Below are 72,089 nucleotides of genomic sequence, written 5' to 3'. Positions count from 1 at the left end.
TATTAGGATGAAGTAGTAGACCTCTAATTTGTAACTAAATTTACTAATAGAGAATCCTTGATGTACTGATCACCTTTCTGTGATAGATTTGTCACTATTGCTCCTTATGCTGATATGGCCTTTACAATGCTCTATCTGTTATGTATACATATGCTCACATTTGCATTGTTGCTTTCACATTACATAAATTTCATTACATTACATTGGATATGATACAATACATCATATATATACCAATCCAATTTACAAAATTACAAAGTCATCCATGACACAAGTTAACACAAAAATTGCAAAGTTGACCCACATGAAGATACTCAGTTTCTAAAAACTAACTTCGTGAAGTTCTGATACTCGGCATCCACTACCGCTACTTGGCATCATCATGTTCTTGGTAGACATAGAAGTTTGGTCCATATTGATCACTTTCAAGTAGTCTTGAACTCGGTTTGCATTGGTGACTCATTAGATATTGTGTAACTTGGCAAACACTGAATCACTTGGTTATCGTAAAGTGGCTCAGTTAACACTATCTTCACATCGCATGAACTAAGAACTTGGTAGACACAACAAAGTTCAATAATCATTGGCTTCACATCACATGAACTATGAACTTAGTAATGATTGATTACTTGGTATACACTGAAATACTTAGCTTGAACTATTGAACTTCACACTAACTGAATCTTCTTGGTAACCACTGGAGTTGGTCCAAAGGACTTGGTAGAAATTGTAGAAGCTTAGTGGCTATTGAATTACATGGAAAACATTGTAAATTGTTCAATTATCTTGGTAGCTATATAGAATTCAAATAAGTGTGTGTCACTAATAACAAAGTTGATTGATATGTTAACAATCTCCCACTTTGGCATTAGTGACAAAAACACTTATTAGCCCAAAATTGAATACCTTGTATTCATCACCATGTGATACTAGCTTGGTCTATATTTTATTTGAGATTATTTTTTCAAAATTGATCTTTGTAAGATATATGTACAAAGTATATCTACACCATAGCATATGTATCCCCCATACTATGTGATGTATTATGTACATGTAACCTTTCTTTTATATATACATATCTCTTCTTTCATATCTCATCTCTCATATCTCATCTCCCCCTTTTAGATAGTAATGCCAAAGATTTATTCAACATATTTACATGGAGACACCAAAATGAGATAAGAATTTAGAGTGTTTCATGAGGGTAATTGTCAGGGTTTTATCCCAGTTTTCTTGTATTACCTTACACGTATGAATGATAATTTGTACTTCAGCTGATAGTTCAATCATGTGGTCAATAACAAAGAAGTTTTTGTCCTAGATTAGGGTCTTTAAATATACAATGTAATTTTGTATAGAATCCATGATAGGAAGGATCATCTTTTGTATATCAACCAGTGTGGAATGGATCCTTGCTTCTTCTCTTAACAACTCTGCTTGCACATTTGAAAAAAATCTAATCTTCTTAAAATGTGTAGAGCTTGTGTTAGGATAAACCACAGACAGAAATAAAAACTACATGAAAATATAACCAATAACAAAAAATAATAGATCACACAGAAATGAACACAAGGCACCAAGATTTAACGTGGTTCACCCAATCCCTAGGTTATGTCAACCAAACAACAAGTCTGATCTTATTACAATCCAATGATTACAACCTGATTACAATCCGTAATCCCTTAGAGCTCAATACCGCCTCAAGAACCAATTTCGCATCAAAATATCATGAAAATTACCCAACCCTAAACCCTTTTATACAAGTATTAAACTACTTTAGGATTATAACATGTTGGCCATAATTAGCCATAACTTTACTGGTGAATCTATGAATGGCAAATAGTACCAAAAAATTTTCTATGAATGGAAAATAGTACCAAAAAATAAATTTCAGGGCGATGCCCCGAACCCCACTAACTATGAAGTATGTACAGTACTTTCTTGATCAGTCACCACAATCTAACAATCTCCCACTTGGGAACTAATCAGGCTCCACACTAAACAACAATCTCCCACTTGGAGACTAATCTTGTAGCAATACCACTACCACATGGGGCTCCCACTGGATCAAACCACCTTGGACTTTGCTATTCTTTTATTCATGTTCAGTCTAAAAGACCAACTCAAGCTAAAGAGGAGTTTAGCTTCTCTCATGTTACAACCTTTGTCAACATATCTGCTAGATTGTCATTGGTATGTATCTTCTCCAGCTTTAACTTTCCATCCTCCAAAATTGACCAAATGAAATGGTACTGCAACTATATGTGTTTGGTCTTAGAATGCAAAGCTGAATTCTTTGCAAGATGAATGGCACTCTGACTATCTATGAACAAATAATTATCCTTCTAAGGATGTCCCAATTATTCCAAGAAGAACTTAAGCCATATCATCTCCTTGGTTGACTCTGTAGCAGCAACATACTCTACCTCTGTAGTGGATAGAGCATTAATCTTCTGTAACCTAGAAACCTAGCTCACTACTACCCTACCAACAGTAAAGACATAATCTATAGTACTCCACCTAGTATCAATATCCCTTGCCAAATTTGTGTCAACATAACCCTATAAATTAGTAGTAGAGCCCCCAAAGTGTAAACACTTATTGGATGTTCCTCTCAAATATCTGAGAACCCACTTGACAACATTCCAATGCTCAAATCCTGAATGACTCATATACCTGCTAATGACTCCTACTACATGTGAAATATCTGGCCTAGTGCATACCATAGCATACATCAAGCTTCCTACAGCTGAAGCATAGGGTACCTTGGACATCTTGTCCTCCTTGTCTTGTGTCTTAGGACACATCTCCTTAGTCAACTTCAAATGACTAGGTAAAGGTGTGCTGATAGCTTTAGCATTCTCCATAGAGAAACGTTGCAACACCTTCTCAACATAATCAACCTGAGATAGTGTCAATGTTCTGTTCTTCCTATCTTTTCAAATCTTCATATCAAGGATTTGTTTTGCTACCCCCAAATCCTTCAGAGCAAATGCATGTGCTAACTGGTGTTTGAGCCCCTTAATATGATCCATGTTAGACCCAGCTAAGGGCATATCATCAACATATAAACATAAAATAATGTAGCTATCATCATTCAACCTCTTAAAATAAACACAATAATCTGACTGACACCTGTTATAGCCATGCTCATGCATAAACCTGTCAAATTTCAGATACCATTGGTGAGGTGCTTGCTTCAAGCCATATAAACTTTTCTTCAATTTGCACACTAAGTTCTCCTTACCTTTGACCTCAAATCCCTATGGCTGAGCCATATAGATTTCTTCATCCAAATCACCATGAAGGAAGGTTTTTTTAACATCCAGCTATTCTAAATGCAAATCTACAGTAGCCACAAGACTTAAAATAGTACGGATAGAAGTCATTTTAACAACAGAAGAAAATATCTCATCAAAGTCAATTCCCTTTTTCTATGCAAATCCTTTTACATCTAACCTGGCCTTAAATCTTTTCTTACCTCCTTCCTCTTCTTTCAACCTATAAACCCACTTATTCTGTAAAACCTTTTTACCCACAAGCAACTTGCACAAATCCAATGTCTTATTCTTCAGCAAAGAGTCCATTTAATATTTCATTGCAGACTCTCACTGAATCTTAGTATCCACTTGCACAGCTTCATCATAACTTTTAGGTTCACCAACATCAGTAAGTAAAATAGAATACAAAGAGGGAGAAAATCTTTGTGGAGGTCTAATTTGCCTTGTTGTCTGTCTAACATTCACTAGTGTGTGTGGTATTTTTTGTTGTAGATGTTGTACATCATGAGGAATGTCTGGAACAACAACTTTTGAGGTATCATCCAACACTACATAATCATCTCCTTTCTTTTCATGGTGCTGCAACAAATTTTTGTACAACACTTTTTCATTGATTATGACATCCCAACTTCTAACAATTTTATGATTTTCAAAATCCCAAAGCCTATAACCAAATTCATTAATGCCATATCCAACAAAGACACATTTCTTTGATTTAGCTTCTAGCTTGGTTCTATTTTAAGAGTCTATATGAGCAAAATCTTCATAACTAAAGGTCTTGAGAAAAGAATAACTCACCTACTTACCAGTCCATGCCTCCTCTGGAATACCATAGCCCAAAGGAGTAGAGGGACCTCTATTAATCAAATATACTAATAGCCTCCACCCACTTGTAAGGGCAACCCAACATGCAACCTCATGATCCTTGTGCACCCCAATATAGTCCTGTTCATGCGTTCAGCCACTCCATTTTTCTATGGAGTCTTTGGAATAGTTTTATGTATATGAATACCATTAGAGGAGCAATAATCTTCAAATTCATGACTGCAATACTCACCACCATTATTAGATCTGAGACATTTTAATTTCTTACCAGTCTCATTTTCAACCAAGCATTTTCATTTCTTAAAAGTTTGAAATACATCAAATGTCTATCTAAGGAAATAAACCCATACTTTTCTAGTGGCATCATCAATAAATGTAACATAATAATGAGAACCACCAAGGGAAGATACCTGAGCTGGTCCCCATACATCTGTATGCACAAGCTCTAATTTCTCCTTTTTGTTTTCCTTCCCAATTTTTACAAAACTCACTCTCTTTTGTTTTCCATACACACAACTTTCATAGAAATCCATATTAACACATTTCAGACCTAGTAAAACTTTCTTTGAATGAAGTACTTTCATACCTTTCTCACTCATGTGCCCAAGTTTGTTGTGCCACAATGTTGTATCATAATCTACAGCAGCTATTTGTTCTCCCTACTCAACTACAACAATTGTTCCTGAACATTCATTTTTCTCTAAAACAATCAAAGTAGAAGGAACAATATGACCTATACAAAGATATAGGGTGCCTACTTTCACACCTTTTGCTACTACAAGGGAACCTTTTGAAACCTTCCAATTTTTATCATTAAAAGTAACTACACAACCCTCATCACCGAGTTGCCTTGCTAAAATTAAATTCTTACTCAGCCTTGGAACATGTCTTACCTCATGTAGTAGCCAATGATTCCCATTCTGCAACTTAATCTTAATTTTTCCTTTTCCAACAATTTGACAAGGTTCATTATCCCCCAAATAAACAAGCCCAAAATCCCTTTGGACATAATCAATGAAATAACCTCTATGAGGTGTAGCATGAAATGAAGCACTAGAATCTAAAACCCATGAATCATCTACACTTTCTAAAGATAGAAGCAAAGCATCCTCTTTAGATTTGTTACTTACCACATTTGCCTCCTTGTCTCCATCTAATTTATCTTCTTCATTTTTCTTTCGATTCCAGCAATCTTTCTTTTTGTGCCTTAGTTTCCCACAGTACTAGCAATTGTTTGGTCCTCTCGATTGAGACCTCCTCCCCTTTGACTTTCCTCTTGTTTTCCCATGATTTTTAGAGTTACTTCCTCTCTCAGTCATTGTGCCCTTGCTTTGTGCATTCAAATTACTTCTTGATGTAGATCCACCTAAGGATTTCCTACGAGTTTCCTCACTCAAAACAACACTAATCACATCATCATATTTTAGGGTACTAGATCCAGGAATAGAATTACTCATCGCCATTACCAATCCATTCCAACTTTCAGGCAAAGAACACAAAATCAAGAGAGCCCTAATTTCTTCATCAAAATTGATACCGACAGAAGATAACTGACTAGTAATAGTATTAAACTCATTTAAATGAGCTGCAATAGATCCACCTTCTGCCATTTTCATATTAAATAAATGCTTCATGAGAAATACCTTGTTTCAAGCAAAGGGCTTTTCATATAGTGTCGCTAGGGTTTTCATCAAATCTTCTATCATCTTTTCTTTTGTAATATTAAATGCCACTGATGGTGCCAAGCATAACCAAATGCTTTCGAGTGCCTTTCTATCCAAAAGATCCCATTTAGTCTCTGACATAGTTCCCTGATTCTTGGATTTTTCTTCTAATGGCTTCCATAAATCCTTCTGATATAGATAGTCTTCCATTTGCATCTTCCATAACTAGAAGTTTTGCCCATTAAATCTATCAACCCTCAGCTTACCCTTATCTGTAATCGCTCTCACTCAACTGTGAGACTCTCACTTAACTGTGAGACTTTCCTGCAGAGGATAACTAAAAGACAACCTCACTCTGATACCACTTGTTACGATAAATCATAGACAAAAATAAAAACTACATGCAAATATAACCAATAACAAAAAATAATAGATCACACAAAAATGAACACAAGGCACCAAGATTTAATGTGGTTCACCCAATCCTTGGGCTATGTCCACCAAACAGCAAGTCCAATCTTATTATAATCTATTGATTACAACCTAATTACAATCCATAAACCCTTACAACTCAATACCGCTACAAGAACCAATTTTGCATCACAACATCATGAAAAATACCCAACCCTAAACCCTTTTATACAAGTATTAAACCACTTTAGGGTTATAACATGTCAGCCATAATTAGCCATAGCTTTAGTGGCAAATCTACGAATGGCAAATAGTACCAAAAAAAATTCTATGAATGGCGAATAGTACCCAAAAAAATTTTTTGAGGCAATGCCCTCAACCCCACTAATTATTAATTTTGTACAATACTTTCCTGATTAGTCACCACAATCTAACAGCTTGAACTGGGGTCAAGTTGCAATTGCTAAGCACTTGCCTTAAGATTAGTATCAATTTTGGATAATTTGTTCTTAACTTCCTTGGTATACTTGGTGACATCACATGGCTTTGCAAAAAGTGATGACACATTAGAACAACATGCCTCAAGATTCACCAAAATTTTTGATAACTCAACTTGATAAAGAGTAATTTTCTGAGCAATGTGCTCCAACACTTTATTATTGAATTTTTTTTCTGCCTTTTCAACCAATTTCTCTTGTCCTTCAATGTACTCTTTAAACTACCTCACCAAGCTGAAACAAAATAGGTTGAGAAGAATCAACCTCAACTCCAATAGCCTTAGATAAAATATTCTTGGCATCATATAATATCTTGTATTCTCTATCTCTTTCTTCTCTCAATCTTTGTCGCTTGGCCTTTTTCTAAAGGAGTTCATCAACTATGTGAATTTGGTCTATAGAAAGATTATAGAAATCCCATTTGGGAATTTCTATCTCCTCATCTAAATCAATATCTTATTCTATCTCTTTTCCTTTCAAAAATTTTGTACTCAATTGAGCCTTAAGCTCAACTATCCTTGCACTTATTGCCTTAGTACCTAGAATGGAAACAATGGTAGACATATTTGGGCTTGCAGTGAAAGTTATAATGTACTGATTGATGGAATACAGAAAAAAATTCTTGGAGAATCCAAAATTGATAAAGTCAAAACTATAAAATCCAAAGCTAAAGTAGACAAAATTGGAGTGCTTACCATGGATGAGCTCAAAACTGAAGAAGTCAAAATTGAAGAGGAGATGAATGAAGAACTTAACTCAGAAAATGAAGAAGGAATCTATAGCTCAGTTGATGAAGTGGAAGTCACTTCTATCAATGATATACAAAGAGTGATTAGACATTTGATGTATCTAATATAGTTAGAAGCAAACTTGCTAAAGCTATCTCCATACTTGATGTAACCAAATCTTTGCTCAAGGAGTGAGGAAGTGAGGCAATGACTATAGTTGCTATCTTTATTGGGTTAGTCTCCTCATCATCTTGCTTGCCTTTCTTGGTAGCTTCTTCACCTTGATCTTCTTCATCTTCCTCATCTTTCTCCTTATTCTCTTCTTCATCAGCATCCTTTACTTCAATTGGATATTCAGCTGGTTTATAAAGATGATAAACATTTTATCAAGTGTTTGTAGCATTCTTAACTACATGCTCTATATTTTAATCAAAATTAAACAAGTATTAAATCTTAGAGTCATTTTCTCTTCATTTTTATTTAAAGACTCTTTTACCTCAACATTTGTTATGCTTCGTAGTAACTACCTCAAGGTTTGTGCATATATATATTTTACTATTTGCATTGCAAAATCCCATCTTGACTTTATTTTCTCTAACAAATCATTAGAGATTTGAGAGGCTATCTAGTCTGGTGAATACTTCCATTTTCCCATTTTGGTTAGCACCAGTTCTTCAAATTGTTTATGCTTTGCCTTTTTCCTTGTCTGATACTTCAAAGATTTGAAATTTTTTATTTTAGCACCTTCTTCCATTTTCTTTAACTTTTCTTGAAAGGTGGGAGGAGGTCTGTTGAGTACAATATCACTTCCTTTCTACTTGGACCTCCTTGTGAAGACTGTAGTGGATGCCTTTGTAGGCTTGGTGATGATCACCTTTCCCTTTTTCTTCAGAGGTTCTTCTTCTTCTTCTAGTTCTTCTTCATCCTTTGCCTACTCTTAATCTTCACCTTTACCCTTGGTTAACATGAGAGGTGCACTTGATTTTATTTTGGTTATCCTCCTCTTCCCTTGGTTACCTTCTCTTCCCTTTGTTAACCACCTAAGGGAGCTTTATTTCTAGCTCTATTCTTTCCTTTGCCTCTTATAAGTACCAATATAAGGGGCCCTGGGGTCAATAGGTTCATTGGAAAGGGCTTTAATGATATCCTTGGTCTCATCAATGTTTACCTCATAACCAAGAGGCTTGACCCACACAATTCTAGGCTTGATTGCTTGGATGCATACCTTGTCACAATCAACCATGAAGCACACATCATCCTTGTAGTCCTCAACTAATTTATTAGGTATTCTGAACCTATTATTCATTTTGCCTTTAAAACCATCAAATTAATTGTCCATGATGCTGCCATAATTCCCTCCCATTTTTGCAATATATTCACTTATTTGGTACAATACAGACACATCTTTTCTCCAGACTACTATGCCTTTGGAAGGGAAGAACTTTTTCACATAGAAGAATAGACATGTTAATAGAGAATCTAATTTGTAAGGATTATTCTTGGAGGTTCTAATACTTTCCATATTCATATTGAGTTGCCTTAATAATAACTTAGCAAGGTCATAAGACAGTTTATTCTTCACCACTTTGTATGCCAAATCTACAACTTCACATGATACACTATTAAGATGGCTTGAACTATATATCTTATGAGCTATAACATGAATACCAAACTTCAGTTCTACATCTGTAACACTTCTTATCTTCATGCCTCTGCCATCCCACTCGACTAGGGTTTTCTTTTTTAATTCAGCTCGACCTAAAGTTTTGGTGGTTTTGGCTTTGGCAATCATGGGAAGGCCAGTGATTTGATGAATCTTTTTCTTCGTTATCAATATTGGTTGCTCAAACCACAATTGTCCATTGTGCACCTAGCTAAGAATATACCTAATCCATTTGATTTGGAACTCTTGGGGCATGTGGGGAATGTGAGTTAATCCTTTTTTTTCAGATGTTGATGCTCAGGTTTTAGGGTTCCATCAACACACAATTGAGCTAGGGCATCATCCATCTTAAGGGTAAAAATTTCTTGAATTGCACATTTAAAATGAGTTCAAATATCATTAACAAGAAGTACCTTGGGAGGGATTTGTGATTGAGCTCTACTAGGGTCTAAAGTTTTTGCAACTATAGGCACAAGCTTGAAATCTAGTGCCTTCCATTCGACATCATGAACCAACATATTAGAACCTTTCTTCACCTTGTTGCTACTGCTGGATGCCATTTTTCTTGATAGTTTGAGAGAATTTTGAAAAATTTTATAGAAAATTCACTTAAGTCACTTGATCACATAGAAAATAGCACTTCACAATAGCTCTCAAAAATTCATGGTGAAAAATGAATTTTCTTCCATTCCTTTGGTCAAAATTTTATCCATTAATGCTCGGTACAGAGGTAGATAAGCTATGATTATGCTTGATAGGATTCCATCCAATGCTCTATATTGATCACTCGGTGAAGTTTCTATGACTCGGTAACCATAACTGCCTTTGTTACTCTCAACCTTGCTCAGTAGAGTCTATGACTTAACCTCACTTGGTAGAGAAGGTAACTTGGTAATGACTGATACAAATCTTCTTTGTATCTTAGATATGGATTTGGATCTTTTTCACCTTTCAACTAGAATAGATTCTAATGTCTTTTTTGATAGCCTAGTTCTAGTTCTTCCTTAAGAACTTAATTAGAAGTGGTAGATTCACCCAATTCTTGAGTGACTTGACCATCATTACTTGGACCAGTACCTCGGTAGACTTAGGAATCCATTACTGTCTCATCTTCTTTCGAATGTTATCATCTTTTGCCTTCTTCTCATCTTCAATCTTACCAGTATTCATACAATTCTTGGAAAGATGACCAATTTTTGTACAAATGAAACATCTTAGAGTGGTATCTCTTTTCCTCATATGATGTTTAAGACAATTCATACTAATGTATCAAAATTCTCCACAATAATGACATCTACACCAGGTATTGTAATTCCAGCAAAATATTGCTTTCACAATTTTTTCTGTAGGATTCAAAGTCTTTATTTTGCATTCTAATGCCTTGTGTTCATGTTTCTTTCATTTATGACAGTTGCCTTCAAATTTTGGCTTCTCTTTGCATTCATTTGTCTTTTGACCATGCTAATTCCAATTGTAGCATTTTCCATTGAATTTTCCTTTTCCATTACTCCAGAATTTGTTAGATGTATGAGGTATCACCACAGTGATTGCAAGTAGGTCTTTGATTCCTTTGAGCACCTTGTTTGGAGGATTCACCTTCTTCTTTATATCCAATTCATGCCTTTCCTTTTTTCTTATAGAGGTTTTTCTCATTCAGTTGAACCATGTCTACTTGAGATTTCATCATTCTTTCATGGATTTGCTTCTCAGTATTTAAGTCATTTCTCTATCCTTCATTGATTTTGTTTTCAATGTTTAGGTCATTTTTCAATCTTTCACTGATATGCTTTTCAGATCTCAGCTCATTTCTTATTCTTTCATTGATTTGTCTCTCAAAATTTAGATCATTTCTTAATCTTCCATTGATTTGTCTTTGGCTCATGATTTCCTCATTTTCATTGGAGATTTGATCCATAAAGTTTGCATGCTAAAGTAATTGGTTCCAGATCTCATTGTTCCTTCCATCCATCTCTTCTTTTATCTTGTTTCTCTGTTCCAAGACTTCACATAACCTTACTGACTAAATTTTGAGTTCTCTTTTCAGCTTTCTTAATTTTTCTTGCAGGGAACCATTTTTCTCTAGGATTTCTTTGATTGCATCATTTGCTTCATTTGCAATTTTTGAAAAATCTTCAATTATTTCTTCAATGTAGAGATGATCATTTATTTTATTTTCAAGTTCCTTTCTTCTTTTCAGGGATTGGGAAAGTTGCTACTTAGCTTTCTTGAGTTGAGTAATGGTCATTTCCAAATCCAAATTTTCATTGTCAATAGCTTTGTCAAGTTTGAATATCTCCATATCCTTGATCATTGCTCAAGTTGTTAAAATTTCTCCTAAGAACCACAAAGCTCTGATACCAATTGTTGGAAATATTCAAGACTATGCTAAGTTACTAAGAGGGGAGGGGTGAAAGAAACTTCTAAAACTTCTACCAATTCAATTCTTAATCCAATAAACCAATTAGTATTTAATTCATCACATTTGATCTAATTGCATGCATGAGAAATTGAAAACATAAAAGCATCCACAACACCAGAACATAATGATTTTGTGACCTAGAAACCTTGCAAATAGAAAGTAAAACTGGGGTGGGGATGATACCCACAAACTTTAGTACTACAACATAAAGTTGGCCTGTTAATGCTTACATTGATCACTTCTGATGATCTACCCTGTTAGGAGCAATTAGGACTACTAGGTTCACCTTGTGAGAGGATTTATAAACATACAATGAAGTATGCACTCAGTAAAGAGATTTAGAAAATACTATTAGGTCTACATTGTTAAAGGATTTTGACTAGTTCACCTATTAGGATGAAGTAGTAGATGTTTGATTTGCAACTAAATTTGTTGATAGAGAATCTCTGATGTACTAATCACCTTTCTATGATAGATTTGTCATTGCTGCTCCTTATGTTGATATGGCCTTTACAATTCTTTACCTTCTACTTATACATATTCTCACATTCACATTCTTGCTTTCACATTACATTGGATATGATACAATACATCATATATATATACCAATCTAATTTACAATATTACAAAGTCGGCCCACATGAAGATACTTGGGTTTTGAGGACCGACTTGGTGAAGTTCTAATACTCAGCATCCACTATCACTACTTGGCATTATCATGCTCTTGGTAGACATAGAAGCTTGGTCCATATTGATAACTTTCAAGTAGTCTTGAACTCAGTCTTCACTAGTGACTCGGTAGAAATTGTATAACTTAGCAAACATTGAATCACTTGGTGACCATGAAGTGGCTCAGTTAACACTATCTTTACATTGCATGAATTGAGAACTCAGTAGACACTACAATGTTTGATAACCACTAGCTTTACATCACTTGAACTGAAAACTTGATAACCATTGATCACTTGGTATACACTAAAATGCTTGGTTTAAACTGCTAAACTTCACACTACCTAAATCTAGTTGATAACCACTAGAGTTGGTCCAAAAGACTCAGTAGCAATTGTAGAAGCTTAGTGGCTACTGAATTACATGGAAAAGACTGTAAACTATTCAATGAGCTCAGTAACTATACAAAATCTAAATAATTGTGTGTCATTAATAACAAACTTGACTGATATGACAACAATTATGTCATCAACAAATATTAGTATTATCAGCAATCCATTTTCTAATTCTTTAAAATATAAGTTACTATCTATTGTACGTTTACAAAATCCAAGCTTTGCAAAATAATTGTCCAACCTTATAGACTAGGTTCTAGGTGCTTTCTTCATACCATATAGAGATTTCTTCAATATGCATACCATGTCCTTTTCTTCTATCAGAGGGAAACCTTCAAGCTACTCAATGTATACCTCTTCTTCAAGTTCTCCATTTAGGAAGGCTGATTTTACATCCATCTAATACATTTTGAATTTTTTATTCACTGCATAAGCATGGAAAATTCTCATTGCTTCCATTCTAGCTATAGGGGTATATGTATCCTCATAGTGCATTCCTTCTTATTGTGAATATCCTTTACACACAAGTCTGGCCTTGTTTCTTACCACTTTGCCTTGTTCATTCATCTTATTTCAGAATACCCATTTGTTTCCAATAACATTCTTGTCTTTAGGTCTTGGGACTGATTTCCATGTTTCATTCTTCACAATCTGATCTAATTCTTCCTTCATTGCTTGAATCCAATGATCATCTTTACATGCTTCATCTATATTTTTAGGTTCAAGTTGAGAGATCAAACATATCTCTTCATTAACTCTATTTCTTTTCATCACTCCTTTGTCGTTAATTCCAATTATCTTCTCTGGAGGGTGATTATTTGTCAAATTCATGTTAGAGGTAGGACTTGCTAACTCAACTCTTACTTCTTCTCTTGGTTTAGATCTTTCTCCTCTTTTCTCAACAATTTGCACATCATTTTGTAGATCATTATTAGTCTCAAAGAAAACTTCTACTTTCTATCTAACAATTCTAGTATTATCTTCTTCATTAGAATTGCAATCCATCATCTTTTTCTTAATTTCAAACTTTTCATTAACTTTTTCATTTGCAAATATAACTATTTTCTTGATTTTATGATCAAAACATTTGTAAGCTTTACTTTTCAATGAATAACTAAGAAACATACCTTCATCACTTCTTGGATCAAACTTACAATATCATCATCTTTCTTTATATAACATTTTCTCCCAAAGATTTTGAAATAATTTACTAAGGGTGAATAACCAAACCATAATTGATAAGTGGTCTTATCCACACCTTTTCTGATCTATACTCTATTCATAGTGTACACTATTGTATTGAATTCTTCTCTCCAAAATGTCTTGGATAAATCATTCTCAAACATCATTTCTCTTGTTTCCTCTATTACTAATCTCTTTCTTCTTTCAACAATCCCATTCTACTCAGGTGTCTTCGGTGAAGACAACTATCTCTTGATTCCATTTTCTTCACAAATCATGTTAAACTCTCTAGAGGCAAACTCTCCTCCTCTATCTGATCTCAAACATTTTATCTTAACAACAGATTCATTCTCAAATCTATTCTTAAATATCTTAAACTTCTCAAATTCTTTAGAATTTTCTTTAAGGAATGCTACCCACATAATTCTAGTGAAATCATCAACAAAAATCATGAAATACCTTTCTCCAAAGAATCCTCTTGTAGTAAAATTCAACTTATCCAAGATCCAATTTCTCTATAGTAGTAAAATTCTTGCTGGGAAATGATATCTTCTTCTTCTTATCCAAGATACATTCTTTGTAAACAATATTTGTAGGCTTTATTATCTTAGGAAGATCACTAACTGCAATGTTATCAAAGTTTATATGACAAAACCTCCTATGCCATAACCAAATGTTATCTACTTTTGTAACTAAACATGTTATCTTAGTGGGATTCAACTAAAATACATTACCTCTAGACCTTGTTCCTATTCCAATCAGCTTACCATCTTTATCTTTGGTAATACAATTATTTTCCATGAATTGTAACTGATAACCTTTATCCACCAACTATCCAACACTCAACAAGTTTTGCTTTAATCCATCAACAAAGTAAACATCATTAGTGTTAGTTTCCCCATTAAGAGTAATATATCACATCCCTATAATATGACAGGCTACATTGTTACCAACTCTAACAATACCTTCATCATGATTCCTAAATTTAACAAACTTATTCATATCACCAGTCATGTGATGTAAACATCCATTGTCTATTATGAAATTAAATTTATTTTCAACTTGAGAAACTAGAGGTTTTTCTTCTCTAATTTATATGTCAAGATCATCTTCTTTAATGACTACAAATCCTAGCTCATAATCACTTTCACTCTAAAATTTTCCAACAAATTCCTCATCTTCATTTGCATTTAGATAATTTCTAGGTCTTCTAGGCTTAAACTTTCCCTTATACTTTTTCTCTCTTTTGGGACATTTAGATGCATAATGACCAAACTCATTACAAGTCTAGCATTTAAAGATATTCTTACCATCTAGTTCTCTTGTTACAAGAAGGTCTATACCTTCTTCAATCTTCTTATCTTAATCAGATTGGGTTCTACTAGTGTTAGCAAAATCACATGTGTGTTTGCACTTATAGACAAATTTGACCGAAAACTTAAGGCATTGAAAGCTATTTCAACTCTTGTCAATTTTTTAGACTATCTCATACCTTCTTCTGTTTCTTCCAATATTAAAAGAAAAGTTTTCCTAGTGAACTTCTTAGTATAGGGTATCAATAGTTCAATCATCTATACTACTTCCTTGAAGGGTGGTGTCAAATTTTTCAATATCTTCCACAAAACCTCATTTTCTTCCTTGGTTCCACCATATGACTTCATTCCTACAACAATCTTAGATATCCTACCAACATAGCTTCTTATAGATTCATCTTCCATCATTTGAGCATCTTGAAATGTGTATTTTCAATTCTGTAATCTTATCCTTTTTGTATGTGTATTTCCTTCAAAAATAGATTCTAATGCTTTCCAAATTAGATGGGATGTTTGAATTGAATTTACCTGACTATATTGATTCTCAAGAAGATTTGTTAGTAGATCTTCTCTAGCTCTCATATTGCACATGAACAAATCTCTTTCTATGTCACTACATTCTTCAAGTTTTTCTTCCTCCACTACTATTTTGTTATCTTTCATAAAAATGTAGTATCTTGGACCATTACACACAAGATGATTCTTCATCTTTTCTTTCAAACAATAATAGTTAACTCCATCAAACTCAAGTCGATCCTTTCTAAAATGACTAGCCATTGATCTCCTAAAGATATTAAGCTTTCTCTTCAAGGACTGGATGCTCTGATACCAATTGTTAGAAACTATAGTCCACCAATATAACTAAGACGGGGGGGGTGTGAATCATTTATCCAACTATTGTCACAATAATTAGTCTTAATTAAACTTAACCATGTCAAAAATATAATAAAAAACAATAACAAGATACTCATACACAATAACACCAGATATGTTAACTATGGAAACCCTTGATTAGAGGGAAAGCCCTAGTGCGGGTGGTACGCATAAGATGTTTTACTAAAATATGTATTCCTTTTTAAAGGATGGACCATGTTAGGAGTCTATAACAACATTTAGTATATATCAGTCACTATTAGGAGACTTTGAATCCGTCTTAGGAGATTCCAACCCTAGAAGGAGTTGTGCCAACCCTATTAGGTGTTGTGGATAGTAGATGGACCCACTATCCAAATAGCTTTAGGGCAAGACCAATGAACCCATTGTACAAATGATCTTTGTATTATTCCTTCTAGAATAATAGAATTGTAGTATGCAACTCCTTCCTCTTTCTATATCCTATCAAATAGACCTCTGATCCTTCTAATCTTAATACCAAATCATAAACTTTGCATCCAATAATCCCTTGGATTGCTTACTCACATTCACCAAACACTCTGCTCCTTTTTGCACTTCCTTGATTACTTCATGTTCAATATTTGATTGCACACTTACAAACAAAAAAAACAATTTTCCTTTATACCATATCTTCAAAATAATTCCTTGAATGGGCCTTGATGCATTCCCAATTAATTATAATAAGATAATTAATTAATTTTGAATTATAATAGCAATTTTGGCTTGTAGTCTATACAACTTCTCACACGTGTGACAGTAGGACTTGCGCACTCATTGACATCACCATTAGACTATCTTTTGTCACTGACTAACTACACATCTATATATTATATCTCTATTAGAAGATATAATGAAATCAGTAGAAACTACTTCTCAAGTACTTTGTCTTTGTGCTACTCATTGTAAATCAGGCATATCTTCTATACATTTTTGACTTACTTTACGTGCACTAAACCTTATCATCAAAATACAATGTGGAGCATGTCCTTACCTGCACATCACCTAACAATCAAAACTTTGGACGTATGACCTTGATCTCTATCTTCTACTCTACCAATCTTCATAGACTTACTAATATGTTGACATCAATGACAAACATAGTCACTAATGCAACATGTCATTACTATCACAATCTTACCAATTCTTAGGATACTCCCCCAAAGGAATACCATCAGCATTCATACTAATAGTTAATGTTAACACTTACTGCATAGTCAAAAAGAAAGTTGTGATCTTACACCTGATGGTTAAGCATAAATAGGGCATCAAGTGAACCACCATTTGATTTACTTGGATCAATGATTCCAAATGAATTTTTGGAAACTAACATCTTTTATTCACATGCTCTCTAGAAAGAGTAGGTTTCATACTTGACATAACATATATTATGGCATCAACATCCTTAGCAAGTGTTACACACCATTCGATCAACAAAGATTGAATGTCCCTAGTAATGTTTTGGGCCAAAAAATTAAAATGATCAAAGTTGACTTGAAAATTGATCTAAAGTTAGGACTAAGGCTCCATACATCAAAATCATGCACAACCACAAGCAAAAGCTGTCAAAGATGAGAAGCAGTGAGATGAGGCTATGTGGAAATGACCACATAAGGCAACCAATCATAGAAGACCACATGTCAAGAAGAGTCAACCAAAGCTTGACTAAGCTTGGAAAGGGCCTGATTTTGATTCAAATATATAAGTATTGTATATCAACAAAAGAAGGAAATATGAGAGATAATTTTTAGCAAAAAAAAGATGAGATTTTGAGTGGGCATTTTTCATGTACATATTAGATCCAAGATTCCTCATTCCTCTACATATTTCTCTTCTTTCTCATTGTAAGGGGGATGATTCCAATCTATCGAGAAGAGTTGATAATATCCTCATTCTAGGTGTCATGCAACTGAAGAATGTAACTAATGCAAAGAAGGCCTGTATAGCTAAATCATTATCTCCAAAGAAGAACTGATGCTTTGTCAACAATGATACATTCTCCCTATAAGATATGACAAGTGTTGCCCCTTCTTTCTCTCTCATTTTCTAATACTTTGGCTATATTTGGTATTCTCCTCATAGGCTAAAGACTTGTAATGGATGACTGATTAGTCAATCCTATTTTTAAAACACATATATATGCTCTGAGTGGTAATCATGAAATGTAACTAGTCCATTCTAAAAGACCTATACATGTAACATTTTGAGAAGTGAATAAGATTAGAAATTTTTTGATTTGGGAAAATCCCTATAACTAGGACTACCATGTGAGATAGTGCATCCATATTTTATTTTTTTTGTTTATGTTAGTTTAGTTTTAGTTTTTGTGTGATTCTTGAAATGAAATGTTCAATTAATGAAAATTTTAGGATTTCAAATAAATTGGGTTTTTTCTCTTTCTTTTTAGTGCTTGTAAGATTTATTTCCTTCATTTACAGTAATAACTCATTACCTTTGTTCTATACAAGTTAACACATGTGCATTTTCATTTATGTGTGAGAAATTATGAAATTGGTTGATGTTAGCTACTGAGCAGGAAGAAAATGGTTGTTGTGAAATCTTAGTGACTTGGGAAAACTGGTACTACTTAGTTAGTCAAACATCCTCTCCTTATAAAATATTCATTGTTAGGTAGTCATGCATTAGTGCATTTTGCATTCACTAGATTAAATAGGTTGCATTTAGGTGTTGAAAAAGCTTAAAAGTGACTCATATGCATTGATAGATGTGGAGGTTGTGAGTCATCATCTGAAATCCACCTAGATTTCTTGAAATGTTGGGCAATCTAGTCATACCTCTTCTACTCTTTGGTTAAGATCATACCCTTAGATATTTTTGATCTACTACAATAAATATTCATTGCAAATCTTTGCACACAAGGAGTTGTACCTTTCAATTCAAGGGTCCTTGATAGAACATCTGCATTGAACCATGATGTTGCTAACTAATTTTTCTTTCACTACATTGGGAACATTAAGAGTCAAGGTATAAACCAAAATCCAAGGAAGAAAAACTATTAAACAATAGTTTTTTTTGACTCTACTGGGGAACTCCCAGAATCTTTGAATTTCATCTTTCCTAGTATTGAAAGTTACATGAAAGATAAATTCTTATGTCAATTATTCATTGCATAAGTATTCTCAATAAGTATATTTGTGGCTTCACTAAAATAACTCTAAACTTGGAAGTCATACCATTTGCTAAGCCATTTCTTTGATCTATGAGGAAAATTGGTACTACCTCATGAAGCCCAAATCGCAATAATTCAGCCCAACCTTCGCTTCCAAGAAGAATAAGAACACATAATTAACCAATTAAATAAAATTGCTTGGAGGAGAAAACAATCCATAAATGAGTATAGAAGAGTCAAATTTGTAATAGAACAAGAAGAAGCCAACATTGAGTACTAGGAAGGTGTGCTTCAGTAGAGAAGGTTGAGGCAAGCCTAAAAGCACCTATCTATGAACATGCTAGTTCATCCTAGATCCCAAATATACCAGGAGTGTTCATGATCATGGTCAAATTGATCCAATGTTTGAAGAGCTTAGGAAATCTGATTTTCCCATATTAGAAGACCCCCTTAGAAGAGGAAGATCTTGCTCAAGGGACCCAGTGTTTTAGGGTATCGATGAGGCTCTATTTCCACCACCCCATCCTACTTCTTGGAGATGTATTCAGTCCTCTTCCCCTCCTATTTTGTGAAAACAAACTTCATCATATTGTAATGCTTTCACCTTACACAGAGTTGTAGCCTCAACTACTATTACCTTCCAAACAATAGGAGTTATTCTTCTTGCATCAATAGTTGTACCGTAGGGTAATGTTATTGGTCCTCTACACCTTGTTGCTAACAATGATTTACCTAGAGCCTCCCAGAAGAAGTTTCCCAAGTTTAATGGTAATGGGAAGGTTTTTGTAGATGAACATATTTCTTCTTTCATTGCAGTCTGTAGTGTTGTCTCCCCTTAGGATGAAGATATAGCCATGTGGATGTTTGTTGAAACGCTAGTCAAAAACATGGTTGATTAGTTCTGATGTCTTCCTATTGGATGCATAAAAACTTGGGATGATATGTGAAACCAATTTGAAGCCCACTATAAAAGAATAGAAGATGACCATACATCGATATCTCAGCTCACTCAAATCAAGAAGGAGTCAAGTAGTCCCATGAGATATTTTATTGCAAGGTTCAAAAAATTGGTTAACTAAATTTTAATTGCAAGTAGGCCAACTATAGATAACCAAAAAATGTTCTTAATTAGTTCATTTCCTCTAGATATTATTTTTCAAATCAGAAGAGGACATGTGGAAAATCTCCAATCTACTCAGACTCTGGCCATAGAATTAGAAGATGATTTGATTGCAACCAAGAAATAGAAGAGAGACATCTAGAGTGGGGCTTCCACAAGTACTACTAATGGCACTACCAAAAATAGTGAAGTAATGCTTCAAAAAATTTCAAATGAGATGATTACCATGAAAGGGAAAATAGGTAAGCCAACTCCCTCATTTCAGTGACCTTGTCAAGATATGTCTAGAAGACTGTACACAAATGAAAGGCCTTACAACTACCATGTTCTCAATAAAATCTTTCCATTGAGGTAGCTCCTAAGAGGTAGAGAATATACATATTCCACTTGAGAGTAGATCATGATGGTGACTCTTTCCCTAAAATAAATAGACACATGCAAATGAATGCAACTAACAAGTTAAGAGTGGAATATCCTAAAAGTGAAGATGATTCTACTCCCCCTAGTGACTATGGAACATTTTATTTGGAGTATGAATCATATTCAAAAAGAGGAGGTGACTATTTTTCGACCCTATATGGAGTAAAAATGATTGTAACAATAAGAAGCTAGAAGAACAAATGTCCAACAAGCTTAGTCCTTGTTCAAAACAATGCTCCTTCAAATTCACTAGTCATGGCTATTATCTCTACCCCATCCACTTCAAGGAGAGAAATATCAAAAGAAAATCCAAGTGGTAAGCCCAATTCCTCATTTGACATTATTCAATATTGTAAAGATGTTTGTATTGAATTTTCTCCTCTAGAGTACTTAAATTCTAATCCTATTGAATTGTGAAACCTAGTCAACTATTGCAAAGGAGAAACTAGTAATAGGGGTCATTCAAACATCAATTCTTCCATTAGTGATAATAAGACTAGTACTGATACATTTTTCCCTCCAGATGAAGAACCAATCCTATTTGTGTTGTTTAATGCGAAAGAATCTTCATTCCTAGCTACCTCCCCTGGCCAAAATCTTGATCCTTTTTATGTATCCTTGTATGTCAATGGTCAAAAAATGAGTAATTACATAATTGAATCAGGTGCATCACATAATTTCATGCCTTTTACTATTGCTCATTCCTTAGGCTTTCCCTTAACTAAGACCTTTGGGTTTTGTTATTATATGGATGAAAAATAGGTTCCCCTAATAGGTCAAGTAAAGAATGCCAAACTATCCCTAGTTGTACTCCAAACAAAAAGAAAAAAATTGACTATCCTTGTGGTTGATATCCCTACTAGTTATGGCATGATACTAAGTAGGAGATTTTGTAGGGGCATGGGAGGTGAAATTAAACTAGATTGATCTCACACTATTATTCCTATTGGAAACAAAAAGATCAAGCTTGAACCTGAAGAAAAAGGCTAAATTTACTGTAAGATTCCTCATAAGCCTAAGGCCATGAGACCCTCTTAGTACCAATACTCTTATGAGGATAACTAAGAGCCACTTAAAAAATATTTTTCTCAATATGATCAAGAAGTTTAGATGAATCACAAGACTGTTTCTTGAAAATCCTATAACTGCTTTCCAACCAAATATTCGAAAGAACAATAGAAGGACTAATATCCCATAAAAATGCACATGTAGATGACTAAGACAACAAAGGAAAATTTTGGAAATGTAATAGTAAATAATAAAAAAGTGGTCAAACTCATTGACCCATATTTCATGAGTACTGATTCAAAAAAGTTGATCTCTCATGAGAATACATGGAACACTTAGCACTCATTGATCTAGGTGATGCTCATAGAGGTAAAGAAGTGGGACTTCTTGAAGGTCACTCATCCCAATTTTAATCCAACTTGAGAATGCTTTCAAATGTCATTGCAAGAAGAGTGGGTTTAACCATAGTGGAAACTTTTTAGTTAAGTGTGCTCAAGTTGGAGTAGTACTCGGATTGGTGACCGCCCAGGAAGTCCTAGTGCTTCACCTCTGTGAACATCACCTAAATCCAATGAGTACTAAGTGTTCCATTTATTCTCATGAGAGATAGATTTGTGTGAATCACTACTCATGAAATATGAGTCAATGAGTTTGACTCAAAAACTACATAGTTAAATCCTGATAGAAATATAACAATTTGATTTTTTGTTGAAAAATATCTCTTGCTTATCAAACAACCTAGTTTTTGAAACAACCAATACCAATATTATTAGAGAAGAGGAAAACCAACAAAAATAAATGATCAGATGATTCTAGAAAGTGTTGTTCTACACAAGGGGATGTGGAAAATCATGGTGCGCCAAAAACTAGCAACCTAAAAATTTATGTAGTTTTGAAATGCCTCAACGCATTTCAAAATCTATTCCAACTTTTTTCCCACCCATCCTAATACAAACCCAAAGACTAATACCTTTATTAGGCCTATTATATCTTTGGAGAGAAACCCTAAACGATAAACTTTATAAATGTCCTGAAAACATGTTTTTGGCCTGTTCTTGTGTGTTTTTTACTTCAAACATGTTGCTGGCAACTTTTTTTCACCCAAATTTGATAAAATGAAAAGGGTTTATTAAGAATGTTCTTAGACTTCCATAAATGTAATGTCTATCAAATTATGAGTTTAGTAAGTAAATATTACTTATTTTTAAATGGAGTTACGTATAGAGTGTTGATTGACACACTGATTTAAAAATAACTATAACCTTCAAATAGTACAACATTTTTAAAATCTAAAAGACACACCACATTCTATGTTTCTTCTACTGTAAGGAAAAGAAAAAGAAAATTTAACTATTTTAGAGTTTTGAATTAGTTAAGGTGGTTAGACTTAAAAGTATTTTTATTTAAAAAATACTACATTAGAAAATTAATAATTATTTATTTATTTAGAATGAAAATACCCAAAAATATGCATCACATCTATGAATGAGTCTAGTTCTTATATCTAGAATCTTATTAAAAAAATATTATCATTGAATTTTCCTTATGGTGGTCAAACATATGTCTATTTCTTATTTTTGTCCTGAAATTTTTGTACTATTGCATTAAAATTAAAAATTTTGACAAATCAATTTTTTTTTTTTTTTCTAGATAAGGCCTAATAGTTTAGAAACTAAATTCAATTTCCTATAGATTATTTTATATCAACTTTTTGATAGAAAGTTCATAAAATTTTGAAAATTGCACGTCAAGTTGACATAATCCTGATTAGTTGACTTTTCATTGCCACTTAAGGGTATATTTTGGTTGACAATGATCCTACATATATCCATTTAAGGATTCCTACAAATAGGTAGCCCAATGGAAAACCTTAGTTGGTTGCCTTGCCCTAAAGACAAGTAGTCATAGAAGGCCCCTTTTGGTAGTGGGGAATTGATTTTATTGGCCCAAATTAACCCCCCATCCTCTACTATACATTCACATATTATTATTGCTACATACTACTTTACTAAGTGGGTGGAAGAAAAGCCTACTAAGAGAACCACCTCCAAGTTCTTTGTGAATTCATAAAAGAAAATATCCTTGTAAGCTTTGATGTCCCATTGAAGTGGATCATGGACAACACTACACATTTTTCTTCACCAAAAATTTTTGAGTTCTTCTATGATAATATTATCCACCTTAGTCACTCTTTAGACTATTTCCCTCAAGGAAATGGTCAAGCAAAACCAAGCAACAAGAATTTAGTCAATATCATGAGAAAGATTGTCTTTGAAAATAAGAGGAATTGGCACAAGAAGCTACATGAAGCTCTTTGGGCATATAGGGTAACACCTAAGAGGGCCATTTGTATTTTCCCATTTGAACTAGTATATGGAGTTGAGGCCAGTCTTTCCCTTCCATTGGATCTATCAGTCTACAAGTTGTAGTAGACAATTGAAGACCTTGTATTTCAAAGTGGTCTAGAACAGAGAATAATGTACCTAACCAAGTTGGAAGAGTAGTGTGAAAATTTCATTGACCACATCACAAAGCATCCAAAGTGCATGAAGAGATTGTTTGACAAAAGAGAAATGCCAAGAAAATTCATGAAAGATGATCTAGTCTTATTGAGGGATAAAATATGTGAACCCAAAGGTGTGTGCCATAAATTTGATTCTCTTTGGAAAGGTCCTTTAAAAATTGTGCAAGTGAATCAATTTTTTTTCATACTTTCCTATCCCACTGGTGAGTTTTTTCCATTTTCCTACAATTACTAGGATGCAAAATCATATTAGTTACATAGTTGAAGGAAAATAAACCCTGCAGTTAGAGTTTTTCTATGTAGCTTTCCTTCCTGCTAAGTGCTTTAGTTTAGGTTCAAATCTTCCTAGTTTAATTTCCTTTTTGTTATGTGTTTAGTTTAGTTGTTGTCCTCTGAAGTTTGTTATTTTGGCTATGCAAGACCAGAGATATCTATGTCCCTACTTAGACATTCTCATGCCTAAGTCCTCAAGTCATAACCAGTTGTTAACAAGTTGTTGGTGTACTTTAGGTTTTCCTAGTTTTGAGCTCCTAAGTGAATGGTGATCCAATGAAAAATATGTCAAGTCAAGTCTAGATTGCTATTATGATGGCTTTTCTTCTCATCTACCTCTGTGAGCCTACCCATGTAGGAAAGGGATCAAGTCAAGCACTATCAGTTAGCTAGGTGATTCTAGGATGGGTGGGCAAGTGTCAAGATTTTCCTAAGATGAGAAGAAATCTAAATGAACTCTATATATACATCTATCCATGGTCAGAGCCTTCTTGAATTGAAGAACTAGTTCTATGTACATCAGAGGAAAAGATTCCATGAAGATCTAGAACCAAAGTGTTGAATAAGCAACCAGTTGAACAAAGAGATCATGGAAAGCATACACAAAATTTGGCAATGTGTTTTGTGTGTTACCCTCATAATGGTTTTTGACACTTGAGTGCCAACACACTTAATCACATTCTACCATGTAAGCCGAGTACACCATGTAAGCCAAGTCACAACATGAGCCGAGTCAGGAAGGTATTCAGGTGCCGAGAAAAGTTTAGATGCCAAGTAAATTTTAGATGCCGAGTAAAGTTTAGATACCAAGTAAAGTTTAGATGCCGAGTGAAGATCAGGTGCTAAGTAAAGTTTAGATGCTGAGTGTTAATAGGTGTCGAGTAGCATAAAGTGCCGAGTGATATAGTTTTGTGTAAGTGCTAAGTAATCCAGGAAACAGCATGTGTCGAGCATCAGGAGTGCTTCAGGAGCCGAGTAACTCAGGATATCAGCATAAGAATTTGTACTTACACAAATTATGATGTAAATCATTTTTACAACTGACATAAGGTAAATCTCAAAGGATTTAATGATAAGATCAAATATTTTATCCTTCCTATGCAATCTACATGCAGCCAATAAGAAAAATGATAAAGACATGCAACCAATAGAAGAAGTGCAAACAATGAGCAGAAAATGAAGATTGAATATGGATCGTAGATCCATACCTAACCTTAAATCCTCAAATGTCTTTATAAGGAAGATAAAATTTTATTTGTATATATGATATGAGTGGATGAACAAGGGTATGAAAGAAAATCTATTTTCAAAAGCGAAGGTTATTAGATCACAAAGGATCAAGATCAGACAAAGCGGAATAGGAGCCTGCATTCAACGATCAAGGATTGTAAACTATCAAGTTTATTGTACCTAATACTTTCTAGCCATTGTATTAGAATGAAAATCCTATGGTGATAGGTTAGCTTAATAGCTATTTCATAGATCCTTCAAATAGGTGATTAAATCCTTTAACAGGGTGACACTTCATGTTAAGTGTTCGTAAATCCTCTAACTAGGTCACTATTGATACAGTGCAAAGCCTTTAACAGGGCAGACCATCAGAAGTGGTTAAACAATATTGTTGCAGTAATTTTTGTGGGTATCATCCCCACCCCAGTTTTACCTTCTTATTTTTGGAGGGTTCCTGGGTTACCAAATTCTAGTGTTATGTGTTATTGATGCATGTGTTTAGTTTCATGTTTACTTAATGTATCTACATGCATGCAATTTACTTCCACCTAAAAGTTTTATTGGTTAAAGTTTGGTACTTCTGATTCACCCCCCCTCCTCTCATAAGTACTCTTTCCATATTTGAATATTCCAACAATTGGTATCAGAGCATCAGGTTCTCACAAGGGAAAGCCTAACAGCTTGAAGGGAAAAGATCTAAAGATGGAAGCTTTCAAACTTAGAAAGATCATTGAAAATCAGGTGATAGATGTGCAACTTGCTCTGCATAGCTTGGAGGAATTTAGAAATAAGTTGAGAAACTCATTAAAAAAGAGGAAGGATCTCACCATATCCGAAAATGAGATAAACTACAAGGAGATTGATACCACCAACATATTTTGAACAGTTGCTGAAATCCCAAAAATCTGCCCATGATACATCAGGACTAGGTTACAATAGCACTGAAGTTGGAGAATCGTCAAAGAGTTTTGAAAAGAGAAGTGACAAAGGTAAGAATTTGAAACCCACTTGTCATTATTGTAATAAGAAGGGACATACAGTTAATGTGTGCAGGAGCAGAAGATTCAATTAATCAAACACATCCAAAAGTAAGAGTTTTTGTCACAAGTGCAACATGCAAGGACATATGACACACGATTGCAGATCCAATGGTACAAGGACTCAGAGATTTGATGGACATTGTTATAATTGCAAAAAGTATGGACATAGGGCATTTGAATGTAGATCAAAACCTATGTGGACATCAAATCAACCAGCAAAAATAGAAGGGAATGAATGTCATCATCATTGGGATTACAATACTAGGTACAGTTGTCATTATTGTGAAGAATATGGACATATACCACAGAACTGCATGAGAACACATTTCAAAGGCAACTACAAAATATGGTTGAACCAAACCACATGTTTCAGTTATCTAAAAATTGGCCATATCAGTAGAAATTATCCTACAAGATCAATGGCACCCAAGACTGAAGAAAACAAGGGAAAAGAAAAGGTTGACGTCGAAAAGATAAGGGAGAAAATGAATAAGAGTTGGAAAAGGAAAGAGTGCAACACATCAAGTGAATGGATCATTTCACCCAATGGGTCAAGTGATCACAATCATCAAACTAAGTGTAAGAAGTATATGGGACTGATATACAAAGCTATATCACACATCAGTCCCAAGACAAAGAAGACATGCAAAGTATAAATTTGCATGAAACAAGATGTCAAGAAAAAAACTAAATGTTGTTGCCAGGCTATCTTTGGATGCCGAGTCAAAACTCTAATAGATGTCGAGCTCCTAACAGTGACCGAGTTGATAACTGATGTCGAGTTGGATAACTCTAATGGAAGCTGAGTAAAGAGGAAATGTAGTGGACGCCAAGTTAGGTTAAAATTTCTTCAAAAGTTGAGTTGGTAGTTGAGCATTTAATGCAATGGAAATAGGGTATATTATCGCGATTTCAATCAGTTTTACTGATCGCGATCAAAGAGCAAAGAAGAAGAAAGAGAGCTGAGTGACTTCATAGCAAGAATCCAGCGTTTCCAGTAGATTGTAACCTCATTCAATACATTTTTCATCGATCTTAAGGTATTTTCATTTGTGCTAAGCTACGCAGTTTCATATCCTTTTGTTTTGAAAACCCTAGTTTGGACAAATGGCATCAAGTTCGAAGAAAACCCAGGTCAAAGAGTCTTTTGAAGTGTAGCTAGTCTCTAATGAGGTCAAGCAACCTAATTTTCATCCTATACCCAAAGTTACCTACAAAAATGACCCAGCCAAAGCACTCTCCCAAATTCCCCCAAAAGTTGTAATGGTCCAAGATGTGAGGAAATGCTACAATTGTAAGATAGGAGCCCTACGAGACATGGAAATAAGACAAGCCTATGAGAAACTATGTATAGATGGAGTCTTGAAAGAAGAATAAAAAATCGTTGAAAGAAAGGGTTTGACTTGAGTTTTAAGTTTTCCCACTATGTTCAAAACAGAATGGATTAGACTTGTGCTGAGCAGAATTCATGGTGGAAATTTGTGGTTAGAAGATATTCCTATCAAATTGACCAAAGAAATCATACATAGAGTAATAGGGTACCCAACCCTAGATCGGTACAAAACCCTGAGAAGTGAATCAAAGGAGGTTATTGAAAAGAACACTGGTGCCCAGTGGAACAAAAGAGGAATGACAATTCACACCATATAGGATCCTCTAGTTGAATTTGCTGTCAGAGTCATCGCCCACAAGTTCTACCAATCCAGTAGACTCAACAATGTACCATGTATTGCAGTAGATGTAGGATACAAATTGGTGAAAAAGGATCATACCTATGATCTTGCACAACTACAACTACAACAGATCAATGAAAACCTAGGTGCCATAAGGAGAACAAAGAGCACTCAATGCAAATTTGGAGCAATTCTAGTTTGCATATTCTTTTATGTTCAGAATGAGTTTCCTTCTTTTGGCAAAGTGGCGTGGAGGAATGATAGATCAATCATTGCTCAAATTAATGAATATGTAGAGCAAATGGGAGAAAATTTTGAAACCTTGATGACAAGCTATTTTGAGGATTTTAAGAAATTCATGAAGCAAAGATCAAGGATACTAGTTTCATTAGTGGAAAAACATACTAATGATATATTTTTCTTAGTTGATATTGATTTTACTTATATTCAAGCAGTAATACCAAGAGTGAGATGGCTAAGGCCATTTGGATATGAAATTAATATTGATGAGGCTTCTACAACAATAACTGCATTATTGGCAAAAGAAATAGATAAAAGTGCTCCACATTTTGGCACTTATGATGTGGTAAGGTCAAAGATAAACATGGAATTAAAAACCGCCTCCACATTGAAGAAGAAAGACAAATTATTAAAGAAAATTAAGAAGAAATTTGGCAAAGAAATTGAGGCTGAAGTAGAAGAAGAAGAAGATGACAGTGATGATGAGGATGAGCAAGAACAAGGGCCAATGTAATTAACCCAAGGTCTTGGAGAAGACAAGAAGGAAGTAGAAGCCAAGGAAGAACCAACTGAAGCTGAGCTAAAGAAGAGAAAGGCAACAAAATAGCCTTCAGCTAAGCTCAAATCAAAGAAAGCTACCACACCATCACCTCGAAAGCCAACAACACGAGTAGCAACAAGGGCCTCCACTCAAAAAGCCAAAGAAAAAATTATAAAGAAGTAACAAATCAAGGAAACATAGGAAGAGCCAAGGAAAAGAAGAAGATACGTGGCTCAACCTAACACTGATGAAGAAGACCAATAATAGAAGGTAAACCATTCTTTAGTTGATACCTTATGTAAAAAGATTGGAAATGGCAACTTAAGTAATGTAAATAAAGTAGATTTCAATAAATTTATCAAGGAAGAATAGAATAGAATAGAAGAAACAATCTATGGAATGATGGCACAATTCAAGTACACTTCGCTTGAACTAGATGGACAATTGCCAAAAGAACTGTCAAAAATTGTAGAAGACAGATGGCATTTTTGCTTAAAAATGGAGAAGGAGATGAGGGAATCAACCCTAGCTAGTGTATTGCCAGATTTGACTAAGGAACAAGTAAAGAATGTAGTCAAAAGGCATAATAATAGGTTCACACCTAAATACAAGGTATTCTTCATACTCCAAAATAGGATAGAAGAAATTGTTCAAAGAACAATGAAATCATGGAAGAATTTGTATAAAAAGATTGAAGATCTTCTTGAAGAAGAATACAAGGAAGAAGCTGCTATTCTAGTAGAAGAGAGGAGAAAAAGAAGAGAAGAGAAGACAATAGTAGAAAAAGGAGAAGAAGAGAAGAAAGTAGAAGAAGAAAAGAAGGAAGAAGAAAAGAAAGATGGAGAGGAGGAAGAGACACAAAAATAGGATGAAATGGCAATAGCTGAGCAAAAGCAGCAACTAGATCAAAGTGTGCAAGACACACAATTGCCACCCCCTAGCCCTCCACAAGCATTCATCTCACCTACAAACACTGTAACTATCATTGATGTTACTGATACTTTTGATCAGAATATCAATCCATTAACTGCAGAAGATCTTAAGAGAATTCTTGACCAATCTACACAACAGGCAATATTATGTGCATATCAAGTATTGGTCAGTATGGATGAATTGCAAAAACTAGTAGAAAGTACAGTCAAAGATAAGGTGAATCCACAAGAACCACCTTCTATCATCTCTACAACTACTAGTAGTCAACTTCAAATGCCAACAAGCATAGTTGATGCTACAAAATAGAAGCCAAGTGCAGCTATAGAAAAAGGATTAGATCAATCAGAACAAACAGGATAGACTATTACATCTGATCCTACAACACAAACACAAGGTGCACCCCCACAAATTACAATAATTGATCATGGTAGACAACAGGAGGAGGAAATAGTAGAAACCCCTAAAGAACAAGAGGCAATACAAACATTAATAAATTTGCCTACCTCAGGAACTCCTTCACACCAACCATTGTAGATATCTATACCAACATCAAGTACTACCAGAGTTGCAAGGGTACTTCACTATGGAGACCCTGAATTAGATGAGGAGATAGTCATACCAGGCTATGACTCAAAAACTATAACCATTGATCAAATCAATGAGGTGCAGGAAGCACTAAATAGGAGGAAAAGGCAGGAGATACTCAGGAAGGAGTATAAACAAAAGCAAACACTGTATGTGATTAAGGACATCTTTATGGATGCCTTTAGTTTGCAATCACCAAATGAGTCAAAGCATATCATAGATCAATTAACAGATATTATTGACCAGGTGACAAATGAAGACCTAGAAACAAATGCAAAACTTATGGAATGGTCAGAAAGGAAATTTCAAGGGAAAGTGAATGAGAAAATATCAAGTCAAATTGCACTTTCACAAGTTGAATTGGCAAAGCTTATTGACAAAATGAAAAAGGTACTTGAGAATATATTCTCATTGTACAAAAATTTGTGTGATTTCTCGTACTTCACACAAGAAACAAGCCAAAAGATACTGAGCTTGGAAAGAAATTTAAATGTTTCAAGCATGCAACTACCTAATGATCCAGCGCAGAGTGAGAAGCATTTTGCTCAATCACTTCACACTCACAAAGAAATAGCTATACTAATAGTAGATGAGGCCAATATCAAGGTCAAAATAATATAGTTCCAATCCTCCATTACCCCACATTTAGAGATACTCCATAAAGAGCAAGTATATCTTGAAACTATTCTCAAGAAAGACCCAAATCTTTCTACAACAAATGGACTTATTCATCTTGCTGCCGAGACTACCATCCAGCATAAGTCACTGAAAATTGCTTTGAACAATTGGGATGCAGCTCTCAGAATGATTATGGAGGTAAATAGCACATTTTTGGCTAAATATGGTCTTAAGACTTAAACATTCTTTGACATAAGTGTCAAAAAGGGGGAGAAAAGAGTTAATAACCGGGGGAATTACAGATATCGAATGGGGGAGAAAAGATAAGAAAAGGAGCATGATATACAGATAAAGCACAATCAATCAACTCAGGGGGAGTTACAACATTTTTGAGGTATATATTGTAAACTACAAATTTTCATCAAGTTTTCTTTAAATTTTGTATATACCAAACAGATTAGTTAATGTACTCATAAGGTCAGTTAAGTGTTTTTTTCACTCATGTCAAAGGGGGAGATTGTTACCCTCATAATGGTTTTTGACACTTGAGTGCCAACACACTTAATCACATTCTACCATATAAGCCGAGTACACTATGTAAGCCAAGTCACAACATGAGCCGAGTCAGGAAGGTATTCAGGTGTTGAGTAAATTTTAGATGCCGAGTAAAGTTTAGATGTCAAGTGAAGATCAGGTGCCGAGTAAAGTTTAGATGCCGAGTGTTAATAGGTGTCGAGTAGCATAAAGTGCTGAGTGATACAGTTTTGTGTAAGTGTCGAATAATCTAGGAAACAACATGTGTCGAGCATCAGGAATGCTTCAGGCGCTGAGTAACTCAGGATATCAGCATAAGAATTTGTACTTACACAAATTATGATGTAAATTATTTTTATAGCCGACATAAGGTAAATCTTGAAGGATTTAATGATAAGATCAAATCTTTTATCCTTCCTATGCAATCTACATGCAACCAATAAGAAAAATGATAAAGGCATGCAACCAATAGAAGAAGTGCAAACAATGAGCAAAAAATGAAGATTGAATATGGATCGTAGATCCATACCTAACCCTAAATCCTCAAATGTCTTTATAAGGAAGACAAAATTTTATTTGTATATATGATATGAGTGGATGAACGAGGGTATGAAATAAAATTTATTTTCAGAAGCGAAGGTTATCAGATCACAAAGGATCAAGATCAGACAAAGTGGAATAGGAGCCTGCATTCAGTGATCAAGGATTGTAAACTATCAGGTTCATTGTACCTAATACTTTCTAGCCATTGTATTAGAATGAAAATCCCATGGTGATAGGTTAGCTTAACAGCTATTTCATAGATCCTTTAAATAGGTGATTAAATCCTTTAACAGGGTGACACTTAGTGTTAATTATTTGTAAATCCTCTAACCAGGTCACTATTGATACAGTGTAAAGCCTTTAACAGGGTAGGCCTTTAACAGGGAAGACCATCAAAAGTGGTTAAACAATATTGCTGTAGTAATTTTTGTGGGTATCATCCCCACCCTAGTTTTACCTTCTTATTTCTAGAGGGTTTCTGGGTTACCAAATTCCAGTGTTATGTATTATTGATGCATGTGTTTAGTTTCATGTTTACTTAATGTATCTACATGCATGCAATTTACTTCCACCTAAAAGTTTTATTGGTTAAAGTTTGGTACTTCTGATTCACCCCCCCCTCATAAGTACTCTTTCCATATTTGAATATTCCAACATTGTGTTGTTGATGTGATCAGATAAATAGTCTAGATCAAATCATGATCAACCATGTTGGGAGGAAAAAAATTCAAATATCATGTAAGGATCTATGTGACTAAGAATTGAAGAGTCAAATCTCCAGTCATAAAAATCCACATGATAGTGGACCCACAGTGAGCCAAGTGAAGTGGTTAATAATCCATTGAATCCAATGGCCCTCACTTTGCCACTTTAACTAGATGCAAACTCTTTAATCTTCATGGTGTACCAGGAGCCATAGATCTCCTTCCACCTAGTAAGTTGTGGGTCTAGATCATCAATTCATCCTGATCATCCAACAAAGCTAAGATGGAATGGCCCTAGTCATGTTTTGGGCCTAAATGTTGAAGGAATTTTTTTTGGAGAATTTAATGTTAACACTTGTCGTGCAGTCATAGAGGAAGTCACAAAGTTATGCTTGATACTTAAGCATAGACATGGCATCAAGCTGACCACCATTTGATCAACTTAGATCAACGAATCCAAATGAATTTTAGGCCAATTTTGGGTAATAGTCATTTTTTATTCACATATTCTCTAGAAAGAGGACATGTGGAATACTTGATGTAACATCTATTAGAGTATTGGAATCCTTAACAAGTGTTACACATCGTTCAATAAACAAATATTGAATGGTTCTAGTTGTGTTTTGGGCCTAAATGTTGAAGGAAAAAAGTTTTGGAGAAATTCTCTAAAATAATGACACATGTCCACACTCAAATCCATTTCAAGCCAAAAAATTAAAAAAATCAAAATTGACTTGAAAATTCATCTGAAGATACGATCAAGGATCCATATGTCAAAATCTTATGCAACTGCAAGCCAAAGCTATTAAAGGTGAGATACAGTGAGATGAGGCCATTTGGAAATGACATGGAAAAGCACCTAGGTGTAATATGAGAAAGCTGGTGATGGGAATTAGTTGACCAATCAAAGAAGGTCACATGTCAAGAAGATTCAACTAGCATTTGAATAAGCTTGGAAAGGGCCTAATTTTGATTGAAATATATAAGTATTGTATATCAATATAAAAAGAAAAGATGGGAGATTCTTTGTAGCAGCAGAAGGATGAGATTTCAAGTGGACACTTGTCATGTATAGATCAAATTTGGGATTCCACATTCTTCTATATCTTTCTCTTCTTTCTCATTGTAGGGGGATTGGTTCTAGTCTTTCAAGCAGAGCTGGCAATATCCTCATTCCATGTGTCATGGAGTTGAAGAATTTAATTGATGCAATGAAAGTCTACAAAGATAAATCTAGAACTCCAAAGAAGAATTGGTGATCTAATGTCAAAATTGTTATATTCTCCCTACAAGATGTGACAAGTTTCACCCCTTCTTCCTCTTTTTTTTTTTTTAATATTTTGGCCATATTTGGCATTCTCCTTATAGGCTAAGGCTTTGTAATAGATGAGTGATCAGTCAATCCTATTTTTAGAATACATGTATGCTTTGTGTGGCAATCATGAAATGTAACTAGCTAGTTCTAAAGGGCCTACAAATGTAACTTTTTGAGAAGTGAATAAGATCAACAAAATTTGGATTTGGGAAAACCCCTATAGGTGGGAATTCTATGTGAGATTCTGTGTCCATATTTTGATTCTCTCATTCATGTTAGTTTAGTTTTAGTTCTTATATGGTGCTTGAAATGAAATGTGCTATCAATGAAAACTATGGGATTGAAAATAAATTGGGTTTTGTTTCTTTCTTTTTCAATGGTTTTAAGCTTTATTTACTTCATTTGTAGTACTACCTCATTTCCTCTATTCTATACAAGTTAGTGCATGTGCATTTTCATTGTTGTGTGACAAATTCTAGATTTGGTAGATGTAAGCTATTGAGTAGGAAGCAAATGGTTTTTGTGAATTCTTAGTGACTTGGGCAATTTGGAATTGCTTAGTTACTCAAACATCCTCTCCTTATACAGTATGCATTTTTAAGTAGTCATGCATTAGTACATTTTGCATTTAGTAGATTAAATAGGATACATTTAAATGTTGAAAGAGCTTAAAAGTGGATCATATGCATTCATAGTTGTGGAGGTTGTGAGTCATCATCTAAAATCTACGTGGATTTCTTGAAGTGTTGGGCAATCTAGTCATATCTCTTCTTCTCTTTGGTTAAGAGCATAACACTAGATATTATTGGTCTACTAAAAGTAGTATTCATTGCAAATCTTTTCACACCAAGGAGCTATACCTTTAAACTCAAGGGTCCTTGATAGATCACCTACATTGACCCAATTCTATTGCTAACTACTTTGTCTTTCACTACATTGGGCACATTAAGAGTCAGGGTATAAACCAAAATCCAAGGAAGACAAACTATTAACAAACATATATAATACTTTATCTTATATTATAATAGTCCTATTTTTTATATAATATATAATAATAAGATAAGAAAAAAAAATTTTCATTTATTATTATATCTTAAATGTAAAACATATATTCAAATGTAAAACATATCTCAAATTTGAAAATTTGCATTTTGCCACCAATTTTTGTGTACCTGAAACTAGATCGAGTACCCCATCCCATTTCAAGTACCCAATTAGGCTTGGTATTTACCAACCCTATTTGGTCAACTCAAAAAATGTGTTTGAGACATGTTTACTTGACATGTGTAGACTTCAATTGAGGGTTCCTTGAGAAAACTCTCAAGATTTCATCAATATAATTGTTTTCAAAATATGAGTGCAATATGTATTTATTAGTTAATTTCGAATGCAAATTTTTGTAAAGTATCGATCGACACACTCATTGAAAAATAATTATAACTTTCAAATAGTATAACATTTTTGAAATCCAAAAGTTGCGTCACATTTTATGCTTCGCCTACTATAAGAAGAAAAAAGAAAAATGTAATTTTGTAAAGTTTTCAATTAGTTAAGATGGCCTAAAGTAGGAGTTTTTTTAATTATGAGAATGTTATAGTTGAAAATTCATAATTAATTTTTTATTTTGAATAAAAATACCAAAAAATATGCGTCACATCTAGACATGAGTCTACTTCTCATATCTATAATTTTATTTTAAAAAATTATAATTTTATTTTGAATAAGGTGGTCAGACAGATAACTACTTTTTATTTTCGCCTTGAAAGTTTCATAGTATTGCATTAAAATCTAGATTTTTTGTCAATTAAATGAATTTTTTTAGATAAGGCCTAATATTTTACAAACTACATTCAATTTCCTACACATTCTTTTTTTTATAACTTTTTGATATAAAGTTCATAACTACATTAAAATAATGGGTCAATTGACATAACCTCGATTTATTAATTTTTCACTACCACTTAAGGTTATAGTTTGCTTGACCATGATCTTGCACTTACCCTAGAATAAGTGAAATGTGGTTCACATGAGCATCAAGGAACACCTTTATTTCTTCACCAATGAAATATTTTTACTCAAAATAAAATATGTTCTTAAAAGAGTTGTAAAGTTGTTAGAATTTACAATTAAATGCACATGAAATTATCAACATGAAAGGAATAATTGGGGCATCTTTTCTAAGCTAGTCATCTTTTTGTAAGTATCATATTTCAATCTTCTTTTAAATGATGGTACTTCACAACATCACTTCAAACATGGGAAAAATTTAAACACATAAGATTAGACATTCACATTTGGTCACTTTAACCCTACTTTGTCTAATTTTCCATCACTTATATTGGTTAGATTTATATTTTACTGCTTCACTAATTTAAACCATGTTTTCCTAGAGCCTATCCCAAGAAGAATAAATAATTTAATATTTTTACCTTTTTTACTATCCCCCCTTAAAAAAATATTGACTTTTTTTATTTAGTTAGTTAATTATTTCTCTAGAATTTCCAAAATGATGTTGGAGCATCCTAAGTGTAAGAGAAATGTTGCATCACAAAAAAATATTTCATTAATGTCTCTTGAATAAGGTATTTCCCAATATCAAAAGCTTTCTACTTAGTAAGTCATTCCTATGAGCCTGGAATGTCCTAATTTCAAGGGTGGGGGTTCATTTTAATATATCAGCCTGCCAATTGAGTTTCACTTCCATATCATGAGTATATGTGAAGTTATTATAGATTTTTGGTGTAGAAGTTTGGTAAACAAACTTCAGGATTAGTTTTGAAGGCCTTAGAGGCTTTGAATGTGCTCCAAAACTCAGCCAATTAGAGCTTGCACAAGCTAGACCCTATAAGTCAAAAGCTAAGGATTTTAGAATGGGGTCATAGTAGCCAATTATCTCAATAGTTCACAAGTTATGGTCTTCGAAAGCGAGGCCAATCAAAACTTCCAAAATAAAATTCACAATTATTTTGAACCAACTCTATATGTAATTTTATGACTGGTCAACCTTAAGAGTTAGGTTTGATGTCTAGAACCTTCCTAAGTAGTGTATATATTCCTATATAAGGAATGCATATAGGTTTTCTAGGATAACTCTGGGTGATAGTTTTAGAAACTTAAAGCCATCATGGTTTTTCACTATGTCAAAAGATTGACCTATTAACGTGCAATACAACTACATAACTAGTAGAGCACATAAGGAGTTCAATCCATGACACAAATCTCAAAGGGAAACATCAATTGTTAGTCCAACAATTACCCCCTCAACATTATCTGAGGAGAGAAGAACTTGTGATGAAGCTCTAATACCAATTGTTGGAAACTTGAAAGCCATAGTATTTTTTGATATGTTGAAAGAACAACTTGTTAACACATGATACAACCACACAACTTATAGAACATAGGATGAGATTAATCCACATCACAAATCCTAAAGGGAAATGTCAATTATTAGTCCAAAAAATAGTTCACAACTCTCTCTTGTAAACTATTGTAAGTAAGAAGCCCATATGGATTTTCTTATTGTATTTTAAAATTTGTAATTTTTCATTTGTGAAGATAATAAAAGGCCTATAGATTTTTCTCCCAAATTTTTTTTTTTTTTTTCATTTCTATTATGTTTCTATGGTAGTAAGGTAGGAACACTTTATCAAGTGATATTAGATTAGGATTTCTTGAATGTATATTGCATTGATCACTGACTCTAGGACAGACTGCACCAAGACCATTATTTGGGCAAAACATGTAGAAAACCACTGGTTGTGAGGTAGTTTGCACTAGGGTGTTAGTAAAATTGTAAAAATAACTCCACAAAGGGAGTCTGTTGGAAGATTTGAAGGTGTTATTTACACTTGATGATTTCAGAGCCCTCTAGAGACAATTGCAAGTATTACAAGAACAAGTGTGCAAAGGGATGAACCTTGTTGTAAGAGATGAAAGTGAGGGTGAAAGAGAAGAAGGAAACATTGATCAAGGAGGAGGAAATGAAGTTAAAAACTCAAAAGAGGATAAAAATTTTAGTGCCATCTTCAAGATTAGAAAAATACCTAAATTTTAAGGTTCCGACATTTTTAAGTAAATCCTAACCTAGAGGAATTTGGATCCATAAGTAAGAAGAATATTTTGAGTATGAAGGTATTGCAGATCCTAATAGGGTAAAGTTTGTGAAGGCCAAATTGAAGGGTCATAAAAATATTAGGTTTAGGAGATTCAATTAGAGAGAAATAGAAGAGAGGAGGATAAAATTATAAGACGTGATCAAATCATAGATAAATTGAAGTGATAATTCATTCTTGTGGATTACGAGCTTGATCTACTAAAGAAAATGCAAGGTTTGAAGAAAGAAGTAATATATATTTAGGAGTATATAGAAGATTTCTACCATGTGGTAATCATAATAAGCCATGCAAAAGCTCACAAGGAGAAAGATTATGATTTCCTTAATGGGTTAAGGCCAACCATTCAGGAGAAATTGAGTCTAGTCGAAATGAATAGTTTTGAAGAGGCATACCAATTTTCCCTAAGAGTTGAAGAAAATCTAAATAATAAATTTGGTAACAAGAAAAATAGAAGAGGTTGTGGTGGGAGATATAGAGGATGGTCTTATGGAAGCCAAAATGAAGATTAGAAGAAGAAAGATGAGGCTAGTAGCAACAGTAAAAATCAGATGGGAAATATTTTTTATTGTTTCAATGATTATATTAATAGAGATCAAATAAAAAGGAGAAGAGGAAGATGGAAAGGATCGGGAAGAGGGGGTTTCTATGAAATATGTTTTAACAATGGAGAAGAAGTGCATAGATTATTTGAATGTCCTCACTGTCAAGGAAGAGTAGATAGAAGAATTAAAGGAAAGACTAGAGATGCACACATGGATAGAGATGACAAATCATCACATTCTAAAGATGTTGAAATAGGAGAAATCCTGGTTAATAGAAGATTCATGTTGAGTGGTGAGAATGAACCTAATCAAATGAGGAGCTTATTTTGCACTAGGTGCAAGTTTGAAGATAAGCATTATGATGTGAGAATTAATGGTGGAACATTAACAATTTGGTGTTAGATGAGATGTTCATGAAGTTAAATATCAAGAGGTAGAAATTCCCACATCCATATTACATTACTTGGGTGTAGTACAACCATAAGGTCATGGTCACTAAATAGTTCCAAGTGAAGATAAAGATTGGAAGCTACTAGGATGAGGTACTTTCTAATCTCATACCTATAAACATATATCATATGTTTCTAGGTAGACCATGGTAGTTTGACAGGTATGTTGTACATGATAGTTGTGCGAATACCTACACTTTGATCATGGATTAAGTGAAACATAAGCCAAAGCCTTTGTTGGATAAAAAAGAGAAGGTATGTATCACTTCCCAAGTATGTTTTGTTATTGGAAGGAAGTTATTGGAGGGTATAAGGTGTGAGCATATCTATTGGAATTATAGAAAAATAGATGCTCACACCTTATGTGCTTGGGAGCAAGATGACCACAAGGTCATGATCACTAAATAGTTCCTAGTGAAATTAAAAATTGGAAGCTACTAGGATGAGGTATTATGACATGTCATACCTATGGACATATATCATATGTTTTTGGGTAGACCATGGCATTTTGATAGGAATGTTGTACATTATGGTTGTGTGAATACCTACACTCTAATCAAGGATTGAGTGAGACATAAGTTGAAGCCTTTGAAGAATAAAGAAGAGAATGTATTATTAGAAAGTAAAGTCCATCGAGATAACTAAGGGGGAAGAGGGGTGAATCAGTTATCCAACTATTAAAAAATTAATACCACCTAGGAAGGCTCAAATTAATACCTAGGGCCAACATACCCTAAATATATATATAAAGTTGGCCAAATATGTTTTTGACATTTATTTTAGAATTTTTGGTTGGCCCAACTTCATAAATCCATAACTCTCAAACCATTTCTCTAATTTGCTATTATAACACTTTTTAAAATCCGTAGCTTTTGATCTATAGGCTAGGATCATCCCAAGCACCCATCTGTAAAGTTTTTAGACCTAATTTAGGCATATTTATGCCTTCAATGGTGAGCTTGAAGTTTTTATACCAAAATTGCACACCAAAAACCTACGATAAATCTATAGATACTCATGAAATGATATTAAGCCTCAAATGGTAGACTGAAATATCCAAGATGAATATCCACCTCTAAATTAGGACATTTCAAGCTTGTATGACTAACTTACTAAGTAGAAAGCCTCTACAAACAAAAACTCTGCACTGAGACAACCCTTATTCAAAAAAAAAAAAGGAAATATTTTTGGGTTATGCAAGATTTCTCTTACACCCAAGATGCTCCTACATCAGACACTTAGGGTAATTTGAGAAGTGACCTCATCATGTCTCAGCTATTTAGAGGAAAACCAAGACAATTAACCTCCTCACTTGCTAGCCATGATGAATCTTCTACTAGCCTCCCTTTCCATTTGACTAGGTATTCTTCATAAGCTATATTCCTTGTAATTTTTCCAACATGACTATCCAATATTTCCTCAATCTCCATTATAGTGGAACTAGTTGTTGGAGTACTCCATTGTGCTTCTGCAACTTCATCTCCATCACCTCCTTCATAATACTCTATCAAATCCAAGATGTCAAAGACTAGTGAAACATTCAATTTAGTAGGAAACTCCACTTTATAGGCATTTTCAGAATCATGCCTTTTCACTATCTTGCACAATCGAACTTCTTAATTTTCATCTTATTATATGTACCCATTGGAAACCACCCCTTTCTCAAATGAACCATGACTTCATCTCCAATATTGAATTCCTTATACCTCCTTCTCACATCTACCTTAGATTTATACCATGTATTCATCTTAATAATGTGCTTCCTCACCCCCTCATGGATATTCTTCAAATGTTCAACAAATAATTCTTCTTCAGCACTACGTATTTCTCCTTTATCCAATTGCCTCATTTCAAAATTATTTCTATGACTCCTCTGATATACAATTTGGAATGATTATTTACTAGTACTCCTATTGATAGAGTTATTATATGAAAATTTTTCCTATGGTAAAATTAGACCACAATCCTTTGGCTTGTCTCCAACCAAACATCTAAGCAAATTTTCCAAACTCCTATTCACCACCTTTATTTATCCATTAGTTTGTGGATGATGTGATGAACTGAACTTCAAATCTATCTTCAATTTCTTTGACAATGTATGCTAGAAATACCCAACAAATTTGGTATCTCAATCTAAAACTATACGCTTTGGAAAACCATGTAGTCTCACCAGTTCTCTAAAAAACAACTCTGCCACATGAACATCGTCAATATTCTTATTTTAGAGAATGAAATATGTCATCTTTAAAAAAATATCAATGATCACAAAAATAGAATCATGCCCTTGATGAGTCCTTGATAATCCAAGAACAATATCCATGCTGACACCCTCCCACGACTTCTTTGGTATAGGTAATGATTGATACAACTCCTTATTCTACCTCACTCCTTTTGTCATTAGACATACTCTACACAAACTTATTCACATCATGCTACAACTATGGCCAATAATAATTCTTAGCAACCAAAGCAATGGTCTTATCTCTTCCAAAATGTCCAACCAATCCTCCATAATGCTTCTCCTTGATGAGATTTTCTATCATAGAACTTTTGGGAATGTAGAACTGACTTCCTTAAAATTTCATACCATCTTGAATTATGAAATCCATCCACTTTTTCATGTCAAGTGTAACAAGCTCTATAAAATCCTTCTATGCTTCACCAAAATCAGGATCCTCTAGATATAAATTACTAAGTTCCTTGAAGCCAACAACTTCAATCTACATCTCTTTCAGAAAAAGTTTCCTTCTACTAAGAGCATATGTAACTTTGTTAGACTTCCCACTCTTGTGCTTCAAAAAAAATGTATAACTTTGCAAAAAATCAACCCACTTCAAATGTCCTTTGTTTAAATTTTCCTTGACTATTCAAATATTGTAAAGCTTGATGATCAGTATACAAAACAAACTCCTTAAGAAGAAGATAGTGTCTCCACTTCTTTAATGCCTGAACTATAGCATAAAATTCCTCATCATAAACATAATATTTTCTTTTGGCATTCAACTTATCACTAAAATAAGAAACAAGTATACCTTCTTGGCTCAAAATAGCTCCTATTGCAATATCGCTAGCATCACAACCTACTTAAAATACCTTTGTAAAATCTGGAAGTGCTAAAACAAGCTACTCTATAACTATTTTTTTTGAGTAGATTAAAACTCTTATTTGCTCCTACAATCCACTTAAATTATTTCCTATTCCCTCTCATTGTTTCAGCCAAGGGTACAAAAATGCTACTAAAACCTATTATGAATTTTTTGTTAAAACTATCTAGTCGATTGAAAGATATCACCTCTATAGTCTTTGGAGTATGTCATTCAAGGATAACCTTCACTTTCTATAGGTCCATTTTCAAACCTTTTTCTAAAACTAAAAATCTCAGGTACACCAACTCCTTTACAAAAATGCACTTCTTCAGGTTTATCAGCAACTTTTCTTCCCTCAACTTATCAAACAACTTTCAAATAAGCATCAAATGCTTCTTCGACATCTTACTAAAGATCACAATATCATCTAGGTAAACAATGAAAAACTTACCTAGAAAGTCCTTCAATACCTCATTTATGAGTTGCATAAAAGTGATTGGTGCATTGGTTAGCCTAAAAGGCATGACTAATCACTCATACAATCCTTCCCTTGTCTAGAAAAAAGTATTCCACTCATCACCTTCTCTGATGAAAATCTGATGGTATCCACTCTTCAAATCTAAACATTTCTAACAATTATTTTAAATTAAATTTTTGTATGGAATTTTCTTTATAGATTTTTAAAATATTATATTTATATTGTGATATATTTAAAAATATTTATTATATGATAATTATAATTTATATAATATAAAATTTATTATGTTATAAAGTATATGATATCAATGATCATACATATATATACATATGTATGTGTGTGTGTGTGTGTGTGTGTGTGTGTGTGTGTGTAAGAAGTATGTCTTAAAATAAATGACATGAAAAAAAAAAATGATAGTTTTTTTATTTTGCTATTTTATTATAATTATAAATTATAAAAATATAGTTATTTACTTTATAATTAATTAAATTATATTTAACAAAATTTTATATTAAGATTGAAAGAAAATAATAGTTAATATTTTATCAGTGTTAATAATTAGATTTACTTATAAAATTAAAAATTTAATTAATTTTTTATCAATAAAAATATAATTATTACACAAATATATTTAACTATTTTATTTAAAAACCAAAATTAAATATTAATATGTTATTTATTATCATAGTATCTCTAATATAATATACAAGTACTAGCCACTAGACTCGAACACAAGACCTCCTAGATAAGAGGTTCACAATTTATGATTGTGTTGTATATATATAGTAATAATTAATAGAAAATGATTTTAAAAATACTTACATTTTTAGTTAAAATTTATTTTAGAAATTTAAGAAACAAATATATTTTTTGTTAAATAATATTATTATTTATAATTATAAAAATAAAGAAATAAATTGAAACTATTTTAATTTTAATTAGAAAAATTTATAATAAAAAATTAAAAATATATATTTATATGAAACACAGCATGCAACAATCGTACACCAAAAATACATGCTTAAAAATTAAAAATTAAAAGATATAATTACAAGAAACACAACACGCAACAAGATTATGAAAAAAGTACATGGATTTATATTTGGTTAACCATTTCATTTATTTTTTCCTCAAGCTAAACAAATTACAATGCTCTTGGAACAAAAGAAATTTTATTTTGGGTTAATTAAACCATCTTTTCTGATTATAGAAGATTGAAAAAGAAAAGAAGACATGGGGAGTGTAAAAAATGATAGCAATGCAGAGAAGAGTGAGGGATTTGAGGAAATGAATCTAAGTTACATGTACGGTCATTATAAAGATGCTTTGGGTTGTGGCATCATCAAAACTATTTACTAGACATTTGAGTATGAATAAGGTGTTGAAGTTGCATGCAACAAAGTCTCTTTGCGATGTCTGAATGATTATTTTATGCAAAGACTCTACTATGAAGTCTCTCTATTGGCTTCTCTCACCCATGAGAATATCCTCTTCTTTTATGATGCCTAACTTCTTCTCCCTTGGAAAATTCCATAGTCTCTGGTTCATACATCTCCACCTTAGATCCAATCTCAAGTTGAAGTCTCAATATAAACTTACATATTTTGAAACACTCATCATGTAGATATTGTGGAACATATTTCACCAAGTGGAAAAATCACTCATGATACTTGGTTATAGTCATTACCCCCTAAATCAGGTTCTAAAACTTGGACACTTTCCTATCATAGAATAGTTGAGGAAACCATCACTTCTTGAAAATAGTCAAGAAGTCTTCCCATGTAATTTGTCTTGTTTGCAGTATCCTCTCAACCATATCATTATTCTACCATGTGGCTACTTAACTAATCAGTTGAAATGCTCCTTATAAAGCTCTAGATTATCTAGAAAGGTTACTAACATGAAAATACTTCTCCATGGAGATAACCCATGCATCTGTATCATCTCCTACAGTTTTACCATCAAAGTTAGGTGGTATAACCTTTTTAAGTTATCTACTCAATTCTTTTGCTATCTGCTCATTATTGAGATGTCCAATATTGACATCAACATTGCTTTTTAGTTGTTTCTCATTTCTCATATCCTCTTCATCCTTCCAGAGAGCTTCCAACCTCTGATCCTCTTCCTATTTCCACTAAGCTTCATCACTCATGTCCTCTACAAATTTTCTTCAAGCCTCATCTTCTTGTTCTTGATTTTTCCTACCCCTCAGATCCTATTCAAGGTGATTCATGCATTCATCTTGTTGTTGAAATAGATTTCCTTATTGAGTCAGGAGTGCCAAAATTTGGCCTACTCTCTGATTCATGTTAGGATCATCATTATTGCTAGTTCCAGCTTTGTTACTATTTTTGGTATTCATACTTGAAAGTTGTCTCCTATACCAACAAAAGTATGCAACTTAGCAAAAGTAGACCAAGGTCCTAATGTTTTAACACAACTCTGATACCACATGTAAAGACCAATTTTCCTAAAACCCTTTCCATGTCATCAATGTAGCAAAAATACCATAAGTCAAAGACATGTAAACATAGTCGATAGACCCAAGTCTAGTCAAAGTTAGATTTTCACATAATAATTTGTGAAGTACAAATGTTATACCATTGATTGCCTAAATAAGAATATTCTAATTTTGCATTTCAAGTTTTTCAATATATACATGTGACTATGAGTCAAATTAACAAAATATACGTAATGATAGATCTAAACAAAGAAAAATGTCTACTATTTGTTGAACATATAATACATCCAATGGTTTAATACATAAGAACTCAATATTTTAGGTATGATCAAAATACATCCAAAAAATACCATCTTGGTCTAGTCATCTAGGCACCACATTGAAACTTCAACCCTATCTCCTAATCCTCTAGACGTTATGTCTACCTCCCCTAGGGGTCTTCTTGAAATGCAAAGTGCACTAACCCTTGCTCAAGAAGCCTAGAAACTTGGCATTGATGAGTTGGAAGAATATGGCAAAACTGTGCACCTATCTACTAAACATTCTTTTATCTAAGCAGAAATCATAAACACAGGGTGGCAGAGAGAATAAAAACATCTAACCTAGCATATTTAAACAACCATATGCAAATTAATCTTTGGCCAAAGAATCTTAAATTTCCAAGTTTTTAACTGGTAGGTAAATAAATTTATCCTATTTATCCTTCTTTGTCTTCCACATTATACCCAATTCTTTTCAAAATAAGCAAATGTACGAACACTTTTTTTATATAAAACATTTATCTATATACTCTTTAAAACCAAATTCACAAGAAAATACTTAAGTGTATCCCTAACCCTCATTTTTCTAAACTTAAATTCATAATGTAGAAAAAAACTACGGAAATTCTCATTAAAATATCACCCATAAATTGAATTACAAGATTTGTTTATCCTTGATCCTCATTTTTTAAAACTTAAATTCATAATGTAGAAATAAACTACGAAAATTCTCAATAACAGAAATTCTCAATAAAATCTCAGCAATAAATTGAATGAAAAGATTTAGTTTATTTTTTTCCTACTATGAATGTGAAAATTTTCCCAACAATAATATAAGCAAAGAGATAATTTTATTCTAATACCATAAAGAATGTTTTTTTTTTACTTTAAGAAAAAAAATAGAGTCTAAGTCATTATGTTATAAGTCTATACTAAACAATGTTGCACTTAATAGATATTAGCTTTTAGCAATTAAATAAGAAAATCACTTATGTCCATAAATCCATACAAAGTCAGTGTATTTTAAAACATTCCAATGACATATCAAATTTCTAGTGAGCCTAGTTGTGATGATCTAGAGTCAAATTAAATCTATTTAAATTTTGTTTTCAATCCTATTGTTTAATTATAGAATAGCTATAGCGGCCTACATAAGGATCTAACTTAAGTACTTGTTTAAGAATGGAAAAAGAAAATTGGGGGTTCATAAAGAGAAATATATATAATTAATAATAAGAAGAATAAGGACTTTGTATTTCTTTTCTTTTTTCTTTCCCAAATAGGTGTACACTCAAAAGAACTAGATCTCAAGTTAAAGCTTGAATGTTTGTATTTAAGTTTATTAATTATAGAAAGAAATTATTTTAATTGCACATTTCTAACTGGGTGTGGTCAAGCATAAACTAGACAACTTTAGTTGGCAAAATATACTCTTTGGATTGGAGATTCATCTTAAGAGTTACAAAAAAGAAATTCAAAGAGTTGAAGTTGCCAAACACCATAGAATTTCATGAAATTTCTAACTTTGATAGAATATTATAATTCTAAAATTTATTAAACAATTGTAAAGAGAATTCAATTAGGAATTCCATATACTAAATTATTATTCCTAATAGAGAGGAACTAGAGTATTAATCAGTGGTTATCCTATAATCAAGTCACTACAAAGGACTTCCTAAAGTGTAATTGTTTACTGAGAAGTATTCATCAATATAACAAAAATAAACTTTTTATTCTTCCATAGAGAACAAACACAATCAAAATTTCCAATACAAAACTATTTCCCTTGCAAATTATAGTTTTCCAGAAAAGAAATAGATTAGATTTATAGCAAGATAGTATGGATTCTCAAAATAAGAGCAAAGTAATAACACTAGCACTTGCACCTTTGAATGGTGCAAGGGTTAAGCCGATAGTCTTGTATACTTTTGTTCTTGAATAGTTATTAATAAGTCTTATATACTTTTGATGATGTTCTTGAATAGTTATTAATAAACTCTCTCCATCTACTTCCTTACCCCAACCTTTATATTTCTCTTATTCACACATGGATAGTCATATCCCCATCCCTATCTCTATTTTATGTTACACTCTTTATTGTTCACTCTTTATGTATCTACATATAATTTCTTTATTTTTTCTTTGATTCACTATATGTATGTACTCTGACTATCTATCTAGCCACTATACATATGCCACCTCATATATCTATATCATTCTCTCTCTTTATTACTCTCCCTCCCACTCCCCTTCTCTTTGTCTCTCTCTTTATAGCTATTCTCCACTTTGATATTTTATTTTAATCTATATGTCTATATATACATCGACTCTTCGTATGGTTCCTTATCTATTTTTATCTTTATCAATCTTCTTACCTATCCACCTCTCTTTTTTCTTTACATTATTCATGTTACTCACTTACCCCCCACCCCCCTCACTTCTCTTCTTATCTCTTATTATAATTATCTATTTCTCTGATAATTCCTATATAAGATGGACAACCTATTTATTTTTTCTATATCATCATCTCTATCATTTTCTCTCCATCTTACTTTATATTTATATATTTATCTATTTTTATATCCACATGTCTCTATGTAATTTGCACATTCTCCCTATCTAACTCCATATCCTTTCTTTCTATATATTTTTACACACATACACTCCCCTTTAACTTATTACCCCTTTCTTTACAACTCACTTCTTACTATCTATATTTTATTCTTTTGTTTCTCTATCTCTCCATCTCACTACTCTCCTCTCTCCTTTTCCTTTTTCTACAGTGTTTATCTCCCTCATAAATGCACACCTCCTCTTGCTAATTTTCCCTTCTTATGAATATGAAAATTTTCAATTCCCCTAGCTCATCTCCTCTTATCCATTCCTATGACTCTAAAATTAATTATAAATAATCTTATATGTAAATAATATATACTATTTCAAAATTTTCTTTTATCGTTCTTATTTTAATAAAATAAAAATATGTTCAATTATTAATATATTATTTTATTTTATATTAATTTTAAATATATTAACATTTTCCTTTACCATGTTAATTAAAATTTATCAATTAAAAATAATCACTTTAATTCTCTAACTAATAATTATTTAAATATGTATTTGAACCCTAAAACATAAAAAAGAACAACTGGAAACAAATTATCTATTCAAATTAAAGAAATGCGACATAATATAAATTTCTTAAAAACAATCAATATATGCTTAAGGGAAGAAAATAAATAGTAAGAAAAAAGACACTTAAGCTATACTTCAAATCTGAAATGCTACGTATGTTATGATTGTTGCTCATTAAAGTTAAATAGTATTATTAAGTTGCTCCCCATGGGGGGAAATTAATTGTTCTCATTTTGTCATGCCCAAACTACGAGGGCAAAAACACACAATTTTTTTTTTTATTGTTAATTAAAATGCTCTAAGAGAAAAGATTGAGATAACATTTCAAGCACAGGTTCTCTACATTACGTCTTAGGATAATAACATGAGGACGATTACATCCTTAAGATATTAAAACATTGTTCTAAGATTTATAATGGTAACTTATGTTCTTACATGTCTTATACAACATCATTGTTAAAATTGTTTAAACTAAAAGTGTAGATGACTATGAGATTGTTGGGACAAATATCTAAGCAATTAAAATCTACTTAAAAAATTGTTTTAATTAGCCAATAACCCTTAAATTAAGCTGCTTTCCTAAACAGATATAAAACTTAATCGATTAACACTTAACTATCTGACCATTTAATTACGAATGCATATATAAAAAGAAACACTACCAAACTAACATAATTAATACTAATCCAGATTTTAATCAACATAATATGTAGACTGATCTCAACTAATAATTTTCTAAATAACATCAACTAACTCTTATTAATTGAAAATTATCTAACATTTGATATAAAACAACTAAATTAATCTAAGAACAAAACTAACTAAATAATTAACTAAAACTAACTTAATTCTACACTTAATACTAAACTGACCTAAATACTATCTTAACCCCTAGCACCTAACTAACACTAAATCCTACCCACTAACTACACTACACTCTACTCTCAAAAACCGTTAACCATATGTGACCCACGTCACATCTTCCCTAGCCGCCTAAACCTTGGGCAGTGCTTCCCAAAGGACATGCGCTTCCCAAGCGCTGTCCTTGGGACAACGCTCTACCCAATCCCCACTTGGAGTGCAGACCAAAGTTAAGGGAGCGCAGACCAAGTTAAATAAGCAAGGAGATAAAAAAAAAATGCCAAAGTCCCAAGCAAACTTTAAAACTTTTTAAAACTCAGCAATCAAATATAGGAGGGGACAAGGGGTGACATCATCCCATGATGACTTCTAAACTTTGCAACACAAAAAAAAAAATTTATACCTCCTTTCAAACTGTCATCTACCAAGGAGAAATTATATTAATGACATAAAGTTTAATAGGTGAAGAGATGATGAGATGTTATATATATATATATATATATATTTGAATTTCTTTTAAAACTTTATCATGTATATTATGCCTAAACTTGATTTTTTTTTATCACAAAATTTAAATGGAAAGAATATTTAGAAGAATATTCTCTGTTACTCCCATTAAAAATAAAAAGATATCTCAGACAATTTCCAGTGAGCAATTTTTGCTCCCGGGAGTGTATATTTTTTTTTTTTTGGAAATTATTCTAAGTATAGAATTTCAAGAGCAATGTAAGATATGTTTTTTTTTTGTTGCTTAATAATCAAGGGGAAAATAAATGGTCATTTTTAAAACAATCTATAAAAACTTATTGCAATTTAATATACTAAGAGTATGGATTATTCATTTTAGATCAATGATGCAAGAATTGTTTGATTCAAATAACCATCCAACCTGAATCTACATCCATGATCAAAATTTTCATTTTCAACATAAAGGAAAACCTTGAAATTTTTACCAAATTGAATATCATCAATTCCATCCAAATTTTGAGATTCAACCATCTAAATTTAAAATTTACAATTAAATCACATAACAAGCAATTATTCTCAATACCAATTTTATTGGCAAACCTGATTCAAAGGCTCAGTCGGGAAAGAATCAGGAAGAAAACCTGGCTTCATTGCCAATTACAACAAGGTTTAAGATACAATTTACAATAGGATTTCAATCCCAAATTTCAACAATTTAATCAAATTTTCTTCATGATCATAATCAAGGGATTTATAATGTTTTCTGTAGCTCATTTCTATAACCATGGAGGAAACAAAATCTGATCAGGTGACCAAAAGCATGAACAAGAACAATTCAAAACATGCATATTTATACAAGGTTTTCACAACAAGATCTACAACAAATCAACACTAGGGAAAGGTGGATTCTTCCAACTAGGAGAAGTCGAGCACAACACCAAATCAGATACCCAATCGGGGCTATTAAGCAAGAACTTATGTTCTTACATTTTAAAAATGCCATACTCATACGAGGTTTGTGCTGACGGGTAGGGGCCCATAACACCCTACCCTTTTCCCCCTCTTCTCATCCTGAGAAGAGACTCTGCACTGGTTGGAGTCCAACTAAATAGACCTTTCCCAAAATTGGTCACTTCTTCCCTCTCCAAGGTTGAGTAATACCAAAACACCCATGCAAGAAAAACCTCAAAATTGCAAACATAAAGATGAAAGGAAAAAATCCACAACAATAAGGTTTTCAAATCTTCCCAACATACCCACAAAAATACAAACATTGAAACAACAACAAAGTAGCATGAACATGAAACAAACATGAAAACTGAATAAGGGAGATGAGAATTTCCTACCTTCACAAAGAGGTAATGGAAATGAAAAAATTTGAGTAGATTTTCCACTTCCTTCCTTCAATCTTCAAGAACTCCTCTCTAAATGTAGAGATTGGGTAACAACCTCCACAAGTCCAAGAACGGCCTCTAAATAGGCCTCCAACTCACCCACCCAAGGGATCAATAACTACCCCACCCACTTGCAAATCTAGAAACTCCTAACTCAACATACACTATGGTTAAACCCTAAGTGGAGATGAGGTGAGGTAACTCAAGATAACCATGGTCAATTTTCGCACAAAGGCAAAAAGAGACTTTTTGAGTGACCTCTAAAGTCAAAAAAAGGGGCTTAGGGGTTGGAAAAGACCCCTAACCCATACCCATACCCTTTGGGTATAATTATATCATGTTTTAAGCCTTAGGAAAGAGGTTTAGAGCCAAACAAAATCTAGGAATAAAATAGGACCATCTATCTACTCTAACACTGTAGATTAACCACTAATCCAGATTAAGGGATGACTAATCTTGATTAAGAACTCAATTAGCAAACTGACACCAACTAATCCAACTTGGGTCCAAAGGTTGAGAAACTAACCCTAAATAGTACACTGAAGCACATAAACAATTTATGAGTGTCAAGCGACACTAAAGAACATAGTTACGAACATTAACATTCACTGAACAAAGAAGATACATACATATATCTCACAATACAACACATGAATTACGAACAACAAGGTTTCCAAAATTAGCACAAAGAGATCAGTTATGTTTCTCCATAGGGTTTCTCGGCTAAATTATCTACACACTCATTGCACACATCAGTAGCCCCACAAAAATCACATGTACATATATTTATACGTAACAGAAATTCACATAAATTGAAACACACATCAATAGGAGTTTCTTCATCTTGATAAATTCTTAACCATTTAAAATATCTTAAATCAAAGTCTCAATCCTACATTTACTAATTTCATCAACATACATATACATGAAACATTAAATGACAATCATCAAATATATCTGAAAATAACATCACACAACATGAAATAATAAAGTATATTCTAAGCATTAGATAATGTCTCGACATCTTGAGTCATGAATATCAAAATAATAGTAAAATATCACTATGCTATGATGGTTCAGGGCGAGGCCTCACATCCTCCCCCACTAGGCATGAACTTCATCCTGGAGTTCATCAAAAAGATACGGGTACTGAGATCGCATCTACGTGGCATCATCCCATGAAGTTGTGACCTCATCGTAACAATCCCATTGGACCCTAACCTAGTCCAGCTCTCAGCCTCAAAGTGCTAGGGTCCATCTGGTAATAATGCGGATAGGCTCCAGTGCTAGCTTTCTATTTGACTCCACCTGTAAAGCATCCCAATCTATAATATGAGACTCATCATAAATGTATCCTCTAAGTACTGAAATATGAAACACATCATGGATGCGTGACAGGCAAGGGGGCAAAGCTAAATGATATGCAATAGGTCCTATCCTCTCAAGGATCTCAAATAGCCCAACAAAATGGGGTGCCAACTTAGAGCCCTTTTCGAATCGAATCAGACTCTTGTGTGGTCGCACCCTCAAGAACACTCTATCACCAACCTGATACTCTCAACCTGTCCTCTTTGCATCAGCATACCTCTTCTACCTATCCTGTGCCTCCCTCAAGCGCTGTCTAATCAAGGTCACTTGCTGCTCCATCTCCTTCACTAACTAGGGACCAATAGATATTCGATCCTTGATCCTATCCCAACTCAAGGGTGTCCTGCATGGTCTCCCGTACAAGGCCTCATAAGGCAGCATACCTATGGAAGAATGGTGCCCATTGTTATAGGAAAACTTGACAAGATATAGGTATTCCTCCCATTTGACCTGATGGTCCATCATGTACATATGTAGCATGTCCTCCAAAACCTGATTTACTCGCTCAGTCTGGCCATCGGTCTAAGGATGGTATGCTGTACTAAAATTGAGCCTGGTGCCCAAAGCCGACTGCAACTCTCTCCAAAATGAAGAAGTGAACAATGAGACTCTATCGGAGATGATCTTATGAGGAACACCATGAAGTCTAACAATGTCCCACAAGAACACCTAAGCTATGTCTCATGCTATGAATGTAGTACGCACGGGTGAGAAATGGGAAACCTTGGTCAATATGTCAACTATCACCAAAATGGCATCATGGCGATGAGATGACATAGGAAGACAAACAATAAAATCCATAGATATAGTGTCCCATTTCCACACTGCAATCTCATGCGGCTAGAGAAGCCCGCCAGGATGACAGTGCCCCGCCTTCACCCTCTGGCACTCAAGGCATCTCACAACTATGCTAGCAATTTGCACTCTCATGCCTAGCCAATGATACAACTGTCTCAAATTTGCATGTAACTTCTTAACACCGAGGTGCACTGCATAAGGTCCTCTGTGAGCCTCAAGTACAATGAGCTCATGCAAACTCCCAATGGAAGGTACATACATATGTCCCCTATGATTCAAAAGTCCATCGGACTCCAAGGAATACTCTACAAACTTCCCTTCCAAGGGTCTCTGAGAATGTACTAACTGACTAACTTCTGCATAAAGCTCATCAGCTGGTAAGTGCTATAAGATCCACTCTCTCAAGTCAATGTAAGTAGTCACAGATGAAAGCTCATGGCACCTTATACTTAAGGAATTTGCACCCACATTCTCCTTTCCCTTGATGTAATGAAGATAAAAATCATACTCACACAGAAACTCCATCCACCTTCTTTGCCTAGCATTAAGGTTTGGCTGAGAAAATATGTACTGCAAGCTTTGGTGATCAGAATGAAGCTCGAATCTATGACCCAGAAGGAAATGTCGCTATCTCACCAAGGCATGAACCACTGATGCAAGTTCTAGGTCATGAGTAGGATAATTGAGTTCATGATTCTTCAACTTTCTAGACTCAAAGGAAATAGGTCACCCTTCTTGCATAAGGACTGCCCCTAAACCATCTAAAGATGCATTGGTGCACACCACAAAATCTACAACAGGTTCTGGTACTGCAAGAATTGGTGCACTCATAAGGGCTCTCTTGAGCTCTTGAAAAGCTCTATCACCCCTTTCTATCCACTCGTACTTCTTCCCCTTTTTCTGAAGACATGTGATGGGGTGAGCCAATCTAGAGAATCCTGAAATGAAGCGTCGGTAATATCCTGCTAGCCCCATAAAGCTCCTCACTTCAGTAACACTGGTGGGTGCTGGCCAATCCATGATGGCCCTAATCTTTGACGGGTCTACTAAGACTCCATCACCTGATATGACATGACCCAAATAATGTATCTCAGGTCTAAAAAATACACACTTCGACAAGCTGCCAAACAACTGATTCTCTCTCAGCTTCTGCAATACCTGTCTCAGGTGCTCTTCATGCTCTCTCTCATCATGAGAATAAATTAGAATGTCATCAAGAAACACAACCACAAACTTATCCAAAAATGTAAGAAATACTCCATTCATGAGGCTCATGAATATAGCTGGAGCATTCGTAAAGCCAAAAGGTACCAAAGTGAACTCATAGTGGCCATACCTAGTACGAAAAGCTATTTTTTGGATATCACTATCCACAATCCTCAACTGATGATAACCCAACTTCAGATCAATTTTTGAAAATACTTGGGCACCCTACAACTGATCAAAGAGATCATCGATTCTGGGAAGAGGATATCGGTTCTTGATGGTCACTTTGTTCAATTGTCGATAATCAATACACAACCTAAGTGATCCATCCTTCTTCTTGACGAAGATCACTGGTGCACCCCAAGGTGACACACTAGGTCAAATATGCCCCTTCTCTAAGAGTTCCTCCAACTGAGCCTTTAGCTCACTAAGCTCATGAGTAGTCATCTTGTATGGTACTCTCAAAATTGGCTTGGCTCCTGGCACTAGATCTATGTGAAAATCCACTGCTCGAGGTGGAGGCATACCAAGAAGCTCTAAATGAAACACATCTGCAAACTCCTAAAGGATTGGAAAATCATCAAGGGATGGCTCCCTCTCTGAATCTTCCTCTCTGTCACTAATAGTGATAGAAAATAACTAACAACCCTTTTGCATGCACCATCTAAGCTGCATAGCGAAAATCATATGAAGGGACACTGGCCTCTTCACTCCAAAGATTTCCCTAGAGATACCATCATCATCCACACATTCCACCCTCTTTTGTTGACAATCCATCTTGGCAATGTGGGCATAAAGCCAATCCATGCCAGGAACAACATCATAAGAACCTAGAGGGGTAATGCGTAAATCAGTCCTAGTGGACATGTCTCCAATCTACATCTGACACCTCCGCACCAAGGAACTAACACTCTGGCTCTTGAGGCTAACTCTACCTCCCAATTAACATCCTGTCTAACTACCACTAGCCCGCAATGCTCCACCACAAATGGAGATATAAAAGAGTCATTAGTCCTAGAATCAAATAAAATTGCAACCATACGACCCTGTATAATACTTGTAGCCTCAATAATTATGGCCTGATGCTCATCTTGGCAGTCACTACCCATGTCACCAACTGTTGGCTCTGAAAAAGCCCTACTCTAACCACTAGATGCCTGTCCCTGTGGACACTCTCTAGCTATATGACCCATGCCACCACAAGTGTAGCATGGGCTGCGAGTATAAGATCATGCACCCTGTGACCCAAACTATTGTGGGCCTCTTGACCTGCTAGATCTGTTGTATCCATCCGTAGAAGACTGTTGAGTCTTCATTGACTGTGACTATGGGGTCTATACTTTTTGATCCTGCCTAGGTCCCTGTGACTACCACTTCTTGGGCTTGGAGCCTTGATAACCCTGAGAAGGTTTCTGTTGCTGCTGATGCTGGGGTTTTGGCTGCTGAGACTACTGGCCTTTAGAGGACCCTACTGTATAGTTCTGATTCCCTTTCCAAGGGGGTTTCTTCTGGGAGGAGTTTTGGTTCTGAGACCAATCTTGTGACTCCTGCCTACCTCGAGTATCCTCAACAACTAGTTCTATCTCCACTGCCTATCTAAAGGTGGTAGGGAATGCCATCCTAACTAGGCCCTGAAGTGAGAAATTTAGACCCATGATAAAGTGATGCACCCAAAGTTTCTCGTCCTTCATGTATTCCACATAAGGAAGGAGCTCAAGAAACCTTCTCTCATACTGTGCCACTGTAAGGCCTCTCTGATAAAGAGAATGGAACTCCTCAATCTATTTCTGTCAAAAATGCTCTAACAAGTACCTCTCTCAAAATATTTCTAGGAAGGATTCCCATGTGAGGGTGTCCATCCTCACTCCACTTATGATCTCCTCCTGATGCCACCAGTTGGAGGCATCCCCTCTCAACTGATGAACTGCTAGGCATGCTTTTAGATTACTCCAACAAGGGCATAACCCAAAGCACCGATGTAGGCTCTGCAACCATGCCTCTGCTACTATTCCCTCAGTGGAACTGGTAAATAATGGTGGCCCAAGTCGAATCAATTCCCTTATATCATCTCCGACATGTCTAGGAGGTCTATCAAATGGGGGTCCTCTCTAGTGTATAGACTCTTCCTCGTGTTCAACCTGACCCTCTAACTGCCTCGGTGGGGGACTCCTAGTCCTCTCTCTAACTCTAGGCCCACCTCCTTCGTGTCCCTCTGCTTCCACTACTGGAATCTACTGAAGTGGTTGAACTACAGGTACTACTCTCTGCTGAACTACACTGATCAAAGTCTGAAGTGCATCTATAATATCCTGGTTCAGGTTTGGTGGTGGTGGAGGTGGAGGTGGTGGTGGTGGAGGTGGTCCATCCTCCTGTCCCGCTCTACCACCCCTAGCCCTACGATCTCTGCCTTGCCGGCTACGAGTAATAGGCAGCATCTACACAATTAAAAGTTTGCATTAAGTTTAGGAAGCATAATGGTTTAAGGTTCCTAGTGTTGAAACATGGGCTCTGATACCAAAATGTCATGCCCAAACTACAAGGGAAAAAACACTCAATTTTTTATTTATTTATTGTTAATTAAAATGCTCTAAGAGAAAACATTGAGATAACATTTCAAGTACAGGTTCTCTACATTACGTCTTAGGATAATAACATGAGGGTGATTACACTGTTAAGATATTAAAACATTGTTCTAAGATTTATAATGGTAACTTATGTTCTTACATGTCTTATACAACATCATAGTTAAAATTGTTTAAATTAAAAGTATAGATGACTATGAGATTGTTGGGTCAAATATCTAAGAAATTAAAATATACTTAAAAACTTGTTTTAATTAGCCAATAACCCCTAAATTAAGCTACTTTACTAAACAAATTTAAAATTTAATCGATTAACACCTAACTATATAACCATTTAATTATGAATGCATATATAAAAAGAAACACTACCAAACTAACATAATTAATACTAATCCAGATTTTAATCAACATAATATGTAGACTGATCTCAACTAATAATTATCTAAATAACATCAACTAACTCTTATTAATTGAAAATTATCTAACATTTGATATAAAAAAACTAAATTAATCTAAGAACAAAACTAACTAAATAATTAACTAAAACTAACTTAATTCTACACTTAATACTAAACTAACCTAAATACTATCTTAACCCCTAGCACCTAACTAACACTAAATCCTACCCACTAACTACCCTACACTCTACTCTCAAAAAACCTTAACCATATGTGACCCACGTCACATCTTCCCTAGCCGCCTAAACCTTGGGCAACACTTCCCAAAGGACATACGCTTCCCAAGCACTGTCCTTGGGACAGCGCTCTGCCCAATCCCCACTTGGAGCGTAGATCAAAGTTAAGGGAGCGTAGACCAAGTTAAATAAGCAAGGAGATAAAAAAAAATGCCAAAGTCCCAAGCAAACTTTAAACCTTTTTAAAACTCAGCAATCAAATATAGGAGGGGACAAGGGGTGACGTCATCCCATGATGACTTCTTGACTTTGCAACACAAAAAAACTTTTTTTATACCTCCTTTCAAACTGTCGTCTACCAAGGAGAAATTATATTAATGACATAAAGTTTAATAGGTGAGGAGATGATGAGATGTTTATATATATATATATATATATATATATATATATATATATATATATATATATATATATATATATATATATATATATATATATATATATATATATATATATATATATATATATATATATATATATATATATATATATAATTTTTTGAATTTCTTTTAAAACTTTATCATGTATATTATGCCTAAACTTGATTTTTTTTTATCACAAAATTTAAATGGAAAGAATATTCTCTGTTGCTCCCATTCAAAATAAAAAGATCTCTCATACAATTTCCAGTGAGCAATTTTTGCTCCTGGGAGTGTATATTTTTTTTTTTCGAAATTATTCTAAGTATAGAATTTCAAGAGCAATGTAAAATATGTTTTTTATTGTTTCTTAATAATCAAGGGGAAAATAAATGGTCCTTTTTAAAATAATCTATAAAAATTTATTGAAATTTAATATACTAAGAGTATGGATTATTCATTTTAGATCAATGATGCAAGAATTGTTTGATTCAAATAACCATCCAACCTGAATCTACATCCATGATCAAAATTTTCATTTTCAACATAAAGGAAAACCTTGAAATTTTTACCAAATTGAATATCATCAATTCCATCCAAATTTTGAGATTCAACCATCTAAATTTAAAATTTACTATTAAATCACATAAAAAGCAATTATTCTCAACACCAATTTTATTGGAAAACCTGATTCAAAGGCTCAGTCGGGAAAGAATCAGGAAGAAAACCCTGCTTCGTTGCCAATTACAACAAGGTTTAAGATACAATTTATAATAGGATCTCAATCCTAAATTTCAACAATTTAATCAAATTTTCTTCATGATCATAATCAAGGGATTTATAATATTTTCTGTAGCTCATTTCTAGAACCATGGAGGAAACAAAATCTGATCAGGTGACCAAAAGCATGAACAAGTACAATTCAAAACATGCATATTTATACAAGGTTTTCACAACAAGATCTATAACAAATCAACACTAGGGAAAGGTGAATTCTTCCAACTAGGAGAAGTCAAGCACAACACCAAATCGTATGCCCAATCGGGGCTATTAACCAAGAACTTCCATTCTTCTATTTTAAAAATGCCATACTCATACGAGGTTTATGCTAACGGGTAGGGGCCCATAACACCCTACCCTTTTCCCCCTCTTCTCATCCTGAGAAGAGACTCTGCACTGGTTGGAGTCCAACTAAATAGACCTTTCCTGAAATTGGTCACTTCTGCCCTCTCCAAGGGTGAGTAATACCAAAACACCCATGCAAAAAAAATCTCAAAATTGCAAACATAAACATGAAAGGAAAACATCCACAACAATAAGGTTTTCAAATCTTCCCAACATACTCACAAACATACAAACATTGAAACAACAACAAAGTAGCATGAACATTAAACAAACATGAAAACTAAATAAGGGAGATGAGAATTTCCTACCTTCACAAAGAGGTAATGGAAATGAACAAATTTGAGTAGAGTTTCCACTTCCTTCCTTCAATCTTCAAGAACTCCTCTCTAAATGTAGATATTGGGTAACAACCTCCACAAGTCCAAGAAGGGCCTCTAAATAGGCCTCCAACTCACCCACCGAAGGGCTCAATAACTACCCCACCCACTTGCAAATCTAGAAACTCCTAACTCAAGCTACACTATGCTTAAACCCTAAGTGGAGATGAGGTGAGGTAACTAAAGATAACCATGGTCAATTTTTTGCACAAAGGCAAAAAGAGACTTTTTGAGTGACCTCAAAAGTCAAAAAAAGGGGCTTAGGGGTTGGAAAAGACCCCTAACCCATACCCATACCCTTTGGGTATAATTATATCATTTTTTAAGCCTTAGGAAAGAGGTTTAGAGCCAAACAAAATCTAGGAATAAAATAGGACCATCTATCTACTCTAACACTGCAGATTAACCACTAATGCGGATTAAGGGATGACTAACCTCGATTAAGAACTCAATTAGCAAACTAACACCAACTAACCCAACTTGGGTCCAAAGGTTAAAAAACTAACCCTAAATAGCACATTGAAGCACATAAATAATTTACAAGTGTCAAGTGACACTAAAGAACATAGTTATGAACATTAACATTCATTGAACAAATAAGATACATATATATATCTCACAATACAACATGTGAATTATGAACAACAAGGTTTCCAAAATTAGCACAAAGAGATCAGTTTCATTTCTCCGTAGGGTTTCTCGGCTAAATTATCTACACACTCATTGCACACATCAATAGCCCCACAAAAATCACATTTACATATATGTATACGTAACAAAAATTCACATAAATTGAAACACACATCAATAGGCATTTCTTCATCCTGCTAAATTCTTAACCATTTAAAATCTCTTAAATCAAACTCTCAATCCTACATTTACTAATTTCATCAACATACATATACATGAAACATTAAATGAAAATCATCAAATATATCTGAAAGTAACATCACACAACATGAAATAATAAAGTATGTTCTAAGCATCAGATAATGTATCGACATCTCGAGTCATGAATATCAAAATAATAGTAATGTATCACTATGCTATGATGGGTCGGAGTGAGGCCTCACACATTTTTCCATTTGATGTTGGTTCAACCCAATCTAATTTGAGTAAAAATAACATGCTGGTGATAAGGTTTTGTTGGTAATAATGTTTAATTTTTATTATTATTGTTGCCTTATATAAAGCTTGGACAACCACACTGCTGAATGATATACTTTTACAAGAGAATTTATTTCTTATCTTTTTTTAATAATAAAATACTAATTAGTGCAAAATTTCTTTGTTTGCCAAATTGGTGAAACACACAGTCTTAGACAATATATAGATTTCAATAAATGAGAAACAATAAAATGTTCCATTAAAAAAAACCCAAACCAATGAACAAGTTTGGTAAATATGAGTGCGAACATAAAAGAACCTAATAATTTATTTTCATCTTTTCACTATCAATGTTGCTGAGATTTATAAATTCTATCTAATCAGAACTATTACCAATAGTCATCATTACAGGCAATTCATAAGGTCAGTGCTCACTTTAATAATGTGAAATATTGGTGAAACACACCATCTTAGAATAGAAATAGGTTTCAATAAATGAGAAAAAATAAAATGTTCCATTGAAATGAAAAAACCAAATCACCTTGTCACATTGTAAACCAAAAAGGAAATATTAGTGTGAGGCAAGGCTGCGATCATTGATGGACGTATTTGAATAAATAATGTTCGATGCTGCCAGAGTATCATAACATTCTAGTGGCAAGTTTCATAGTAAGAAGCCTATCGACTTAAATATAAAATAGTCTTTTCCTTCCCTTTTCAAAATTTTTTATTTCTCCCCTATTTAGCTTGTATCATAATTTTTTTCTTAATCCCTCCTTGTAACTACAGATTCAGAGTTTCTTGCCAGAATTCTAGGATGCAAAGTCACAGATCATAAATTTAACTTTCTATTGTTAATTCCCTACTCTCATAGTTTAATTGCCTTTCTTTCTGTAGTTCAATATGAATCTCCTTCTTAAAGATATTTTCCACCAGTATTCAATGCATCTGATGTTTAATATATTATTATTATTTTAAATAATGTAAATAAGATTATCATCACATTTTTTTCATTTTATTATTAATTATATTTTTAACTATTTATTTCTATTGATCAACATTATTTCTATTTTAAACTAGTCATTTTCTTAAACATAGAATGTACTCATTAAATTGCCTATTGTATTTCATAACTAAAATGATCTAAATTAAGTAAGTAAACTATCTTTGGAAAACATTCATCGGCTAAAATAAGTTAAAGATAATTACAATAAAAATTAAACAAGTCTCTTAGCTTTTTTAACATTTACACTTACTGCAATCATAATAATCTCCAAATTGATAGATTATATGCAATCATAAGTAATATTTGTGGTGTGTGCATGATCATATAATTCCAATCCCATCCCTACCTCAACCACACATCATCTTCATATTCCTATTTGTTATTCCAAAAAAACTCAATTCGACATTAGTGGGTTAGTAATCAAAAATCCATAATCTAATTGAAAAGACATCAATTTCTAAATTAAATATATTTCATTTTCTTTTCAATTCATATCTAAAATAATGGAACATATATATTAACATCCCCATCTATTTTACAAATGATATTTTCTCATATATGGGTATGTGCACAAAGTTGTGGTGCCAAAAATATGACACCTAATGTTTTTTTTAAAATTTATCAAAGAGTGTGTGCACTATAGCATGTACACGCTTTGGCTATACACACTATAACACGTATGTGCTTTGTAAAATTAATTTTTTTTATAAATGGGCTACAAAACTGAGGCCCATTTTATCATTCTATTTCGCTTTAGCATTTCTCCTCAACAATGTGTACACAAATTGAAGAGGTTGAAGAATTTTGTCACGTGCTTCCTCAAAATGCCTCCTCATTGCTGAAGTTCAAGATCGGGATCGCGTAGTATGTTTTTCTTGTTTTTGCATTGTTTTATATGTTTTTGTATTTTTTTGTAAGTTTATACAGTCTTTTGTAGGTTTTTTCAATTTTTCTTTAAATTTGTTTATTTATTTAGATTTTAATTGGTTTCTTATCAGGAAATGTAAATAATCAACCGCCAAATCCTGAGCTGGATCAACAAAATTAAAATGAAAACTCTCCACAAGATCCTAATCAAAACCCTCCACAAAAAGAGCATGAAATTCTACAACCTGCACTAATTGGAAGACCTCCTCCTGGCACCCAAGACAACATAATGAATAAAATAGAAAGAGAGAAAAATGAATTAGAAGCACTCATTGGTAGGTTGAAAGATTGTGGAAAAACCAATGAGAGCACAATTAGCATCCTCCCTCGAGTCCATTATGACCCATGTAGCTTCTATTAGTGGTCAGTTGGATATTTGGCATGTTAAGAGGGATGAACAAAGAAGATATTATGCAAAAAATATATCATATCAAGATGTAAACAAAAAGGAAATAGAAAAAGGTAGCATTTGTGCATTGTTTAAAAAGCCTGGAGAACAAGATACTATTAAAACTACAACTAAAAGATTCCCCATCCATTGGTGCATACATGATGGTATTAGAAATAACTTTTGGGATAGATGGTGGATGGTCTTTGATACCCCTCCCTGCAATAATTATGAGGTTCCAATGTATTTCTTAAAGAAATTGTATTGTGAATTTGTCCTTGGGGAGATCCCCAATTATTTTAATATATTAGAATCTTAGGGTAGAGGTGGGGGGTCATCATTTGAGAGGTTGGGGGCACGTCATGACCCTAATGTAGTTAGGGCATTTGTTGTCAAGCCACAGGGTGAGCATGTGATTATTCCTTTAGTTGTGAAGGAATATGTAGAGACAAGCACTCTAGGGACTATTAATGCGTTGACATAGACCCTCATTCATTGCATGACTCCATTAGTTGAGGAGAAGCCTTCTGTATGTTGCGATCACATGTGCACATCATGTGGATCCTTATGCACATTTGGCAGTCATGCTGGAGATAGTATGGATAATGGGCTAGTCACTGATGATTTCCTGAGTGAGACATTTGGCATTGACACATAGGTAAATTACAATTATAATAAAATAATTTGATTTCATTTCATATGAATAGTGAATAAATAATTAATTAGCATGTATTGATATTGTTCAAAACTCAGAGTAAGAGTGTTGGTGACTCTAGTATAAACTCCCTGACCCCATTTTTTGTCTTGTCAATGAGTCAGGAGGTATGTATAGATTTAATCATTTAAATTAATACATATATTTATTAAGTATTCATATGAAGGATTGACAAAAAAACTTATGCATGTGCATCAGTTCTCTATTGGACCGTCGACATTCACAAGGGACTCCGAGCCTAAGTGTGATACAAGCTTTGTAGAGGTACATTTGTTTCATGTTAATTTAATATAGTTAATTATATTTGTTTCATGCTTCATGTTACATCTAAATTGTATTATATGGCATGCAGTTGTTAATGTCTAAGACTCCTCCTCATCTTTGCCAATCCATCAATCATGAAGTTGCTATAGCGATGGCTAGTTTAGAGCCATTGACTAAGGTATGAAAGAATTTTCTTGATTTTAGTTGTTGTTTATAATAGTTAGTATCAAAATTTATAATATTATTTATAAGTGATTATATTGATTTAATTTTTGTAGGGCCTTAATATACCCAATCATCTGTGAGCCTTTGAGGTGGATGTACAGAGTGACTATTTGATGGTAGTAAGAAAATAATTAATTTTGTGTGTACATATATTTGATTTCAATGTATAATAATTATTGATTTATATCTACTTTATTTGTATCAGGTCGAGTTAGAAAAGAGCCTAAACAAGAGGATGAGGAAGCATGTGAGGAAGACCCCATCATCCCCACCATCTCCCTCCACATGACTATTGAAGACCTCTAGTGATTTATTTCCTTCCCCTCATGGGAAGGAGAAGATAAAGTTGATAGACACACATGTATAGGAATTAATGAACATATATGTTGGATTTTATGTCAATGGACATATTCGATATACATTTGATGTATATATGACATTTTATATTTGATGTATGACATATATTTGATGCATGACATTATTAGACTTATGACATTATTGGTTAATATATGATATGTTTGTTCATGTATGACATTATTGGTTATTGTAATATATTATATGTTTGTTAATGTATGACATTATTGGTTATCATAATATATTATAGGTTTGTTCATGTATGACATTATTGGTTATCATAATATATTATATGTTCGTTTGTGTATAACATTATTGGTTATCATAATATATTATATGTTTGTTCATGTATGACATTATTGGTTATCATAATATATATCTTGTTTTTCTTATTTATGTTTTAAGTATATTTCATGTATTTCATTTTAATTTAAATTGCATCCAAAATGATGCAGAGTGCTTACACCAAAAGCTAGTGGATTCTCAGCAAGAACACTTTTAAGGTGTAGGACCAGAAAAATGGGTTAAATGCATAACATACTATGAGAAAATCACAAAGTCAATCAACATATATTAGCACCCACTAGTCTACCATGAAATCCAAACTAATCAAAAGAAAGAAAACATAATTAAGAACTCCCTTTTCCATTTGTAGCTCCCATGTTCTTCTTTCTTCTCTAAATGATTGTAGCTCCAATTTGCCTATAGTGCACACAAGACTGAAGCCAAAGCCTATGATGTGGATCATGCCATGAGAATACTTGAAGTGTGATTTAATGTGAGAGCAAGAATGCAAAATTCAAAGAAGTAGAGACTCAAGGACTCAAAGATTTGGATTTTTAAAACTTAAGCATTCCCCGAGCAACATTCAGATCTTCAAATGAGAGGAAGGGTGTACATTTTATAATCAACACTCAAGGTGAGAGCATTGGATTTTTCACCCATAGATATGTGATGTGTCAAGAGATTATTTTGAGAATCCATGATGCATATGAAAAAATATGCCAAATGTAAGATTCTATGACACATGAGAGTCAAACTTGGCTAAATGTGGAAGAGAATCTATGACGCGTCATAGGATACCTCAACCCACTTAAAGCCAAAAATATATGATGAATAAGCCAAATAGGGACATGCATAAGAGATAAGAATATTTGATTATGAAAAATCTTATCCAAGTGTCAAAGGAGAATCCACGAGGTGTCATATCCAAGTGTTGCTATGATGCAATATTTTATGGAATATTTGAATTAAAAATCCTTTTATTCCACAAAATAAGAATTAGTAGAAAATGGAATTAATGATGGAAAATGGAACTTAAGAAATTAAGAATTTCCATGGTTTGAAGATAATGAATCAATTAATTAATAAAATTAATTAATTGAGGATGATAATTGGGAAGAATAAATAGAAAGAACAGGATTAAATTATGGGTTATTTAATCCTATAGAGAAAATTAGCAGATGATTGGCCAAATTGATTAAATGAATGTGACTGTGCCCTTTGATGAAAATATGACAATGATGGATATCGAATAAGATGATGGAAGGTAGACCAAAGTCATGGTCAGATTGATTGATTGAAGTTGATAACATGCCAAGGACACATGACATGAATTGGTTGATATGTAACATTTAACCGACATTGTAAATGCTACAACATTGAAATTGATTGATAAGGTTTGATCATAATAACATCAAAAAATATTTTCAATGTTATTAAAATGGTTGATAATGTCATGATTTGACATTAAAAGCCTTAGCAATGTCAAATATTAAATGACATGAATGATAGTTTGACCTAGCACTAAGAGCCACGACAGTACTAAGGTCAAATTGATAAGATTGATAAGTTGATAGGTTTCCAAGACACTGAAAGCCACAACAATGCCTAGGAGAAGATAAATGATGATTTATTTGGGATGTTTGATATGTTTTGGGTTGATTAGGACCGATTCGAGTGATTCGGAGTTGATTTGGGGTGATTCCGAATTGATTTGATATGATTCTAAGTTGATTTGATATGATTTTGAGTTGATATGAAATTGATGTGAAAGGGGATACAAATGACAAAATATGGTCAATCTAGCCAAAAGATCGAAGTTAGAAAAATGAGAAAATGGGACAAATTAGTATGAAGAAGTGATGAGGTCGTAGATGTGAACCATTTTTGAGCATCTACATAAGGAAAACTACCTTTCCCACCTTTGTAAGTGTCTTCAAAGACTCTTTCCAACTTGGTTACAACATTGAACAAACTTCTACCCAACTTCAAAAAACTACTTGATCACTTTCCCTATTTAAGACTTGGGAAGAAATAAGGGAAAAATGAGAAAATTTGAGAAATGGATCATAATCAACTTCTTGCTTCAAACTAACATCTTAGACAATTCAAGGAACACCTAATAATTATCTCACAAACTTTAGTTTGTCATCTATTCCATCCTTCCAAGAGACTCTTCAACATCTTATAAGTGAAAAAAATATTCCAACATCCTATGACTATATTTTCTTTGCAACAACATGTAATTTACTGATTTTTGGACGACTCTTCACAAAGCGAAGTGATTATGTTTCAAAACCATGAAATGGTTATATAGACAACCAAGAAGATCCTTAACATCTTCAAATAACTCCATTTAGTGATAACATGTAGCTAAAGTGGTTTTTCATTTTGACAAAGTATAAGTAGGTTTTTCCAAATAGGAAGTAATGATATTTGACAATGACTCAATGATCCTAATATACAAGTTTAACATTAGCAGTGATTCCTCGCCATCTAAAAAAAACTTAATAATCACCAAAACCTTATGCCTCCTCTAAATTCATAGAGGGTATTTTCATTATTTAACATCCATTCCAACTGATTACCAATTATTTTGATTGGTTACAAGGTTAATTTCAAGGTTTTCCAAAAAATTGCTAAAATTACCAAAAAGTTGTCAACATTTTTTATTGCAAAATGAAATTTTTGCACTAACTCTTCTGAGAACTTAACCAAGTGGTTTTTGGTAACAAATAGGACCTATATAATGTGTAATGACTCTCAAAACACTTATTGAGTCAACTTATTAACAACAATAAAATAAAAATTGTTAGGACTAAGGCAACTTTGTATTGGCCAACACTACAAGTTTCAGCATCACCTGAGATGTTGGTGCAAAATAAAAATGGAGTCCTATAGCACTCAAAATTGCATCTGTACCTCACACGAGCTCTAAGATATGCCCCATCAAAGATTGTTGCTCTATGGTATTTAGTGACTCTTAGGGACATTTCAGTTTGGTATGCTTGAGAATGTTTGAGCGATCAACAGGATGGGATGAGCTTGGGGCTAGAGTTTACTTGGCCACCTAGAGCTAATAAAATAAATAGTTTGATCCCACAATGAACAGTGAAGGAGATTCGGTAGTTGATAACTTTGTACTAGTCAACACTACAAGTTTCAACATCACCCTAGATGGCATCACAAAATAAAAATGGAATAAGATCTCCAAAATGGGAGAGATTTTATTTTAGGTCTCTACAACATGGTCCTATAGCACCTAAAATTGCATCCATGCCTCACACAAGCTCCGAGATATGCACCATCAAAGATCGCTGCCTTATGACATTTAGTGACTCTTAGGGGCATTTTGGTTCAGCCTACCTGAGAATGTTTGAGCACTCAAAGGGATAGGATGAGCTTGGGGCTAGGGTTTACCCAGACACCTAGAGCTAATAGAATAGATATTTCAATCCCACAATGAACAATGAGGGAGATTTGGTAGTTGGCAACTTTGTACTGGCCAACACTACAAGTTTTAGCATCACCCGAGATGGCGTCGCAAAATCAAAATAGAATAAGATCTCCAAAAAGAGAGAGATGTCATTGTAGGTCTCTAAAACATGGTCCTATAGCACCTAGAATTGCATCCATACCTTGCATGAGCTTTGAGACATGCCCCATCAAAGATCTCTATCCTATGGCATTTAGTGACTCTTAGGGACATTTTGGTTCAGCATGCCCAAAAATCTTTGAACACTCAACGGGATAGGATGAGCTTGGGGCTAGGGTTTACCTAGCCACTCAAAGCTAACAAAATATATAGTTCAATCCCACAAAAAATGGTGAGGGAGATTTGGCAGTGCATAACTTTGTACTGGCCAACACTACAAGTTTTAGCATCACCTGAGATGGTCTCACAAAATCAAAATAGAATAAGATCTCCAAAAATTGAGAGAGGTTATTGTAGGTATCCACAACATGGTATTATAGCACCCAGAATCACATTCATACCTTGCACAAGCTTTGAGATATGCTCTATCAAATATCACTACCCTATGGCATTTAGTGACTCTTAGGGATGTTTTAGTTTGGAATGCCCAAGAATGTTTGAGTGCTCAAAGGGATGGGATGAGCTTGGGGCTAGGGTTTATTTGGCCACTTGGAGCTAATGAGATAGACAGTTTGATCCCATGACAAATAGTGAGGGAGATTTGGCAGTTGGAAACTTTGTATTGGCCAACACTACAAGTTTCAGCATCACCTGAGATGGCATTGCAAAATCAAAATAGAGTAAGATCTTCAAAAAGAGAGAGGTTATTTTAGGTCTCCAGAACATGGTCCTATAGCACCTAGAATTGCATCCATACCTTGCACGAGCTTTGAGATATGCTCTGTCAAAGATCATTACCCTATGGCATTTAGTGACTCTTAGGGACATTTCAGTCCGATGTGTCCAAGAATATTCGAGTTCTCAAAAGGATGAGATGAGCTTGGGGTTTAGGTTTACCCAACCACCTAGAGCTAATGGAATGAATAGTGCAATCCCACAACAAACGATGAGGGAGATTTGGCAGTTGGCAACTTTGTACTAGCCAACACTACAAGTTTTAGCATCACCCAAGATGGCATCACAAAATAAAAATAGAATAAGATATCAAAAAAGTGAGAGAGGTTATTATAGGTCTCCACAACCTGGTCCTATAGCACCCATAATTGCATCCATACCTCGCACGAGCTCCGAGATATGCCTCATCAAAGATTGCTGCCCTATGACATTTAGTGACTCTTAGGGACATTTCTGTTCAGAATGCCCAAGAGTATTTGAGCACTTAAGAAGATGGGATGAGCTTGTGGGTAGGGTTTACCCAACCACCGAAAGCTAACTAAATAGACAGTTTGATCCCACAACCAATGGCAAGAGAGATATGAGCAAGATATGTATGCTTAGGCCACTTTGTGTAAGATATAGGCAAAATTTTCTAATTAGGAAATATTGGGTCTTTTTAAGTTTTTGGTCAAGATAGCCTATAATTAGGTGTTTTTAGTTGTTTTTTAATAGTTTGGAACCTTTTCCAAGTCCTAGAAGTGAAATCTAGTGAACTTTGCAAAAGTTGTAAAAGTTGCTTAAAAACGCAAATCTAACTGGAAACCTTCTAACCTTCAAAAAAATGTTTCCCGTGCTCATATACCTAAGCATGGATAGTTACAACTTCTCAAACTTCCATTTGCAATTTTTTTTCAAAAATTGCAAAAGTTGCTCAAGCAACTTTTTGAGCAACAGTGCAACTTTTGAGCAATTTTTGCTCTTTACATATTTAGGTCAAATGGGTCCATCTAGGACTGTTCTAGGACCCTATTTAAGATTCCTAAGACCTATTAGGTAACCAAATACCTTAGTTTCCCATGAATATTGAAAGGAAATGAATAAGAAATTGGCTACCAGCTATAGATATTTCAAAGACATTGAAAACAATATGTATTATTCTTTCAAGAAAAATGAGGTACCAATTCTGAAAATAAGATTGAAATGATTCCCATCAGTGGCATGGCCAAGAAATACCTTTTTAATATAGCGACCAATAGTTGGCCTCACTCCCCATGCCTTCTCATTCCTATGGAGGAAAGCTTAATATATAGAGGAATTCTAGCTACATCTATTAAATATACAAAGGAAGATATAGAAAACCTACTTAATAGAGAGATTAATCTGAGAGAAAATGACATTTCAGAAGAAAATGGTTATCTTAGTGCCATCTAGGGTATGCCAATTACTTAGGATGAAGAGAAAAAAACTACAACTACTGGGAAAGAGTGCACATGTACATAGACACAAAATTTTCAAATAGAGAAGTAACAAGTGCTATAGAATTGTCCAGGGAGCAATGTGAAGTGAAGCCTCAAATTGGCTCATTAGTAGGAAAAGAATATGACCACGCACTTCATTCCATCACCATAGATGTTTCAATTATAAATGTCTATTCACCAATGGTCTTGCATTTACAGGAGTTGGGAAGCCAGGATACCCAAGTTGGGCATGATCCCTCAAATTTCTCATCAAAATATATTAATGATCTTAACAGAACAACAAAAATCTCATTGCCACCTTTAAATGGAGACTTGAGTTTAAATGGAAATTGTTAGTTCCCAAACATGTCCTAGTCAAGTAGATGATTGGTGTAGGAGCACCCATTCTAGACTCATAAAAGAAGGCACCTAAGGATCCTTGATAGTTCGCTTAGGATAGGTTGTGATGCAACACTGCATGGTGGAAGCTTCTAAAAGGCAAGCCACTAGGCAATTAGACAAGGTGGGAATCCTTTAAATTTCCCAAAAAGATGGTTTAGCGCTGGGACACTTATCACAATCATCAATAATGAACTTATCATAGGTTATCATATGCCAAACAAGGTCGGGAACCTAATCACTAGGTTTTCCTAAGTTCAAAAGAACCAAAACATAAGGATTCTCCAAAAGCCTAATAAGGGAACTGATGCAGAGAGCATAACTAAGAAGCTTCAAACGAGTTTCCCACTCTTGAAATCAACCAACTAGCTATCAAATATTTAACCTTATTACAAGGTTTCAGCACATTCCAATCCTCCAATGGATCAAGGAAACATGCTCTCCAACTTCACCAACAATCCAAGGACAAAGAACCAAACTTGCCCACTTTATGGGTTTTGCACCAATCTCCCACAACTAGGTCAAT

Source organism: Cupressus sempervirens, chromosome 9, assembly GCF_028749045.1.
Source record: "Cupressus sempervirens isolate cs-2001-9-10 chromosome 9, ASM2874904v1, whole genome shotgun sequence".
NCBI classification, from domain to species: Eukaryota; Viridiplantae; Streptophyta; class Pinopsida; order Cupressales; family Cupressaceae; genus Cupressus; species Cupressus sempervirens.
This window is presented reverse-complemented; position numbering follows the sequence as displayed.